Source organism: Adiantum capillus-veneris, chromosome 6 (genome assembly GCF_014529385.1).
Source record: "Adiantum capillus-veneris isolate H3 chromosome 6, ASM1452938v2, whole genome shotgun sequence".
In the NCBI taxonomy this organism is placed as follows: domain Eukaryota; kingdom Viridiplantae; phylum Streptophyta; class Polypodiopsida; order Polypodiales; family Pteridaceae; genus Adiantum; species Adiantum capillus-veneris.
The window spans coordinates 92,516,751-92,588,839 of record NC_140936.1 but is presented as its reverse complement, the minus strand read 5'-3'; the positions used below and the strand labels follow the sequence as shown (position 1 = coordinate 92,588,839).

The following is a 72,089-nucleotide window of genomic DNA, read 5'->3' as shown; positions in this document are numbered from 1 at the left end:
ATTTTTGTCTTTATATCAATGCGTAGACGACTTTGTGCTCTTCGACTGAGGCTATAGATCACCCAAATCGGAGTTCGGATGAAGAAGTTATGATCAAAAGAGTGGACTGCTGTCTACTAGGTCAAAAATCGGCTGCGTTTTTTGAGAGAGAGAGAGAGAGAGAGAGAGAGAGAGAGAGAGAGAGAGAGAGAGAGAAAGAGCATGTCATCTCAAGAATGGTGGTGATGGGTCTGAGTTTTCAATTTCAAAAATGTAGATTGAGGGCAAGAGAAAAAGGAGAAATTCCACCCCAAATTAGAGAAAAATAGTATCAAAAACCCCAAAATAAACCTAATTTTCTAAAATCTCCTCTTGAAAAATTCAACGAAAAGAATTTTGTATGTGATTTTTTACAAATACTACTCGTGGCAGTTTGAGAGAGAGAGAGAGAGAGAGAGAGAGAGAGAGAGAGAGAGAGAGAGAAAGGGAAAGAGAGAGATAGATTTTATTATTGTCCTCGGAGGTCAGATATGACCTATGTGACCAAAGTTACATGTGATGTAGTATGTGTATGGCTAATGAGTGACTCTCGATGCTCCAAAAGTGTGGTGATGAGAGTCACAATGGAGAGCCCACACTATGGTTGGGAGAGGAAAGTGTGTAGGTCTAAGTCATGGCTGAAAATGTGAGAGAAGCAAGTTTGGATGTGACCAAGAGTTGAGCACTCTAGTAGTGTGTGGTACTCATGACTATCGAACTTGTAGTGAGCATAAAGTGCACAATCGATTTGACTCTTCTCCATTGCCCCAACGCCCTGTCTCACATTGAAGGGAATGGGAGCTAAGCCGAATGGCTACGATAGTGGGTATCGCCGACAAGGGGATAGGCTCAAGAATGTAAGTATGAGTATGGTTTCCTCTTTCAGCAAAGAACATGGTTTTGTAGTTGGGGGTAATATGGGTGGTGTAATGTATGAAGCGTGACCCAACGGATTTCTCCCAAGCCGTAATACATTGGCATTGTAGAAAAGCTTCATTCAGTTGGGAGTCAATTGAAGCATCATATAGCAAGTGTAATGTATCCCATCTCCCAAACCACTTCTTTATGTCTTGCAGCCATTCCGTACTCAAGATCTTGCTTTTATGCGTCTTTTGAACTTTTTTGCTTGCAATTTTAGGAAGTTGATGTGAGGGGTTTTTACGCATCTTTATCATGTACTCCACAACCCTTTCCATGTCCATAACCTCAATTGGAGGAGATCCTGACTCAAGAAGTAGGAGCATATATGGTGTTTGTGTCTTAACTTGGAGAAAGTTTGTAAGAAAATGCTTTAAAACATTCTCAAACTCTTTCCAAGTAAACTTTGAGATACTCTCGCCCCACACTTCAACTCCATAAAGAAGAACCGGTGTCACTAATGCATCAAAAAGGTAATTTATTGAGAACCCAACACTTGATGTTTCCCACATTACACATGTTCTCAAATGCATAATATGATCTCTTTCCCACTTCCAAACAATGCATAACACATTCATGCCACTTGTGATTGGACGGAACCTCAAGTCCAAGGTCCTTAAAACTCTCTACAACTTCAAGTGTTTCATTGTTGTACACCTGCGTTGCATTTATATGCCCGTATAACAAAAATTATACGTATAAAACGTCAATATACACCATATTTCCGAATAACTACCGAATATCCGTATAAAACAGTTTTCGATCGAGATATTTTTCGATCGAAAAATATCTCGATCGAAAAACTGTATATATATACAATCGTTGCTGTATTCGATCGAAAAGCATTGTGGACTTTTTTGGAGTTTGGAGAGCTTGGAGCTTTTGAGAGATTAGCAGATAGCGACAGCCTCTTCGGTTCATAGCGGTTTTCAGGTATATTTTTTTAATTTTCAGTAAATACTAACTTTTTTTTTGTGTTGTGCCAGACTTGTGTGGTGCAGTAGTTTCGACTCTCACCACAAAGTTGGCTTGCAGGTCGTAGGCCACTTCGTGGTGTGTAGCCATATGGCTCACTCCAGAGGTGTGTAGAATATAGTTTCCTTTCCCGTGGTGTGTAGTTATATAACTCACTCAAGGGAAGGTTTATGGTAAATTTAGATTCTCACTCCTATGGTGTAGTAGTATATCTCTCACCATAGAGATGAGTTACAATTAGAGGTCGACTCATGGAGTGTAGTAGGCATGATGCTACACCTCTCACTTCAGAGTGGCCTATAAAATTTACAATCTTAAAGTAAATCATTATTGATTATTCTACATAGAAGCACAAAGATTAATGTTCATCCTTTTAAGAGTGTAGAGATGCATACTTTATGCCCTCTTCATCTTAATGCGACTTTCGTTATTTTTGTGCTTCTATTTTTGTATTAACATCATTGTTCATCAGCAGATGACTTGGTGTTACTATGAACGTAGATATATACAACAATTGATTTACATTTGAGATTGTTGAGCTGTTTGCTGATGGTTGTGTTGTGCGTTCCACACACTCCATTAGAAATAGTTTATAAAATTTACAATTTTAGATTAAGTTTTTCTCTCATATGTGTTACATAGAAACACAAGCGTTACCACTCGTTATATTAAGAGTGAAGAGATGCATATTTTCATGCCCTCTTCATCTTAATATGACATACTGGTTACTCGTGTGTTTCATATTCCAAAAGAACATCATTTTTCATCATTAAATGACTTGGTGTTGTTTTGGACGTAAACACATACGATAGGTAACTTACATCTGCAATTGTTAATTTATCCGCTGATAGTTGTGTTATGAGTTCCACACACTTTATCAGGGATTAGATTGATAAAAACTATGAATCTATTTTACAACAGCATCCAGGACTTGTGCTGAGAATATCTCACACTAGCTGAGTTATTCACATGTACGATTTTCCAACCCTTTAGATGTAATTTCTTTCATCATCTCACACTTTTGCACATAGCAAGGTCCAGTTCTTGTGCTAAGAGCATCTCACACTCCTGGCCTCTCTCTCTCTCTCTCTAATTTAATTTTCATGGTCGATTTGCACAATGTGGTTTGTAATCATAAGATTCTCTTTAATTTGCAATAATTTAATATTGTTTAATAAATTTGTATCATCATTTAATATATATAGGGTTAACACTCATTATATAATAACTATGTTACTATGGTGTACAATCTTTTCGTAAGATTCTTAATTTATAATTTTGTCATACAGATATGGAAGACACGAAGCTAGTGAAACATCAACGAAGGTTCGTCTCCGAAGTGATTGTGAGACACTTTCATTACACGTCAGAGGCAGAGATTAGGTGTTGTTTAAACCCTGTCGCTCCGGAGCATTTTTATCAGCTTACAAAGACTCTGACCAAGTCTGTGTTTGAGCAGCTCCAGGTAGAGTTTGCACGAGCTATTTTTGACATAGCCCTCCTGACATCAGGTGCTTTAGTAAACATGGTCAAACAAACCATTGGACAGATCATGAAAACCTTTCAAGAACTGAAAAATCTTGCAATTACTTCCTTACCAAACATAGCTGAGCGCATACATCTTGTGCAACAGCTTTACACGGAGTTCAAGAGCAAGGAAAAGTTAGAAAGAGCAGCAAAGCGTGCAAGAGTGGAAGCTAGCTCTTCTGAAGCTTCTATTGAACCAGAAATCATTCTTAGAACAGAGCGTGCAGCGTCATCCGTTGCTACATTAGACCTCTCTCAGCTACCACCTATTTTACACCTTTTACCCGACACAAGCGTCTTCAATATCCAAGCTCCACAGCTGGGAGAGGGAAGATGGGCACATGTGAAGCGTGTGGGTGTCACACATCCCGCTTTCAAAGATCAAGTGTATGCTGCAAAAGTGTTCAAAGTACACTTACATGGGCCCACCATGGAGCAACAGGTCAAAGACGAAGCAACAATTTTGGATATTTCACATCTAGGTATTATCTACCCTCTTGCCATGGTGCGCCACGTGGAGCGACCAATGCTCATTTCACGATTTTGGAATGGCGGCCATGTGGAGCAATGGATCAAAGAATGCACTGCAGACGGCAGCCAGCCTGTCATTCGCGATTACGTACTCACTGCAGGAACAATAAGGCTATTCCAGGAGAATATTTTGCAGATCATCAATGCTCTCCTCCAAACTCTGAAGTATATACATACGCATAACTACCTCCACAATGATCTACACTCTCGCAATATGATGCTGCATTTTGGCGAAAAAGGTGTTAGCGCTGGCATTGTGGATTGGGGTTCATGCACCAAAACAAATACGACAGCCAGTTTTCCTCCTCTACGCGATATGCAGATAGAAACTAGAAAACAATATGAGAGAGATTATCCATGGGCAGCCCCCGAGTGTATATCTAGTAATCCTCCCTCCTGGACCAAAGCTATGGATATTTATTCCATGTGTCATACATGTAAATGCATTTTGAAGTGCTTACCAGAGCCCCAAGAACAAAGCAAGAGACATTTTTTGAGTAATGTACTTGCTCATCTTGAAACCGGCAAGCGCGTTCACCCCAAAACCCGGCCTAATGCTTTTGATCTCTCCTTATGTTTAAATGGTGCCCATAGAGTGGGTTACAACATTGTAATGACATCTGGCTTATGACCAGCCTGATGATTAATGAAAACACAGTCTCATGATTTCATCATTGTTTTACTTTTGGTGGCAGATTTAATTGTATGTTTAATTAAACAAAAAAACTATGTTTGTCATTCGATATACTGTCCAATGTCAAATTAATTGAATGGGTATTTAAAAGTAATGACATGTTCACGTGATATGCAGATATGGAAGAAGAACTCAACCACGTTGAAGCCCATGCAATTTTTAAAGAAGAACAAGTTAGATGTGGACAAGCAGATCTTTTTACTATTGCCAACATTGAAGAAGATGAATCTAAGCTTTAGGGCGAACCATTAACCTTTAAAGAGTGCAAAAAGCTTTGCCCTAATCACTTTGTACGCCATCAACTATTTCAAATATTTGCAAACCTTGTCACATAAAATATTTGCAAAGATTTATTTGGTGACTTGGTTAGAAAAAGAGCATACGAAAATTGATGCTCTCTAATGAATTTCACCACATGATTTGCATCCAATAAAGTTTGCTTCACACATGCCATTTTACCAATATCTTTTAAAAGAAAATTTAAAGTGTGAGCTGCACATGGTACCCAAGAAATCTCCGGATACTTGACTTGAATAGCTCTTCCTGCTCCTTTGTAGTTGGCCGCATTATCTGTGACAATAGCAGTCACATTCTTTGGTCCACCTGCCTTTGCAATCGCACGCTCATACACCCCTGCTAGGTAGGTGATAGTCTTCTCTTTCAATGAGCTGTCAATTGCTTCCACGAACATAGTCCCTCTAGGGTTAATAAGCATTACATTGATTAAAGGTTTTTTTTGACAGTTAGTCCATCCATCCAATGCTATGGTGCATCCATATGCTGGAACAAACTCTAGAACTGTGCGTTTGAGAATGGCTTTAGTACTGTCTTTAACTTTATCAAGATATTCAGCTCGCATCTTGTTATAGTCAGGAAGCACAAATCCTTTTTTGGTTGTACTCATCAAAGCATCTTGAAATATTGGATTGCGCATAGCATTGAACGATATGCCACACACAAAAAATTCTTGTGTCCATTTTAAATGCAACTCAAGCAACCATTGTTTACCTAATGCTTCAGGCATTGTCTGTCCATTGGATGACGCTCTGCCGGATTTGCTTGTGCTAGGAACTCCTCCTGATGTAGAAGCATGTCCATGAAGAGGGTTCAATTGAGAACTTTGATCGTTTACTTGAGTGGTACACACCTCTTCTGTTGCCTCATTGCATACAAATGGTTCAATATTTGCATGAATATCTTTAGAAACATCACCTTTATGTTTAGCTGCAAGAATCAACTTTACTTTGCGAGAATACATGGCAAATTTTTCATGAATATCTTTTGGTGGTGCCCCGCACTTTTCAACATTGCCAGGGACTTTAAATAAATGCTCTTTAATTCTGGTTGCATTACCACTGAACTCGTGGCCACAAGATTTACATTTAAGTCGAGATGTATTTCTCCCAGCTTTCAACTCATGCACATAACTCCACTCTTGTCCTTTCACCATGATGCACAAAAGTAATTTGCTAGTAAAAACAAAGTCAATGATCATTTTCATAATCAAAATCAATTAAAACATTAAATTAATTTAACTAACAATGATTGAACGAAATTAAAATAATTAAAAACAATGATTGAACAAAAATACAATAATAAAAAACAATACCATTGGATTACATATAAATTGCATTGATTTATCTAAAGTGCAAGCTTGTAGCTTTAACACATTACGAAAATCAATAATTACAATTAAATCAAGTATTAAAATGATTATCATTATAAATTGTTATACATACAAGAGCTATAAGTGACATTTTTAAATGTCAAAACGATAATCACTTACAATACTTGATAATTATCGTATCTATATAAAGTGCGAACAAAAAGTTCTTACACTTTACCATAGATTTTTAAACGATTATCTATCTACAATGTGAGCATGTGTATGCTCTCACACAGTACGGTAGATTTTGCAGTCCAAATAAAGATAAGAGAATATCAATATTTTTGGACATGTTTTTCCTAAATTTTTACTCTAGTGAGAGCATAGCAGTGTGAATAGCTCTACACAAAACGTAAAAATATAATTTTGTTTCATTATATTCATTTTGAAGTGAGAGAAAATCTCTTCACATCAAAATCAAACTTTAAATTACATAAAATTAATTTTTATGTAATTGTATTTTTAAACTAATTATCTCATGTGAGAGTACACTCTACACACAACGATAATATCCTACTTTTTTTTTATTAGTCACTTTCAAGTGTCAATTAATTGAACACATTGACAAGTGATTCTTATAATTACAGTTTGTATCAGGTGAGAGATTAAACTCTTCACAAGATACAACTCTTCACAAAATACAAACTTTCAACTATTTACTAATTTTTTCAAAACAAATTCATAAATTTGAATCACAAAACTAAAATCTTGTTAAATTTTAATTTTTATTTAATTCAAATTAATTCATTTCTTTACAAATTATTTTTTTGATCGTTTGGTGAAAGTACTCACATGGAAAACACTGACGGTGAAAGATAGTATGAGGCTTGTTGCGTGCTACTATATATACTAACATATTTGATTGTTATAATTTTTGATCGAAAATAATTTCGTTCGAAAAGTTTTTCGATTGAAAAACCAAGAAGTTATATGCTTGGCTGTTTATGCTGATGTGGCACTGTATAATACGGTCGTATAATTTAGATAAACGAATAATACGCCCATTATTCGCGTATTATACGTCTTCTGAATAACGAATAATGCAACTTAGTTGTACACAATGCATGGCTTCTCCTTATGGTTGGTTTTCACAAGCATAACCTTTCTTTTGTATTCATTCAAAATCAGCCCACTATGTAAGCAAAAGTTCTCAAGGACAACCATAATCTTTTGTGCATCTTCTAAAGTGTGTGCTAGAAGCACTACATCATCCGCCTACAACAAAAGCATGATTACCGTATTGCAAATAGTGACCTCTTCAATGCCTTCTCCTTGCATATAGTTAAGTACCATTTGTTCCAATTGATCGATGCATAGACCAAAGAGAGTTGGTGACAATGGACATCCTTGTTTAACCCCAATAGTGCTTACAAGTTTTTTTGAAATTTCTCTTCCCATGCACAATTGACACATCACCTTCTCATAGATTCAAGAAACCGCAAGCATAAACTCACTTGGCACTTGGAGTTCTTTCATCCTTCTCCACAAATTGTTATGTGGAATCATATCAAAGGGTTTCTTAAAGTCCACAAAACAACAATACAATTGTTTGCCTTTCAACCGACTTTTCTCCATGAGAACACGAAGAGTGACAAGATGATCAATGGTGCTATGGCATCGACAAAAACCAACTTGTCCTTTTGCACTCTTGTCATTCTCTTCAGCCCAATTACTCAATTTCATCTCCATTATGCATCCAAACAACTTTGCCATAAGAGACCCAATCATTATAGTCCGATAGTTTCTTACATTCCTTACATCCCCTCCTTTATGCAAAAGCTTAACCCAATTAGTACTCCAATAATAAGGCATACCATGTTGAAATTTAATGTTGAACATATCACACATCCACTCATGGGTAAAATCTCCCGTCCATTTGATCATCTCCGGCTTGATACCTTGAAGATCTCCCGCTTTGCGAGTGGCCAACTTTTCAAGCCCATCGCATACATCCTCAATAGTAAAAAAAGAGGACATACATGGGAGTGAACCATAAAATGGTATTTTTTTTAGCATTTGGTTGCTTGTATAATTGCCTACAATGTGTGTACATATCCACAAGACTCAAGTTACCAAAATTCTCAACCTGCTTGCCACTCAAGTTTCTCCAAAATCTTCTACATGCACGTGCCTTTTCTTGGACTTGAGAAAGTTATTTCTTTACTTCCCATCTTCTTCTCTTCTTTTAAATCAATGCCTTGTATGTATGCAAATGACTTTGATAGTTGTCTTTGTCTATAGTTTCATCAAGCTTTATCAAGGACTTTCAAGCATATTGACATTCTTTATCAAACCACCTTTTGCGTGATCTATCTTTGTTGATACCATAGAGATGCTTTATGGCATTATGTTTTCTACATGTAAATCCATTGGTTCCACTCCACAAAGATACACCATTGGCAATGAGCATACCCGTGCTATTACACATGTATGAAAGTAGCTTTTCATAGTGATCCGGCTCTTCCATTGAAGTACGATCATACAAGTGAACTTCCTCCAACTCCCTTGAAATGTATGGCATATCAAATTGTTGATTATCATGTTGCAATGTTTTTGTGCAAGCATTTGATATCCCCAAATACAACAACATCAGGTTGATCTCTATCCATGCAAGCATAAAAGGGGGAATCATGATGAGAAATATAGCAGCCGGCTACAAAAATGGGTGCTCTTTTAAGTGTCATAGATTTCAGCCATACATAATGTTTGTACTTGTCATCTTTCACAATTGATACAAAATCTTTCAATCCTTTCTTAACCATACATGCTACCTCTCCTTGCCCTCTTCGTTGCTTGAAATTATTTGACCATATCAATGAATGTACATTGTAATCCTCCAAGACTTTAATCCTTTGTGTATCATGCTTCCAAGTTTCAACAAGAATTATAACATCAACTTATCTTGTTAGTTTATCAATGCCAACCCCCGTATTCCATGGGTATCCATTGCAATTCCAAAAGCATATTTTCAATTGTAAATTGGCCTCATAGGTTGTGCATCCCTATTTGTTTGAGGGACTTGCCTCCTCCTTGGGCACATTTTCTTTGTGAGAGATCTCTTTGTTTTTCTTATTCTTTTCCTCATATGCCTTGCAACACATATTTTGTTGCTTAATAGTTTGATCTTCACATACAAAACATTTTATATCCCTCAAATAGATCTAACTATTATCAAGGATAATCTTTCGTTTGGTCTCATCTGGCATGGTGCATACAATTGGCTATTCTCCCAAGCGAGGAGCTTCTTGATTACCCACTCTATGTGCTCCATAGACCATAACTCCGGACATGCCAGAGAGAGAGAGAGAGAGAGAGAGAGAGAGAGAGAGAGAGAGAGAGAGAGAGAGAGAGAGAGAATACTACCAACCAACCCTAAAGGTAGAAGGCTTACGACAACCTTCCATGGGAGGTTTCACCCTAAGAAAATCCACATTATTGGAGAGAGAGAGAGAGAGAGAGAGAGAGAGAGAAGATAGTGATGTAAATGTAGCGAGAGTGATAGAGAAAAGAGAGAAATGAGCTTATATATTTATGCCTTCAAACCAAAAACTTACAAAACGGTGAATTTGATCCAATGAGTACCAAAAAAGATTAAGTGGCACATATGTAGAAGTGACTTTCCATAGTGATCCACTTCTTTTGCATCATTAAAACTTTGATTATACATGTATGAGTCATCCATTCTTCTTGAGACATGCGGCATGTCGACTTGTTGTGTGTCGTGTTGTAACATATTTGTGCGAGCATTCATGTCTCCAAAAACAATGACTTCACCTTGATCCTTGTAATGAGCAATGTCTTCCTCTAGTTCAACAAAGGGCTGATTTCTATCCATATTCAAGCGAGCATAAAAGTTGGAGTCATAGTGAGGAATGTAGCAACCAGCCACAAACATGACTTGACCATTTGGTGGGCTGATTTTCAACCATAAGTAGCGTTGCTTGCGTGATAGAAGATGTAGAAACTAAATTATCCTTACATATATCAGCCCATGATTTGGATGCATTTCTCATCTCACATACATCATGTCGTATTGTATCTATTGTTTCCTCTTTCAATACATGATCACTCTCAACTTTGCTCAAGCGCTCTTTCAATACATTCATGTCAACAAGAGAGCGTTTACATTCTTGAACTTCATTCTCAAGATGCACCAAGCGTGTTGTTTGCATTTCAAGAACCTTCTTGAGGTGCTCATTCTCCACAATGAGAACTCTTAAAGTACCATTCTCCATTGCAAGTGCGCCCAACTCTTCACCTTGCTTGTTGACGGTTTCTTGTAACGAGATCAAGTAAGCCATGATCATTGCTTCCGTTGTTGTAGACGATGTGGTTGGATTAGCATCCAAATTCCTTGGAGATTTTGCATCATTCTCCATGGCGAGTGTGGATTTTCCACCCTTGCGAGTTTTGTCTGACATTGCCTTCAAGTCGGCAACAAAAAAGAAAAGTTTTGACATTTTTTTCAGTTGTGAGATGCTATTACAGAAAAGCCTTTCATTACACAAAAAAATTCTGTCTTTACATCAATGCGTAGAGGGCTTTGTGCTCTTCGATTGAGGCTATAGATCACCTAAATCGGAGTTCGGATCAGCAAGTTATGGTCAAAAGAGTGAACTGCTGTCTACTAGGTCAAAAAACGGCTGTGTGTGTGTGTGTGTATGTGTGTGTGTGTGTGTGTGTGTGTGTGTGTGTGTGAGAGAGAGAGAGAGAGAGAGAGAGAGAGAGAGAGAGAGAGAGAGAGAGAGAGAGAAAGAGAGGGGTCGGAGAGAGAAGCTGAGAGAGCGGATGATAGGGAGAGAGAGAGTCTGCGGGTGAGTGTGTGTGGGTGGGGAAATGAGAGATAGATAGATAGTTCTATTATCGTCCTGGGAGGTCAAATATGACCTATGGGACCAAATGAACATGTCACGTGGTGTGAGTGGAGTTCATAAGTGACTCTCGATGCTCAAAAATGGCTGAAATGAGCGTCGCAATAGAGAGTCCCCATCGTGGTTGGGAGAGGAAGGTATGTAGGGAGAGATCATGGCTGAATATATGGGGAAAAGAGGACCTAATGTGGTTAAAACCTGAGCACTCAAGTAGTGTGTGGTACTCACTCTCTCGCACTTGACGAGGGCATAAGGTGCAAAGTCGATGACACTCCTCGCCAGTGCCCCAACGTCCTGTCTCGCAGCGTAGAGAATGGGAGCTAAGACGAATGGAGGCAATGGTGCGGATCGCACTCAACGGGATGGGCTCAAGGATGTAGGAATGGGTTTGATTACCTCGTTTCGAGAAGAAGAGAGATTTGTAGTTTGGGGCAACGTGTGTGGTGTAATGGCTGAAGCGAGAACCTCCGGATTTCTCCCAAGCCGTGATACATTGGCGTTGTAAGAAGGCCTCATTAACTTGGGAGTCGATTGATGCATCCTTGACCAAGTGACATGCATCCCATCTTCCAAACCATTTCTTGATATCAAGCATCCACCCCGAACTTAGTATTTTGCTCTTGCATGTCTTTTCACCATTTGACTTGCTTCATATGCGATTCTAGGAAGTCGATGCAAAGGGCTACGTTGTGTCTTACGCATGTACTCCACAACCCTTTGCATGCCCAAGACCTCAATGGGAAGCAATCCGGACTCAAGAAGTAAGAGCATGTAGGGTGTTTGTGTCTTGACTTGGAGAAAGTTGGTGAGAAAACGCTTTTGGACATTCTCAAACTCTTTCCAAGTAGACTTCCCGATGCTTCCACCCCACACCTCCACTCCATAAAGAAGCACCGGTGTCACCAATGTGTCAAAGAGGTACTTTTTGAGAGCCCAACACTTGATCTCTGTTGCATTGCACATGTTCTCAAATGCATAATAGGCCCTCTTTCCGGCTTCCAAGCGAAGCATTGCACAATTCTTTTCATTTATGATTGGATGGAACCTCAAGGCCAAGGTACTTGAAGTGATCTACCACTTCAAGTTTCTCATTGTTATATACAATGCATGGGTTTTCATCATTGAGGGTCTTTACAAGCATAACCTTGGTTTTGGATCCATTCACGATCAGCCCGCTATGTAGGCAAAAGCGTTCTAAGACACTCATAAGCTTTTGTGCATCTTCTAAGGTATGTGCCAAGAGCACTACATCATCAGCATAAAACAAAAGCATGATCACCGCATTTCGAATCTTAACCTCTTCTATGCCTTCTCGCTGCATAAAGTCAAGAACCATGCATTCCAATTCATCAATGAGTAGCCCAAAGAGGGTTGGGGAAAGGGGGCATCCTTGTTTGACACCAATAGTGCTTGCAAAAAATTCTGAAATTCCATCTCCCATACGTAATCCACATATCACTTTTTGGTAGATGCGAAAGACTGCATGCATAAATTCTCTCGGCACTTGAAGGCTTTGCAAATGTCTCCAAAGATTTCCTCGCGGTACCATGTCAAAAGCTTTCTTGAAATCCACAAAGCAACAATACAACTTTTTTCCTTTCAATCGAGACGCTTCCATAAGAACTCGAAGAGTGACAAGGTGATCAATAGTGCTATGATGCTTTCGAAAACCTGCTTGGCCAAGTGCACGTTTGCCATTCTTTTCAGCCCATTCACTTATCTTCATCTCCATGATACATCCAAATAACTTTGCCATTAAAGAACTAACCATTATAGTGCGATAGTTGTTCACATTGTTTACATCTCCTCCTTTGTGCAAAGGTTTGATCCAATTTGCACTCCAATCATGAGGCATGCCATACTGATGTGCAAGGTTAAACATATCGCATATCCAATATCGTGTTTTCTTGCTTGTCCATTTAATCATTTCAGCCTTGACACCTTGAAGGTCACCTCCCTTGCGAGTAGCAAGTTTCTCAAGCGCACGGCATACATCTTCAATGGTAAAGAAGGGAGACATAAACGGAAGGGAGCTACAACACTCCATCTTATCAACATTGGGTTGCTCATAGAGATTCTTACAATGCATATACATATCCTCAAGAGTCAAGTCACCAAAGCTCTCAACGCGCTTGCCTTTTAGATTTTGCCAAAACTTGCCACATGCATGTGCTTTCTCTTGTGCTAAAAGAAGTTGTTTTTCGACTTCCCACCTTCTCCCCTTCTTTTGAACAAGTGCTTTGTATGTGTGTGAACATTCCAAGTAAACTTCCTTGTCTTTGATTGCATCCAATCTTAGCAAGTGTTTTCGGGCTTGACTACATTCCATGTCAAACCATTTCTTCTTGGTGCTGCCCTTCTTAGACCTTTTGCAAGACATGTGTTTCACCGAAAAGCATTCCTTCGCACAAGAGAAAATTACTTCTTTGAAAACTTTCCACTTGCATTCTAATGTTGGGCTCTCTTGATGCTCTATCATGCTTAACATTTGGTCCACCATATCAGCATATATAAGTGCTCGTTTGAAGTCTAGACGTAGGTACAAATGATTCACATCATGATTGGAGGCTACATGCTCGGGCCGTTTACCACACTTGAGGTCAATACATAACATCCTATGATCTGATTCCGGATTCCATTCACCAAGTGTAAAGATTTTTATGCATTCTAGAATGTCTTCCAAGAACAACATATAGTCAATCACGCTAGCACCGTTGTGCTTTCTACATGTAAAGTCATTGGTGCCTTGCCATAGAGATACACCATTTGCAATGAGCATTCCGGTACTATTGCACATATGTAGAAGTGACTTTCCATAGTGATCCACTTCTTTTGCATCATTAAAACTTTGATTATACATGTATGAGTCATCCATTCTTCTTGAGACATGCGGCATGTCTACTTGCTGTGTGTCGTGTTGTAGCATATTTGTGCGAGCATTCATGTCTCCAAAAACAATGACTTCACCTTGATCCTTGTAATGAGCAATGTCTTCCTCTAGTTCAACAAAGGGCTGATCTCTATCCATATTCAAGCAAGCATAAAAGTTGGAGTCATATATAGGAATGTAGCAACCGGCCACAAACATGACTTGACCATTTGGTCGGCTGATTTTCAGCCATAAGTAGCGTTTATACTTATCTTCTTTGACAATGGAAACATCTTTCAAACCCTTTTTGGTCATACATGCTACGCCTCCTTGGCCTTTTCTTTGCTATGCATTTTTGGCCCACATCAAAGAATGCACATCGTATTTGTCAAATCCAAGAATTCGTTGCGCATCATGCTCCCATGTTTCGACAAGAAGTATCACATCGGAGTCATCGGTAAGCTCATCAATGCCAATTCCCGCATTCCATGGATACCCGTTACAATTCCAAAAGCTTATTCGCAAGCGTGAGTTGGTCTCATAGATCATGTATCCCTATTTGTTGGGTGGACTTGCATCCTCCTTAAGTGGCTTTTCTTCTTGAGGTGATACCTTAACCTTCTTGCTTCTTTCCTCATATGATTTGCGACGTACATTTTGTTGCATAATAGTGCGATCCTCATATACATTACAACCTGTTCCTTTGAGGTAGATCCAACCATTGTCAAGGATGATCTTTCTCTTTACCTCATCAACCATGGTACATACAATAGGTCTTTCTCCCGAGCGAGGGACTCCTTGTTTTCCAACTCGATGTGCACCATAAGCCGTGATTCCTGACATGCCAAAGTGTGTAGCAAAAAACTCTTCAATAGCAATTGCAAGAGATTGGGGTGTTTCCATGCTTTCCTCCTTGATTCCACGAATGACGTTGTTCTTTGAGCGTTTTTGTCGTTCGTGCAATTCTTGAGTGTCCACATTCTCTACATTCTTTGCTTGGACAACGGCTTGCGTGATAGGAGATGTAGAAACCACATTATCCTTACATATATCAGCCCATGATTTGGATGCATTTCTCATCTCACATACATCATGTCGTATTGTATCTATTGTTTCCTCTTTCAATACATGATCACTCTCAACTTTGCTCAAGCGCTCTTTCAATACATTCATGTCAACAAGAGAGCGTTTACATTCTTGAACTTCATTCTCAAGATGCATCAAGCGTGTTGTTTTCATTTCAAGAACCTTCTTGAGGTGCTCATTCTCCACAACGAGAAATCTTAAAGTACCATTCTCCGTTGCAAGTGCGCGCAACTCTTCAACTTGTTTGTTGACGGTTTCTTGTAACGAGATCAAGTAAGCCATGATCATTGCTTCCGTTGTTGTAGATGATGTGGTTGGATTAGCATCCAAATTCCTTGGAGATTTTGCATCATTCTCCATGGAGAGTGTGGCTTTTCCACCCTTGCCAGGTTTGTCTGACATTGCCTTCAAGTTGGCAATAAAAACGCAAAGTTTTGACAGTTTTTTCAGTTCTGAGATGCTGTTATAGCAAAGCCTTCCATTACACAGAAAAATTATGTCTTTACATCAATGCGTAGAGGGCTTCTGTCTTTACATCAATGCGTAGAGAGAGAGATTTTTCCATTGCTCGATACAGGACAAGAGAGAGAGAGAGAGGGCATGAGTGAATGAGAGAGAGAGTGTGGGAGGGAGAGGGTGAGAGTGCACGTGTAAATATATATATATATATATATATATATATATATATATAGAGAGAGAGAGAGAGAGAGAGAGAGAGAGATATTATCTCACCATGCGCCCTGCACGGGCTACTGACATAGGGAAGGAGAAAGAGAGATCATGGGTCAACGATGGTGTGAGAGAGAGAGAGATGGAGAGAGAGCAGAGCAGGGAGTGTGTGTTGAGAGATACTGAGAGAGAGGGTGTCATAAAAATTAATATCTATCCAACCCAAATGATTTTCTCATATTAAACTGATCACTTAATGTGGGAGAATACACGGGAACAAGGGTTAAGATATAGACATGTGCTTATAGATCTATCTCAACATGGGGCCAATGGTTAAGGGGCCCAAATGAGAGATGGTCTATCAAAGAGCAAGGCTAACCAATGGAGCATAAGACCTTAGGGTTAGCTTCATTGAAGACCTCCAATAATGTGTGTAAAAGTCCTTTGACCTTAGGCAAGCTAGGGCTGAGCTTGAGGTGGGAACCCGGCCTAAGCTCGAGGTGCTTATCCTGCTTAAGGTGCTTGTCGTGCTTGACATGCTTGAGGTGCTTGATTAATATGCTTGAGGTGCTTGACTGGCTCCATGCTTGAGGTGCTTGACTTGCTACGTGATTAAGGTTCTTGAGGTGCCTTGAGATGCTTGCCTGAGATGCTTGCCTGAGATGCTTGTGGGAACACCCCCTAGTTCAAGTGCTTTGTCATGCTTGATGACTAAGGGGCTTGCTCATCCAAAGTCAAAAAGATCCCTACAAGGAGGGGGGCGAGCCTACAAGGGGGGGGGAAGAGAGAGAACACACACACACACACACACACAAGGGAAGCCCCAGCTTGAAGAGGCAGCAAGGACACTTGTCAAGTTCCTCCCCATGTTGCCCTCATGGTGTGCCTGAAGCCTATTGGTTGGCCACCCAAAGGGTCCAATGATAATTTAGGATATTTAATTAATTGATTTTGCATTTATCAAGTCCTCTCTCTCAAAGGGGAAAGGGGGACACTTGTTCCAAGGCTACCCATGTTGCTTGTAATGGCTCCTGCTTGTGATTGGCTAGGCCTGGAGGGGTCCAATGAGCTTCAAGCATGAGCTACAAGGGGGGGTCGACCCAAGCAAGCTAGGGGGGTGCTTAGGGGGTATACTCACCCACACACACTCACACACACCCTCATTGTGTGCTATGCAAAGTGCAAGAGCTCCATCTCCTTCTCCAAGCTCCTTGAGAAGTTGAGAGCCTACACCAACTCTCTTGGCTATGGAATGCAAATCCAACCAAGAGCTATGCTTCAATGCTTAAGCTTGCCATCTTCTTCTTCTCCATTACTATGCTATTATGTATGCTAGCAACAAGAGTATGATAAGTGAGGAACTAATTCTTTCTCCTATGAAATGTTTCTTCTTCCTCTTCCCTACCCTCATTCCATGCTAGCTCTGTCCACCTTCGAAGGTGTTTGAGGTCTTGGGATTGAAGCTTGGGATAGTTAATGCTTTCTACAAGTGCATGTTATGCTTATTGCAAGAAGGCTAATGGTTTATTGCAAGTAGATTAATTACTTAATGCAAGTAGATTAATTGTATTGCAAGGTAGATTAATTATTTCTTTAAGCACAAGTTGATGCATAAAAAGTATACATCTTCATGCACTCAAATGATATAGGGAACACAAAGATTAATGATGTTCACAAGTTCTTGATTGTTTCCAAGCTAAGATTGATTGTTGAAATTATGCAAAAGCTTGGTGTGTGAACCTTCCATCTTCATATTGCCAAGGAGGTCTTAAGGAACACAAAGATTGTATTGTACCAAGTCTCTCTTAATGAGAGAATCTATAATACAAATGCCTTTTGGAGGGGGGACCGGCTCCACATAAATCCGGTCCTCAACTGTTGTCATATTCTCTACACTCTCTCTCTTGTAAAAGTATTGTTCATGCCTAGTTAATTAAGTGTTATTATAGAGTTGCTACTACCCATTAAGTTCACCCTCTATGCTCTCAAAATTGCTCACTCTAATTCTCTTAATTCCGCTATTCTCTAAGTTCATAGGCCATTTCCATTACATTGGTATCAGAGCATTTGGTTTCTCTTTTCTTGCTTAAGAAGAGGGGTCCTTAAGTAGCCTATAAATGGTTGATGTTGTTAATGATAATAGGGTAAGTGGAACTGGGATCTAATATCGGTTTTGTTAAGCCCACTATGTGGGGGATGGTGCACACCTTGGGAGCTTTGGACTTAATAATGGAGTCTTTTTAGACTTGCCTACGGCTTTACCATTATTGAGCCATAAGAAGTCCGAAAGGAGCTAGCCCTTGGCAATTCTGCTATGTTAGACCTACTCCTCTACTCTCTATAGTTAACCACTTTGAGCTGTGGGTGTAGATACTTAAGAGCCGATTTTCAAAGGCTAAGAGGAGTGGCAACTAAGGTTTTGAATTGCCAAAGCATACACTAAGTACATACATAAATTCTGTTAACATGGCTGACAATAATCAAGAGAGTAGAATGAACATTGATAACTTTGATTTTGCATATGAAAGTGCTAATGATGATGCTCCCATGTTTATCAAATGTCTTGTTTCTAAGCTGCAACAAGCTATGGAAAACCCATTCCTACAAGGTGAAGTTTTCCAACAACTTCATAGTTATGGGATTCTCCAAACTCCCCCAAAAGAGAGAGCACCTGAGAAGTCTCTTCATGAGATTTCCAAGAGAGGGCTCTCTACGGCGAGAGAAGAGGAGAACCCATACGAAGCGCTTAAATGTTTACTAGCGGGCTTACCTCCATCCAAGAAGAAAGATAAAGTCTCTACTTTAGAGCCTTCACCAAGAGGAGGAGAAGGAAGTGAGTCTTCCAATACTTCCAAAGATATGGCTCCAAGAAGACGGCAGCCTCAACGATCTCCAACTTTCCCCAAGAGGGAAATATCACTGCAAAGTCCTCCTCCTCGTTATCACAAAAGGGAAGAGAGGTACCAAATAAAGGAAAAGGAGAGAAAGAGGTCACCCTCTTCTCCATCTTCATCAACTTCCTCTTATTCCAACGAAGGTAGCGGCTCTTCTCTCAAAGAGCCCAAGAGGAAAGGCCATCGCAAGTTCTATCCGGTATGGAGAAGGTCCAAGAAGCTAAAGAAGTTCAAAGAGGGAGGGAAGAACACCACTTTCCTTGCCTATGCTGGCACCTTTGGTGCTATGGACAAGGTCTTGGCCTTCATCCAACAGCTTGATGCGGCCTTTGGTGATGAGGGCTTCATAGAGTCCTCTAAACTGCGTCAAGTATCTATGCATTATCAAAGTTCCGCTTGACAATGGTGGGATAGCCTACAAGCCCAAAGAAAAGCTCCAAAGACATGGAAGGCTTTAAGAGCCTCCATCATAAAACAGTTTCTGGCAAGCAACGCTCAAGAAAATGTCCTCACAGAATGGAAAAACTTGAAACTCTCTCCCTATGAGTCTATCCAAAAGTATGTAGATAAGTTTTGGGATTTATTTCTCAAAGCCACTATCTACAAAAAGATAGACTTTGGGGAGCAAGAACAACAATTATGTGCGGGTATTTCTGAAGAGAAGGTCGAGTATATTAACTCACAAAGGCCTAATACCATATCGGCGGTCATACACCATACTATGGTCGCCTCTCAAATCGATTCCCAACAAGGGGTTAAGAGAAACTCTAAATCCATGGACGTGAAGGATCAAAATGAGCCTAGAGGGAGGAATAATGCTCAAACTTCCTCCAAAGGAAACTCTAGCAACACCGATAACAAAGCTAAGGAGAAAGGAGTCTATAAAGGTAAGAATAAACTCTCTGCAATAGAGCTAGAGTGTTATCGTAAGGATAACAAATGCTACAAGTGTGGACAACAAGGGCATGTCTATCGTGCTTGTCCCCAAAGAAATGCACGCAGCAAGCCACCTTGAGTTTCTATGTTGGAAACTCCAAAAGAGGATGCTTATAGAAAAAGGCTTTTGTTTTTCCTATGCTAGGAGATATGTATATACATGTTTATGAGTCGGGTAGTATCCTATTCCTTGTAAATATGCATGCTTTCACAAGTTAATGAAAATTTATATTTTCATATACATGATTTCTGTTAGAAAGTCTGTAAATGAATTTAATGTTTCAACCAATAACAATATTATTAAATTTAAAAAAAAACGGGAATCAAGAGGAATTAGAATTGTCTAAATTCCTAAATGGATTCCAAAATGTTTTTATTGATGATATCCCGTGAGCTATCTCCATAATGAGGGGACAATGGCCATACAATGGAGCTTTTACCATGAAGCTCACTGCCTAATAAGCCTCCTTATTGAGCTTTACAAGATCCACAAGAGGAGTTCGAAAAGGCAATAACATGGATTGGTAAGTTTTGAGAGAGATTCAATAATTAGGTCACATTATCTCTAAAGGTGGTATTTCTATGGATCCACAAAAAGTAGAGGTAATAAAAGATGGCCTAATCCAAGGAATCTACATGAGTTGCAAAGCTCTAAGGGTATGAGTGCATACTAGAGATGCTTCATAAGAAAAATCCATGCTTATAGCAGGTCCAATACATGACTTAACAAAAAAGAACGTTAAGTATACATGGACCGCAAAGAGAGAAAAATATTTCTAAAAAGTTTAAAGAGAAACTTATTTCTCAACTTATGGGATCTCTCAAAGCTATTTGAGGTCCAATGTAATGCCTGGATGATTGCCTTTGAGCAAAACCATAGCATACGAGATTCAAAGACTCAACTCCAATGAGCGAATGTTGGTCATATACAAAAGGACCTATGAGCTGTTTTAAATGCTCTAGACACATGGAAGTACTTCTTGCGGACTCCATTCATGATGCAAACCAAGCTCTCGGACAATCAAATGAGGTAGGAAAATTTATTTTTGCAACTTAAATTCTACTTTGCTCACATTGCTGGCAAGCACAATCATGTAGCCGATGCACTTTCCCAATGGCCAAGGGTAGATAGGATATGAATAGCAACTTACAATGAGCTATGTTTTATGATAGTTAAATATGCTTCTAACCCAGGCTTTAGGGATATGATAATAGCATTACAAATGGAAGAAAAAGAACCACTCACGTAAAAGGATGGTTATCTTCCATACCTCAATAGGCTATATCTTCCTTGCTTCCCGTGCTCCTTCCATATGCGGGGCAAAGAGGAATTCGAATTTGCTCTGCTAGGAGTAGAAGCATACTTGTATTGGCTTACCAAGAAACAATAACATACAAGAGAATGTTTCAAAATGTATGGTATACCAAAAGATGAACTATGAAAAAAGGACCATGGCTTGCCAACATCTAATAGTGTTGGATAGAAATCCTACCATGACCATTAATTTTTGATAGAATCTCTATCAGAACTAGAGTAACCCTCTTATGTCGGCCTACTATTCCAATGGATGGCCAAAAGATACAAAACTAATAACCCTTGATCTACTAAAAGCCTGTGATTCGAAGTAGATCAATGCTCAAAATGAGAGAAGTACTTATCTTAACAACAGTATGTCTCTAATAACGTGAACATACTTCTAAGGAGAAACTACCTTTCGAGGCTAAAGACGGAAGATCCAAAAGTCCCAAGTAGCTTAAGATACCTGGGAAGATCTTCATTGCAAAGGAGTATAGCCGAGATCAAAACGAATCTTTTTACAAGATTAAACAGGCTATATCCATTTATTAGCTAGGCAAAAGAGGCTCCTGCCGTTATGCACAAAAGAGCCTTATCCTTTAAAAAAAAAAAAAAAAAAAGTTGGGTCTTACTAAACTTTCCCAAGGCTCATCTAAGGCAAATTACACACAAATGAAGACCCGCCACAGATCGAGGATGACGCAGAGGAGCTCCAACCCAAGTTCATCCTTCAACAAGAAGACAAGGTATTAAGAAATGGTAAGATTACTGACAGTATCTTATTAAATTATCCTTTCAAAGATGCTAAATTCATGCAAAGAACATGGCTTAAGGATAATATGAACCTTGTTAATGATTCTTACAATGACACAAAAGAGTAAGCAAATGTAAAAGAAATGCATTTTAAATGATCAATGTTTTTGTCTTATAGGACTCTCTTTTTATGTTTTGTGCACAAATTTTAAAGTATGCATACTTAGGATCATGTTTGTGGTGACTACGTCTCCCAAACACCAAGTAGACCTTATCACTCTACTTTGGAAGTATGATATGGACTAAAAAGAGCAGACATGCTTGCAGCAGACAATGTCTCTCAAGCACCAAGTGGATTAGTCATCCACTCTGGAATGATGTCGTAGGGTAAAAATGGATCCTCTACCCGCTAAGACCAATGGACTAATGGGTGAGATTTTACCATCTCTACCTCATAGTCGAGGACGACTATGATTTCAAGAGAGAGGTAATGTCATAAAAATTAATATCTATCCAACCCAAATGATTTTCTCATATTAAACTGATCACTTAATGTGGGAGAATACAAGGGAACAAGGGTTAAGATATAGACATGTGCTTATAGATCTATCTCAACACGGGGCCAATGGTTAAGGGGACCAAATGAGAGATGGTCTATCAAAGAGCAAGGCTAACCAATGGAGCATAAGACCTTAGGGTTAGCTTCATTGAAGACCTCCAATAATGTGTTTAAAAGTCCTTTGACCTTAGGCAAGCTAGGGCTGAGCTTGAGGTGGGAACCCGGCCTAAGCTCGAGGTGCTTATCCTGCTTAAGGTGCTTGTCGTGCTTGAGGTGCTTGACATGCTTGAGGTGCTTGATTAAGATGCTTGAGGTGCTTGACTGGCTCCATGCTTGAGGTGCTTGACTTGCTACATGATTAAGGTGCTTGAGGTGCCTTGAGATGCTTGCCTGAGATGCTTGTGGGAACACCCCCTAGTTCAAGTGCTTTGTCATGCTTGATGACTAAGGGGCTTGCTCATCCAAAGTAAAAAAGATCCCTATAAGGATGGGGGCGAGCCTACAAGGGGGGGGAAGAGAGAGAACACACACACACACACACACACACACACACACACACACACACACACACACACACACGCACACACACAAGGGAAGCCCCAGCTTGAAGAGGCAGCAAGGACACTTGTCAAGTTCCTCCCCATGTTGCCCTCATGGTGTGCCTGAAGCCTATTGGTTGGCCACCCAAGGGGTCCAATGATAATTTAGGATATTTAATTAATTGATTTTGCATTTATCAAGTCCTCTCTCTCAAAGGGGAAAGAAGGACACTTGTTCCAAGGCTACCCATGTTGCTTGTAATGGCTCCTGCTTGTGATTGGCTAGGCCTGGAGGGGTCCAATGAGCTTCAAGCATGAGCTACAAGGGGGGGTCGACCCAAGCAAGCTAGGGGGGGGCTTAGGGGGTATACTCACCCACACACACTCACACACACCCTCATTGTGTGCTATGCAAAGTGCAAGAGCTCCATCTCCTTCTCCAAGCTCCTTGAGAAGTTGAGAGCCTACACCAACTCTCTTGGCTATGGAATGCAAATCCAACCAAGAGCTATGCTTCAATGCTTAAGCTTGCCATCTTCTTCTTCTCCATTACTATGCTATTATGTATGCTAGCAACAAGAGTATGATAAGTGAGGAACTAATTCTTTCTCCTATGAAATGTTTCTTCTTCCTCTTCCCTACCCTCATTCCATGCTAGCTCTGTCCACCTTCGAAGGTGTTTGAGGTCTTGGGATTGAGGCTTGGGATAGTTAATGCTTTCTACAAGTGCATGTTATGCTTATTGCAAGAAGGCTAATGGTTTATTGCAAGTAGATTAATTACTTAATGCAAGTAGATTAATTGTATTGCAAGGTAGATTAATTATTGCTTTAAGCACAAGTTGATGCATAAAAAGTATACATCTTCATGCACTCAAATGATTTAGGGAACACAAAGATTAATGATGTTCACAAGTTCTTGATTGTTTCCAAGCTAAGATTGATTGTTGAAATTATGCAAAAGCTTGGTGTGTGAACCTTCCATCTTCATATTGCCAAGGAGGTCTCAAGGAACACAAAGATTGTATTGTACCAAGTCTCTCTTAATGAGAGAATCTATAATACAAATGCCTTTTGGAGGGGGGACCGGCTCCACATAAATCCGGTCCTCAACTGTTGTCATATTCTCTACACTCTCTCTCTTGTAAAAGTATTGTTCATGCCTAGTTAATTAAGTGTTATGATAGAGTTGCTACTACCCATTAAGTTCACCCTCTATGCTCTCAAAATTGCTCACTCTAATTCTCTTAATTCCGCTATTCTCTAAGTTCATAGGCCATTTCCATTACAGAGGGAGTGTGGTGTATGCTGAGAGAGAGAGGGTGCCTCTTTTTTGGACCTTCTTGGATTGGTGACGAATAGGAAAGGAGAGAGAGAGAGAGAGAGAGAGAGAGAGAGAGAGAGAGAGAGAAGGTGGATAATGGAGGAGAGGGGGGAGGGTGGTGCCAAGGGGTGGCGGCAGCCCTTCTGCATGCGCATGAGCAAGGGGGGGGGGGGGGGGGTGGCAATAGGCAGGTACCCACAAAAAAAATTTATTCTTATTATTTTATGCTTCCCCGAGTGGGGTTTGTGCCCATGGCCGCGGCTTTGAAAGCCGGCCATCATTAGCCCTCCCCTTGTGGCTAGAGGCATTCATGTGTCTAGCTTTGTAGTTGAGTTGTTTGAGTAATAGAGGAGGCGATATCTAGTTGCCTTTTGAACTAGCCATTGCATTTGGCCATTAGTGAGATCTCTAGGACATTCACCTATTTTGAAGAAAAGCAATACGTCCTGACAAGGCTTCTTGGCTAGAGCATCAATGATCAACAACTCAAATTGCCTTTGAGTAAATGGGAAGCCTACAGATTCCAAAATTTTGTGCGAATATCCTTCATGATCCCAAGTGAAGAATAGGATAATCACCTGCAATGTCCTAACAATAGAACTTTCTACCTCTTGCAAGAAAGGGTAAGATTTGTAGCCACCATAAGTGAAAGGATAAAGGACTATCTTGGCTCCTTCCAAGAGAAAACTTAGGATCATGATTCCTAAGAGTGTACAAAGAGTCCTCCATCTATGGATTCCTTGTTCATGTGGCAAGTCCCAGTTTTGTTCAGAACCTAGCTCACCACTATCGGTGAAGCTAGGAAAAGAGTCATTATCGTCTTGGGTGCTGTTAAAAAGTTCCATTGCCTTTCCTAACATTAGTAATAAGCCATTGACCTTGCAGCTCAAAGACAAGCTTGATACACACTGTACCAAAGTGCATAGCATATACAAAATGTACACTGCAATCCATTTGTTGAAAAACACTTCATCTCGACTATATGCATGTAGGACCATACTTCTATCTTTCTCACATTGAGATCCATTTTTTGTGACCCTTATGACCACCCCTTGTGCTAAGGGTTCTTTAAATCTTTTCTTCAATGCATCAAACACAGTACGATCAAACACAATCTCTACATCTAGGTTGACAAACCTAGATCACCAATAGGTTTCCATTGCATCCACTTGCTTAAGAATCTCCTTAGGGTGGACTTGACAATCCCACTGCTTCATAACAACCATTCTAGTTTGGTCTCCAATAGCTTTCTCTGATTGGTGTAGTGCCAAAGACTTCATGCTTCCTTCTTGCAACTGTATATCCAGTGGATTCACCTTGTTGTGATTAGTGAGAATGAGACCTATGATTTCAAGAGAGTTGTCACTATCATTCATTGTCGTAGATTCCTCCTCTGATGTTGTAATAGGTTTTCTAGAGAGTGCACTAGTCTCTAGGTCCATCCCTTGTTTCTTACTAGCCTTCGTATTGTATGGGATCTCCTTGCCCTTTCTAGCTTGCATATTGAGAATTTCTGTGTCCAAATATTGATTTTCTCTCATGGCCATGAGCCATGGTCTCTCTGACATAATTGGGTAGCCCTCCCCTTTAGGGATGCTCATGCCCTACATAGAAACATGGCCATGGCCATGAGTCATGGTCTCTTTGACATAATTGGGTAGCCCTCCCCTTTAGGGATGCTCATGCCCTGCATAGAAACATCGCTCACAAGATCACAAGATTTTATAGACTCACCAACTGGGAAATCGAAAATGTCAAACTTTCATTGTGGCTCAGACTTTATCTTGATTGACTCCCCCTTGGCCTTTATCTTTTCTTCCTTTTGTGAAGATTCCTCATGTATAGAGTGATTAAATCCCATGGTGTCTACCTTTTTAGCATTGGTCTTACCCTCCTCCACTCCCTTGATGTGTTTCTCCACTTTCATCTTGTCAAGACTGATGACGCTCACTACCTGGTTGCCACCTAGTGGTGGTGGGGGTAGGGGTGGAATGAGAGGTTGTGGTGGTGACTGTGGTATCACAGGTCATTGTAATATTTGTATGGGTGGTGCTTGTTGTGGTACCCTTGGTGGTGGTGGTGTTGCTCTCAGTGGTGGTGAAATCTGGTTTTGTTTGACTCCTCTGTTGAAATTTTTGCCTCCTTGGGTGTGGGCAGTAATACATGCCATGGCCATCTTCTCCACAATTGTAGCAATAATACTCTTGGTTTTGCCTTTGTTGTCCTCTCCCTTGCCCTTGATTTTTGACAGGTGTATGCACTTACCGCACCAGATGTATTAAAAGATTCTCTAATTGGCTGGTGATTTGGTTGAGCAGGTCTTGTTGATCTTCAGCCGGTTCCAGTGGCTGATTCCTCTGGATGGCTGCTGCTCTGCAGGTGCGGCTAGGTGTGGTCGGGCCCTTCCCGGTTCCTCTTCCTCGGTAGTCCTGGCTTGTAGATGCACCTTCTTATCTCTTAAGGCTGGCTACTTCAACTGCTACCTCATATGTAGTAGTCCTGGCTTGTAGATGCACCTTCTTATCTTTAAGGCGGGCTACTTCAACTGCTACCTCATATGTAGTAGGAAACCTTCCCTTCACCTTCTTTTTAAGAATTGGCGATAAACAAGCCACGAAACGATCTTTCTTTAGGAAATCGGGTGCCCCTTCACCCTCCCTCAACGATGCAACCCATCATCACCATAGATCCACAAACTTTGATTCATATGCTGCATACTCAGCCATACTTCCTTGCTTCAACTCCATCGGCAATTGCCATAGCTTCTCGGATGTGGTGCCTTCTCTAGAACGCCTTAGGAATGCTACTCGTAGCAGATCCTACCTCTCCTTGGTGGTTGGCACCAAGGCATTGTACCATGATCTTGCTTCCACTTTCATTAGCAGTGGAAAAATGCACAGACGTGAAGCATCGTCATCCCTTCCAGAGACGACACATGCTATTTCAAGATTATCCAAAAAATATGAAGCATCTTCCCGCATGTTACCAATGAAGGTTGGGAAGGAAATGTTTGCCATTACCAAAAACAAGATATTTCTTCAAACCTTTTTTTTTCTTAAACACAAATGACTTAACGGCTTATAGCGGCTTTCTTACAAGGCTAGGTAGATAGATTTGAGCAGGAGCTAAGAAGAGCACAAGGCTAGAATAGAATAAATATGCTTACATCAAAAGAGTGGTAGTAATCAAGAAGGGGCAAGATGATGGGACGTGGGGATCTAAGGATTTCATCAAGAATCTCTACTCCGAATAGAAAAAAAATATTTTGCTAGTAAAATATCTTTCTATCAATGTACACGTTTACATACATGTGTTACAAGAAACAGAAAGGAAAGACCTCTGGCCTATTGTTATTATCCATGTGGGGTGTAGGGCAAGGCTCTCACCACTAGAGTTGGATACCTTAAGTGTTGACAAGGTGACACCTTCACCATAGGCCACTACCTCTTGTTGAAGTCCACCTAATTCTCCATATTGGGTTCAAAACAGACTAGGCGAGAAGAGTCTACCTCATTCGGATTTCCATTTTGCATGCGGCGATGGCGCTTGGATGGTTATACTTGACATGAACTCTCTAGGCCTAGAGAGAGTGTAGGCCCACTTGCTTCCACCAAATGCTTTAGGCTTTGTGAATTGTACTTAGTGGTTGATGTAGTTGACAACTCTTCTTTGACTGTTGGAGAGAAACACTTGGTGCTACACAAATCTGACTGATGTGAGAGTGCTGACGCGGTTCTCAAAAGAAAAACTTACCGTTCTTTCTTCACCTCCTCCGTTGACACTCATTGATAGAATTATTTGGTTGACAATAGTGATGACATTTCAAAGCCCTCCCTCTTGATGCTCTTGATTTGCGATTCGCACGAGCAATGAAAGATGGAGAGCTTACCTCTTGGATATCAAAGATGCTACAACCTGGCAGTAGCACTTCGATGAAGGCCTTGAGTGCCTCTTCAATTTCTTCCTCTTCTGTTCTCCAATTGGAGAATTTATGCAGCCATTTGTCCATGGTCGATGACATGCATCGGTTTCAACGTTGCATATTGAAGGATTTCGAGAAGCCCTCCTCAGTGGGGGCACCAAATGACAGGTGCAAACGCAAAACGGACCCCGACAGCCTCTACGGCAGGGCTGTGCATGCCAAACTCGTCACGAGAAGTGAACAGGGGGCACCACCTAGCTTTGAGCAGCTAGGACGCGGCTAGTAGTGATTAAAATATCACTAATACTCCACACCATAGAGAGAGAGAGAGAGAGAGAGAGAGAGAGAGAGAGAGAGAGAGAGAGAGAGAGAGAGAGAGAGAGAGAGAGAGAGAGAGAGAGAGAGAGAGAGAGAGAGAGAGAGAGAGAGAGATAGCCTACAGTGCGTTCTCTAGGGAAAATCCCATATACACGGTGTTGGGGTATAAAGCCCAATGTGGTCGCCCAGGTAAGTGGGCGGGCCGCCAGGTATGTACACATATTCTTTTGTTAACCTAATAAGAACTCACTATGCTCTACACATTACAGTAGAGCGAGTTCACCATATCGCCATGCTCTTCTTCTTGCACTCTCTCTCGCATCGCACTTCCGCTTGTACTCCTTCAATTGGTATCAGAGCTCAGATCGAGGCTCGGGGCAGCATTTGCAGGTAGCCAGAGTCACCTGCTTAGATTGGAGTGAGATTCGACAGGCGAAGACACGGCCTCAAATCACATACAACACGGGTGCACCTACACACAGACTGTAGGCGACATCCACTAGTTCATCAGGTAGCTTGTGTTTGCTACTTGATATTCCAGATTTCATCCTGACATTGCAGGTACTTCCACATGGGATATATTGTCAGAGATGATGTATGTCTGTTGAGGGTTTGCTGGCTGTGAGTCACGCAGCAAACAACCGCCACAACGGTTATAGCATAAAGTGGGAAATTTGTGGATGTATGACTTTGTGGGAAGTCTATGTACTGTCAGATTTACTGCAGCCTTTGTTGAGGGTCGAGTGAGGTTTTATTGAGCTGGGGGATTCTCGAATGTTGAGATCCTTTCGGTGATACACGTCCCTCGAGCACCCTTAGATAGGCAGCTAGGATGTATTGACTGTGAGTTAGACCGTTGGGATTCCATCTTTGCTTTACTGCCATTGAGGCATTGTCACAGTCTATGCTTACAGGACAATGACAGGATAGTGAGAGCCAGTACAGGTGCAGGACAGGTTTACTCGCAGCTTACAGTGTTAGAGAGACAATGTCTTTTGAGTTGTTTTTGGTCTGATTTTTTAGTACACCAAAAGCCATTTGACAAAGGAGACTCTGCCGAAATTTCTGCAGAATCTGAAGCTTTCTTGGTTCATTTGACATGTTGCTATTGGTTCAGAGGTCATTTTACAGGGGAAACTCTGCCGAATTTTTCCCAGGAAAGTAAACTATTGTGAAGCGTAGCTATGGCTGGATCACAGGACACTGCTCTTTACAATATCAAGAAGCTGGATGGAACCAATTTCCCATTGTGGAAGAAGCAGATTTGGCACCTGTTGGTACAAAAGAAGCAGATAAAACCTATAAAGCTCAAGGGGATAAAACCAGAAGATATGGACGAAGATGAATGGAGTGAAATGGATGAATTGGCACTTTCTACCATTATGCTGACTTTGGCAGAAAGCATTTACTTCAATGTAGCAGACGAGATGTCGGCTTATGAAGCATGACAAAGTTGAGTGACCTTTATGAGAAGCAGAGTGCAGCTTCACAGGTATACTGGCTTAAAAAGCTTGTTGACTTGAAGATGAAAAAAGCGACACCTATGTCCAATCATCTGAATGAATTCAACACCATCTACAGTCAGTTGTCAGCTCAAGGTATCAAGTTTGATGAACCTGTTAGAGCTATGTTCCTGTTGATCACATTGTCGGAAAGTTTGGACACTTTTCGCACAGCTTTGCGTAATTCTGCACCTCCAAATGGCTTGACCATAGCAGGTGTAGAAGGCAGTCTGCTTACTGAAGAAACCAACAGAAAGACAATGGACAAAGGCAAAGGAACAGCCTTAGTTGTCAGGGGAAGGACCAAAGAAAAGGACAAAGGTGGAAAGAGGAATCAGTCTCATAGCAAGTCCCGCAGTGCTAAAGGAAAGAGTGACATAGAATGCTACCATTGTGGCAAGAAGGGTCACATGAAAAGAGACTGCAGAGAATGGAAAGTAGAAAAAGGCAAAGAGAAAGCTGAAGACCATAGTGAGAAGAACAAGTCCTCAGTGAAGATTCAAGAAATAAATGTGACAAACACTGTTGCAGAGGATGACAGTCTAGTGTCAGGAGACATCTACTTCTTGAAGAATACAATGGACTCAGCTCTTCTTACAGCATCTGATGGAAATGCACTGAGTGATTGGATTATAGACTCAGGGGCATCACTTCATGCGTCTCCAAACAAGTAGTGGTTTACCTCTTATGTGACCACTAAAGATCATGTTCGGCTAGGCAATGGGCAGACATGTGAGATCTTAGGTGTTGGAGATGTTCAATTGAAGTTTCAGAATGGCTCTTCTTTCACGCTAAAAAATGTGAGACATGTTCCCACAATTACAAAAAGCTTGATCAACACAGGTTTACTTGATGATACTGGCTACGTCACCACTTTTGGACAGAACATGTGGAAGATATCCAAGGGTTCTATGACAATAGCACATGGAGTAAAGTCTGGAGGACTTTACATGATTTATGTATCAAATGTCTCTAAAAATGTAATCAATGTAACCGAGCATCCGAACGTTTCTTTGTGGCATAGCCGGTTAGGACATATGTCCAAGAAGGGAATGGAAATCTTGTCTCGTTCTGGTTATTTGCCTAGCTTTTCATTTAATGATTTTGAATTCTGTGAACATTGTCTGTATGGTAAGCAAACACAGCAGCCACATAAGCATAGAAGCAGTAGAAGAGATACACAGTTGGCACTTGTTCATAGTGATTTGTGTGGACCTATGCCTAACCTATCTCTAGGGGGAGCTTCTTACTTTATGACATTTATAGATGATTACTCGAGGAAAGTATGGGTTTACTTTCTCAAGCACAAGGATGAAGCGTTTACTGTTTTCAAAACGTTTGTGACACTTGTGGAGAATCAGAGTGGCAAGAAGCTTAAATGCTTATGCACTGACAATGGTGGAGAGTATGTTTCAAAAGCCTTTCAAGACTTTTGTGAGTCAAAAAGTATAAAACGTGAACTTACTACTCCTTACAATCCTCCTCAAAATGGTGTTGCTGAGAGGATGAATAGGACCATACAAGAGAAGGTCAGAAGTATGTTGTCTAATGCACAACTGCCAAATGGGTTTTGGGCTGAAGCTGTATCAACAGCTGTTCATCTTATAAATAGATCTCCTAGCAAGGTTTTGCAGAAGGATTTAGTGGCAGAAATGGTATGGTCAGGCAAAATGCCCTCATACAAGCATCTTAGAGTCTTTGGCTGTGAGGCATATACTCATGTTCCAAAGGAATTTAGGAACAAACTTGAGCCAAAGAGTAGAAAGTGCATCTTTCTAGGCTATGGTAATTCTAGTGAGATGGGGTACAGACTTTGGGATCCCGAATCCAGAAAGGTTATCCGCAGCAATGATGTTCACTTTAATGAAGCCAAGTATCATTCTAAACCAGAGAGGGTTGAGGAGATTAGAAGAGTTGTGTTCCAAGAATATGGACCTGCACGTGCAAGACAAAATGTCAGGGCTCAAGAGGAGCAAGGACATGATAGAGTGGAACCACAGGTTGTGGCTGAGCCTCAGCCACCTATTTTGCATAAATCGGGATGTATCTCACGACCTCCTGATCGGTTTGTTCCATCTATGAACTATGTCATGTTGACTGATTGCAATGAGCCTTCATGTTACAAGGAAGCAGTTCAAATGAAGGACTCCGGGAATTGGCAATTGGCCATGCAGTCAGAGATGACAGCGCTGCATAAAAACCAGACATGGAAGCTAGTTAAATTACCACAGGGCAAAAAGGCTCTACCTTGTAAATGGGTTTATAGGTATAAGATCACCACTCATGATAGTCAGCCAAAGTACAAATCAGGGCTTGTTGCCAAGGGCTTTAAGCAAGAACAAGGCATTGACTTTGATGAAGTCTTCTCTCCGGTGGTCAAGATGACTACATTGAGATGCTCTCTTGCATTGGTTGCCATAGTAGATTTGGTGTTGCACCAAATGGATGTCAAGACAGCGTTCTTGCATGGTGATGTAGATGTGGAAATTTACATGCAGCAGCCAGAAGGGTTTGTTGAGAAAGGCAAGGAAAATTTGGTATGCCAGTTGTTAAAGAGTCTTTATGGCTTAAAACAATCACCGAGGGCATGGTACCATAAGTTCCACAAGTTTATGCTTTCTCAAGGCTACAAACGTAGTGAGTTCGATCACTGTCTATATAAAAAGAAGGCTAAGGATGGCAGTTGGCTGATCCTTATTTTGTATGTGGATGACATGTTGATTGCTGGCAAGCACATGGAAGAAATTTCAGCTTTGAAGTCAAAGATGGAAAAATTGTTTGACATGAAAGACATGGGTGAGGCAAGTCATATTCTTGGTATGTGCATTGAGAGAGACAGATCAAAGAAGTTGATTTGGTTATCTCAAACAAAGTATATTGACAAGGTTTTGCAACGTTTAAATATGGAGAAGGGAAAGGCATTGAGTGTTCCACTGCCACCATATGTGAAACTTAGCAAACAAGATTGTCCTAGACATTGCATTTGCAGTGGGAGTAGTAAGTCGATACATGTCAAACCCAGGCAAGAAACATTGGGAGGCACTGAAAGGAATATTGAGATACCTGAAAGCTACAAAGAGTATGCGTATATGCTATTGGAGTCAGGAGCTAAGTGTAAATGGTTTTACAGACTCAGATTATGCAGGTGACTTAGACAACTGAAGGTCTACGTCAGGGTATGTCTTTACATTGGATGGTGGAGCAATATCATGGCGTTCTAGATTACAAGATTGTGTTACTCAGTCTACTACAGAGGCTGAATATGTTGTAGCATCAGAGGCATGCAAAGAATCAATTTGGCTTAATCGACTAGTAACAAATTTGGAATCAAAGAAGAGATGCTTGTGTTATATTGTGATAGTCAGAGTGCTATACAATTAGCTCGCAATCCAGTTTATCACTCAAAGACAAAGCATGTGGATGTGAAAGATCATTTCATCAGGGAAATGATCGAGGATAAGAAAATTCAGCTTGTCAAAGTTCACACCACAGAAAATCCTGCTGATCTACTTTCAAAAGGACTTCCCTCAGAGAGCTTTGCGCATTTTTGCAAGGAGTTAGGTGTAGGGTAGTACATCACTTCTCTACATCTCTTGTATATTAGCTTGCATAGTAGCTTCTCTCACACTTAAAGTGCCACATTGGACTTTAAGTGGGAGGTTGTTGGGGTATAAAGCCCAATGTGGTTGCCCAGGTAAGTGGGCGGGCCGCCAGGTATGTACACATATTCTTTTGTTAAAACCTAATAAGAACTCACTATGCTCTACACATTATAGTAGAGCAAGTTCACCATTTCGTCGTGCTCTTCTTCTCGCACTCTCTCTCGGGTCGCACTTCCGCTCGTACTCCTTCACACGGAGATTCTACTCTTGTGTGTGGCGACCCTTGGAGTCAGGGTGTGTGCATGGTTTCCTTCTCAAGTGCTGCCCCCTAATAGTGACCTCTCAGTGTTCTTTTATAGGTGCAAGCTGCATTAGTTTTTAGGATAATTTTATTAGGTTATGCCCTTAATCAGGAGAGACAAAGCAAGGATCCGGGTCCCAGATGGTTGAACCTTCCTTTGTTTTAGGAGAGCTTTAGAAAGATATCTCCTACACGGGCCTTTGTGACCATCACACAGAGAAAGGTGGCAATATACAATTGGTTTTCTATACAAGGTTTTGGCTTGAAAACGGAAAAAATAGATTACCCTACGGATGTTTACTGCGGAGATGCGTTGTGGATAAGATGCCGGTGAATGGCGGGCCTCACTTGTGCATCAGTGTAGCACGTTTGTCACTTTCAGAGCCGGCCGCGGCATGCCTTTGACATCTTTCTTTGAATGATGGTCGACATCACATGTTCTTGGTTTGTTTGTCTTCGTTGCTTTGGGCGTCGATGTCGAGTTTCTTTGGTCTTTTCTTCTTGTGCGTGCGTACGACATGCGTGTGTTTGTTTCGATGTGTGCGTGTAGTCATGCGTGTAGTGTAAGTATGTGTGTGTATGTGCGCTCATGCGTGTAGTGTGTGTGTGTGTGTGTGTATAAAAAGAGAGAAAATGGGCTGAATTTTATGCGGAGAGAGAGAGAGAGAGAGAGAGAGAGAGAGAGAGAGAGAGAGAGAGAGAGAGAGAGAGAGAGAGAGAGTGTGAGGGCGTAACAATAGTGAGAGAGAGTCTATTGAGGTCGCGAGTGTGTGTGTATTGTGTAGGTAGGTGTGTGGGTGGGAGAGAGAGAGAGAGAGAGAGAGAGAGAGAGAGAGAGAGAGAGAGAGAGAGAGAGAGAGAGAGAGAGATTTGAACGAGAGACAGAGGGAATTTGGAGAGGCTGGGAGAGTGGGGTATGTGTGTGTGTGTGTGTGTAAATAATGAGAGAGAGAGAGAGAGAGAGAGAGAGAGAGAGAGAGAGAGAGAGAGAGAGGTTGAGGGTGAGAGAGTGTGTGTGTGTGTGTGTGGGTGAGTGTGTGTGTGTGTGTGGGTGGGGAAACAAGAGAGAGAGAGGGAGGGAGAGAGAGATTTTTGCTGCTGTCGATACAGGACAAGGGAGAGAGAGATAGGGCGTAGTGAACGAGAGACAATGAGGGAGGGAGAGGGTGAGAGTGCGTGTGTGGGTGTGTAAATATGTTAAGGGCATCATGAACCCTCAACAGAGATGATAGAGAGAGAGAGAGGGAGAACGAAAGAGTAAGACAAGAATACATCAGACTCCATGACTAATGCTTTATTGAACACCTGATGATGCGTACAAGGAGGACTCCTCCATTTTATAGTGAGGGGAGCAAAGCGAACCCCAAACCCCGACGGCCTCTAAAACACCGGGGACCGAATGGCGCGCCTCGAGCCTGTCATGGTAAAGCAAACAGGGGGCACCACCTAGCTTCAGCGGCTAGGACGCAAACAACACACCACCATAACAAAGTTTTCATCCAAGAGAGATGGATGCTTGGGAGTAATGATGAAGAAGAAAGGGAATGAGATCAAGTGAGAGAGAGTGAGAGAGAGAGAGAGAGAGAGAGTGAGGGAGGGGGTATAGCGGCTTAGTACTTAGGCACCACAAAAGGATGGCGAATCCGCACACCCTTCACACATACACAAGCTCACTCCAAACACAAGACTAGGTGGCGATTCCGCACACCTCACATGGGCAAAACATTGCAAGGAAACATACTCACAAAACCTCAAGCTTTATTTAGAGAATAAGGCGATGAAATGGGGAGCATAGGGTAGGGGAATGAGAAGGGAGAGAGTGGTAGAGCACATGGTGGATAGGTGGGAGTTGATGGCGAAGACTCACACGAGGGTTATGGCCATCATCCTTCATTTAGTTGCCCTTCATCTTCCATAGCCAAGGGTGTAGAGGTCATGCTCAAGACAAGCATGGTGATTGTGGTGATGGTGATGGTGTGGGTGTGTGTGTGTGCACTAGGCACACACAGTGCATAGTGTGTTCTTTGGTGATGTTGTGTGTGTGTGTGTGTGTGTGTGTGTGTGTGTGTGTGTGCACTAGGCACACACAGTGCATAGTGTACTCTTTGGTGATGGTGTGTGTGTATTTAGTGTGATGGTGACCCCTCTTTATATAGGGGAGGAGGGGGGAGAAATTATAGAATTTAGAAATGAAGAAATCATTATCTACATAGGCCATGTGACTGTGGGCCCCACTTGTCTGGCTATGTGTATATGTGCCAGAACAGTAGTCTCATGAGAGAGAGACTAAGAGAGAGAGAGATGGGTTGATGAAAAAAAGTGAGAGGTGACATGGAGAATAAAGTAATTACAAGAGGGGAGAGAGGGGAGTGTGTTCAGAGGTGAATCCGTGTGCAGATGTGTGTGGACACAAGAAAAATCAGGTAACCACTAGGTGGGGATGGGTCTGTGGGCACCTTTTTCAGTGAAACTGAGTGTGTGTGAGTGTGGGGGAGGTTATTTAGCTACAAGACAAGAGACATGGCGCCCTTTAGAGAGAGAGGGGGGTATTTGGGTCATGGGATATGATAGGAGAGATAAAGGGGGGGTGGGGTATACTATTTTGGAAGATAGCATAAGTTGCATGTGAGTTAGGGTGCATTATTGGTGAGTTAGAATGCATTATTGGTGAGAGGTGGGGTAGCTTGAGGGGAGAGAGAAAGGACAAGGGGAAGAGAGAGGGGGTTGACCTTTTGAGTGAAGGAGAGGAAAAGGGACACACGGCGGGGCAACAGTGAAGAAAAAGGAGGCAAGGTGGGGATGGGCTGCCCCGCAGGCATGAGGTGGCCTATTTTACCTTTCTCATATATTTACATAATCATACTTTATTTTTTCTTACTTTTTCCAATGCCTTTTATCACTCCCTCCCTAAGAGGGGGTTTTCATGGGGTGGGGACAAGAGAAGAGGGGTATGGGAGCTTGGCTTGTGAAAAGCTCCCATCATTAGCCCTCCCCTTTTGGCTAGAGACATTCATGCCTCTAGCTCATCTGTTTCTTCTTCCGCTTAGCTGTAGGATCCGATATCGAGTTGCCTTCTGAACTATCCATTTCATTTGGCCATTGGTGAGATTTCTGGGATATTCGTTAATTTGTAACAGGTCCGGGTGATAGCTTGTTCCTTGGAATAGTGTCGGTTGATTAAAGGGGAAGCCCATGGCTTCCAGAACTTTGTGCCAGTGTCCTCGTGGATCCCAAGTGAAAAATAGAATCATTGTCTGCAGTGTCCGAACAATAAAATCTGCATGCCAAATTGGACCAAATTTGTAACCACCAGTAGCGAGAGGGGAAATGAGCATCTTGGCTCTTGCAAAGACAGAACTGAAAATTATGATTCCCAAGAGTGTACCACGAATCCACCATATATGGCCGCCTTGTTGGTGTGGTGAGCTCAAGTTGTCTTCAGAGTCCTGCTTACTGCCATGACTAGAAAAAACTGCAAGCATATCATGCTTCTTTTGGGTGTGCTCAAACATGTTAGCTTCCTTTACTGATGCTAATAGCAAGCCACCTACCTTGCGTCTTAAATACAAGCGTAATCCACTTACCTTTCTCCAAAGAGAGGATGCACTAATTGTAAAAAATTGTACCAAATTGCGAATGAGGTCTTCATTCTTGCATTCTATCAGGCTTTTGTCTATCCATGGCTCCTTTACTCTTATCTCCATGCTGATCTTCTCTCTATATGTTATAGCGGCTACCCATAGCCATAGGTCTGATGCATCCCATGCAAACACAATGCTGTGTTGTGGAGGAGTTTGGAACATCCTTAAAAGGTTGGCAACATATTGATCATCACACTTACTCTAAACACCCTCACATAAACTGGAGGCATTACCCATCTCCAAGGATATAACATCTTTCATTAGACTAGAGGCATTACCCATCTCCAAGTCTATAACACTACACAATAAAGTCTTGCTCGGCTGCCAAGCCTCTGGAGAAATATCCAACTCCAAACCTTCAGTCATACTTACCTCTTCGTTATGGTCCTCTAGTGAAACTGCCTTGATGCAAGATTCCTTTAGCTTGCTGCAGTGTCCTGGGTCCATGCTGGTGCACAGGCTTCCGTTTTCAAAGCCCTCCCCTTTGCTTGATATGTTGTCCATCTTTTGCAAAGCCTTGCTAACAGGGTGGTTTTCCTCTTCTCTTGTATCTTTCATGACCTTTGCATTACTCTTACTCTGACGAGGCCTAATCAACACTTTACTCCTTCTTACCCTTACTGCCCAATGTTGTCGATTGATCTCTTTGGTGCCTATTTCATTCAAGGTTAAAGATGTAGTCACATTTGTAACACAATTTTCTTGGCTTACCTCCCCCACCTGGGTAGCATCTTTTGATTCTTTAACCTCTTGTTCCACTGCTTCAGTTCTTTGAATAGTCTTCTTACTTGATCCTTCTTCCGTTACACTCATCTTGACCTCTTCTGCAAGACCAATGATACTTGGTGTGCGGGTACCAATTGGTGGTGGGCGTAAGATGATTGTAAGTGGTGATTGTGGCGGACGTAGAATTTGTGTTGGTGGGGCTGGTGCTTGGGGTGGGGGTGTTCTTTCTCTAGGGGGTGACAATTGGTTCCTCCTACCTTCTCTATTATAGTTTTGTTGTGGTTTGGGACAGTAGTACATACCGTGACCGTCTTCTCCGCAGTTGTAGCAATGATACTCCCTGTTTTGTTGTCGTGCTCTTCCAGGGTCTTGATCTCTTTCTTGACTCCTCCCTTGCTGTATTAAGTGGACAGACAAACTCTGCAGTTGGTCAGTAATAGGGGCCAACATATCTTGTTGGTCATCTCTTACCCCAAGAGCCGGTGGTGGTGGTGGAATGGTGGTTGTCGTAGTTGCTGGTCGACGCGATGTTCCTGATTCTGTTGACTCGGTTTCTTTGGCTTTCATTCGCAGCTTCTTGTCTTTAAGGCGAGCAATCTCAACGGCTAACTCGTACGTAGCCGGGAATCTACCTTTCACCTTCTCCTTGAGAAGTGGCCATAAGCCATGCGTGAACCGATCTTTTTTTAGGAAATCGGGTGCAGCTTCCCCCCTAGCCAGTGACTCAACCCACCGTTCCCACAAATCCACAAATTTGGACTCATAGGTGGCATATTCTAAAAGACCCTCCTGCTTCAAGTCTCTCAACTTGTCCCACAACTTTTCTGAAATGGTACCTCCCCCAAAGCGCCTCTTAAAAGCGGTTTTTAAGGGTTCCCAGTCATCCTTGGTTGCTTGTGGAAGTGCATTGTACCATGATCTAGCTTCTAGCTTCATGAGATGCTTAAAGATTCTAACCCGGGATTCATCCGTATCTTTGTTGCTCACTACACATGCTACTTCAAAGTCATCTAGGAAGTCTGTTACCAAATCCTCCCCCTTCTTTCCTTTAAACGTTGGAAATGCTACACTTGCCATGATTACTGAGAGAGAGCTAGAAAGACACACTGCTTAACTAGGACATAGATTAAAACTTCAAACGGTTCATTGCCTTGTACCAAAGGTAAGACAAATGGTTGATCTGATGCCAGAACCTCAAAAAACCGCTGCCCACCCGGCATGGTGTCAATGACATGCTGGTAGTGAGCCTTCAAGTCCAGTATTACCTTGATTGAGCGTACACGTGTTGGTATGTGTGATCTGTCTTGAGGTAGGTTGTATTGATTCATGTGAAGCTTAGAGGTGCTTAGTCACTATCCAAGCTTGTGGGAGAGGGTGGTGTTCTTTCCTGAAACAAACTCAGTAGATCCCTAGTTTCTCTAGTGAGAGTGTGAGCCAATGATTCCGTTATCTGTGCTGCAGCATCAGGTGTGACTTGAAAACTGACTGTGATAATTACCTCGGTGACTTGAGTTACCCGATTCTCAAAGTAGAATAGTGTTGATTCTCTATTGTGTAGAGCTCCTTCCATTTTGTTGTTGTGGGTTGGTTGTAGGTTGCGGACATGGTTTCGACCTTCTCCTTCTTCTTCTTGGCACTTGGCCTATGTATATCCACTGGGTTTGGCGTGTTGGTTGACTCTCCCACTGCAAATCGATTACCGTTACGCCTGGCACTCGAGCTTCGATGGAGATGCGGAGTTCGTCTAGTTGTGCTTGGAGCTCTTCTTCTTCTGTCGTCCAATTAGCAAATCCTGCTAGCCATTCATCCATTCACAATAGTTTAAGGGTTTCACTCTTGTAAACTGAAGGGTTTCATGAAAAGATTCTCAGTGGGGGCACCAAATGACGGGAGCAAAGCGAACCCCGAAACCCGACGACCTCTAAAACACCGGGGACCGAATGGCGCGCCTCGAGCCTGTCATGGTAAAGCAAACAGGGGGCACCACCTAGCTTCAGCGGCTAGGACGCAAACAACACACCACCATAACAAAGTTTTCATCCAAGAGAGATGGATGCTTGGGAGTAATGATGAAGAGGAAAGGGAATGAGATCAAGTGAGAGAGAGTGAGAGAGAGAGAGAGAGAGAGTGAGGGAGGGGGTATAGCGGGTTAGTTCTTAGGCACCACAAAAGGATGGCGAATCCGCACACCCTTCACACATACACAAGCTCACTCCAAACACAAGACTAGGTGGCGATTCCGCACACCTCACATGGGCAAAACATTGCAAGAAAACATACTCACAAAACCTCAAGATTTATTTAGAGAATAAGGCGATGAAATGGGGAGCATAGGGTAGGGGAATGAGAAGGGAGAGAGTGGTAGAGCACATGGTGGATAGGTGGGAGTTGATGGCGAAGACTCACACGAGGGTTATGGCCATCATCCTTCATTTAGTTACCCTTCATCTTCCATAGCCAAGGGTGTAGAGGTCATGCTCAAGACAAGCATGGTGATTGCGGTGATGGTGATGGTGTGGGTGTGTGTGTGTGCACTAGGCACACACAGTGCATAGTGTGTTCTTTGGTGATGTTGTGTGTGTGTGTGTGTGTGTGTGTACACTAGGCACACATAGTGCATAGTGTAGTCTTTGGTGATGGTGTGTGTGTATTTAGTGTGATGGTGACCCCTCTTTATATAGTGGAGGAGGGGGGAGAAATTCTAGAATTTAGAAATGAAGAAATCATTATCTACATAGGCCATGTGACTGTGGGCCCCACTTGTTTGGCTGTGTGTATATGTGCCAAAACAGCAGTCTCATGAGAGAGAGACTAAGAGAGAGAGAGATGGGTTGATGAAAAAAAGTGAGAGGTGACATGGAGAATAAAGTAATTACAAGAGGGGAGAGAGGGGAGTGTGTTCAGAGGTGAATCTGTGTGCAGATGTGTGTGGACACAAGAAAAATCAGGTAACCACCGGGTGGGGATGGGTCTGTGGGCATCTTTTTCAGTGAAACTGAGTGTGTGTGAGTGTTGGGGAGGTTATTTAGCTACAAGACAAGAGACATGGCGCCCTTTAGAGAGATAGGGGGGTATTTGGGTCATGGGATATGATAGGAGAGAGAAAGGGGGGGTGGGGTATACTATTTTGGAAGATAGCATAAGTTGCATGTGAGTTAGGGTGCATTATTGGTGAGTTAGAATGCATTATTGGTGAGAGGTGGGGTAGCTTGAGGGGAGAGAGAAAGGAGAAAGGACAAGGGGAAGAGAGAGGGGGTTGACCTTTTGAGTGAAGGAGAGGAAAAGGGACACATGACGGGGCAACAGTGAAGAAAAAGGAGGCAAGGTGGGGATGGGCTGCCCCGCAGGCATGAGGTGGCCTATTTTACCTTTCTCATATATTTACATAATCATACTTTATTTTTTCTTACTTTTTCAAATGCCTTTTATCACTTCCTCCCTAAGAGGGGGTTTTCATGGGGTGGGGACGAGAGAAGAGGGGTATGGGAGCTTGGCTTGTGAAAAGCTCCCATCAATACGAACACCCTTTGAAATCCCTGATACCCCTTCAGTTACACCTTTTGAGATCCCCTCTACTAAGAGTGCATTCCCACACGAAGGTACACGAGGCATGCTTGACACACCCAATGCGGTCATGTGCGGTACATTTCGGGCACATACACCTGGCACGCACAGTGGACTGTGCAAACCCACAAGTGCATCCCTTGATTGGTTTTTATGAAATTCGAGAAGTGTGATGCAAGAATGATTATCGAGGCCGCACATTGGCACTTTGCTCCTGGACCAACGATCTTCATCTACGCCGCAACTCGAACTCGGACCAGAATTCTCCTTCTTGGATCCGCAAACCTTGGATACTGCAACTTGTGCTCTTAGTTTGCTGCATCATTCACATGTACGTCCAATCATGCCTTTTGTTTTAAGATGTCTGCAGTGCTGCTTCCTGTCTCCGTGGCTTCATGAGATCCTTGCTTTGCTGTACCCTGACTACCCAAGTCTTCAGCTTTCTTGGCAGTAGCGGTACAACGACTATGCTTTATCATAAGCCCATTGTGTCTAGCTTTGGATGTCTTCCTTAGCATCTTCCAATCACTCTTCAATACTCCCTCTCAAGTGCGCCTGATCGCCATGCTCTTTTGCGCTTTTTGCGATATCTTCAGATGCCTCATTTGCGGAATTTGTGGCATTCTTTCCCTTGCGTTTCAGGCTATCCGCAGTCACCTTCGCACTCTCTGCGGTTTCTTTGCTGTTCTCCTTGGCAGTCTTTGCAGCAACCTTGGACGAGTCTACAGTGCTGTCTACAGACTTAGCTGCCCTATCCTTTGCAGCTATAACGTTCATATCTAATCTGCTCCCGAACTAGGTACGTTACAGAAAATTGCATACCATGGATTGCACCCTCCATTCTGGCAGTGGCGTTGCTGGTGGCGAGCGGGCCCGGAATAAGGAAGCGGAGTGAGAAGGAGAGAGTGCCCTTGAGTAAAGCAAGGGGTGCTACACGGGAATGATTACGGGCTGGGGGCACCGTTCATGCCTGACATGGGGTGGCCGCTGTCATCAATCTGGAGGAGGATGTTGGCAGAGAGGATGACAAAAATACCCATGCATGGTCCCTATCTTCTTCACGTTCTTCACCTCCTCTGCCCTCTCTACCCTTAACTCTAAGTTTTCCATCTCTGATCGTGTTCTTGCTCTCGCTTGCTCTGTCCTTCTCTGTACTCCTGCAGCCGCCTCAGATACATCCCCACCGCCCATCCACATATTGGCACCGCATAGCAAGCCGCCTCGCCCGATCCTCGGATGGACTATTGCAGGCATTCATGCGCGAGGAAAGAAGGAGGGGAAGGGCTCGCTTGAGAAGGGCAGAAAAGTTTGACGTGTTTTGGTTGCTTAGCAGGCGATGGTGATGCGGTTTCATAACAGCAACGGTCATGGCCATGGACGGCAACCCTTTGCCACTTCATACGACAAGGAAAAAGGCAGTTTACCCCCAACGCCTTTCTGCTTGCAGCCAGCATTTTGCAATGCCCAACCTCACAGCGCATACATTGCAGCCGCTGCTGATTTTTACAAGCTTCTTGCACGGCCATCATCACCAAAGGGTGGAGGTTCGATCAACTGCGTGGTCGCCAAGTGTTAAGGGCATCATGAACCCTCAACAGAGATGATAGAGAGAGAGAGGGAGAACGAAAGAGTAAGACAAGAATACATCAGACTCCATGACTAATGCTTTTTTGAACACCTGATGATGCGTACAAGGAGGACTCCTCCATTTTATAGGAAAATAGGAACACCCTTTGAAATGCCCGATACCCCTTCAGTCACACCTTTTGAGATCCCCTCTACTAAGAGTGCATTCCCACACGAAGGTACACGAGGCATGCTTGACACACCCAATGCGGTCATGTGCGGTACGTTTCGGGCACATACAAAATAATGAGAGAGAGAGAGAGTGCTTATTGCCATGTGCCCTGCATGGCAATAAGCACTGGAGGAGAGGGGGGAGGGTGGACAATGGAGGAGAGGGGGGAGGGTGGTGCCAAGGGGTGGTGGCGGCCCTTCTGCATACGCATGAGCAAGGGGGGGGAGGGTGGCGATAGGCAAGAACCCACAAACAAAAAATTATCGTTATTATTTCATGCTTCCCCAAGTGGGGTTTGTTCCCACGGCCGCGTCTTCAAAAGCCGGCCATGTGTGTGTGTGTGTGTGTGTGTGTGTGTGAGAGAGAGAGAGAGAGAGAGAGAGAGAGAGAGAGAGAGAGAGAGAGAGAGAGAGAGAGAGAGAGAGAGAGAGAGAGTCATGTGTTGCATAGTGTGCAAGTCGAGGTACAGACACACACACACACACACACACACACACAATGGGTGGGTGGCATACTATACTTTGGAGAGAGAAGACATTTTGAGGCAATTGATAACAAGACAGAGGGAGAGACAAAGAAGGTGTGTGTGTGTGTGTGTGTGTGTGAGAGAGAGAGAGAGAGAGAGAGAGAGAGAGAGAGAGAGAGAGAGAGAGAGAGAGAGAGAGAGAGAGAGAGAGAGAGAGAGAGAGAGAGAGAGAGAATCCACATGCTAGTATCTATGGAGACAAACTTTGTCTACCATCCATGAGAATTATAAAATTTAGGGTTTACGGGCGATATTCAATCCCCACATCGTAATAGTCTAACGGTTACCATATCTACCTATTAGAATCTTGTTGCATCCTTTTACATTTTGTGATATTGATTGTGTTTTTTTTTCAATGCAGGCACCATGATGCAGTAGTCAGAGCATGGAGGTGGCGACCCCCATAGAAACCAGTGCCCCCTCAATAGCTAGCTCCCCCAGAGCAACCATAGCCACCAAAGCAGGCATTGGTGCCTCCCATTCCTACACCTTCTCTAGCGCACATACACACTGTGGCACAGGAGTTGTTTCATGGGGGAGAGCACCTTTGTAGTCTTCTAGCTTGCCAAGAGTCTAGGTCAGTGGGAGAGGTCTTGGAGGCTACCATGGCTATGCTCGCCATGATGCTCGACCCTTGTGCCTTCCAAGAGTGCGAAGTCATGCATTGTGTTGGGCATTCAAGCTATTTGTGGTATCAGGTGGAGCCCTTCCTTCGATACACTCTCACTTTGTCACACTTTTGTCCTTGTTCAAGAGACTTAGTGCCACAAGCACCCTTTTGCATAGAGGACTATCTACACACTGGCATCACATAGCACACCCTTCTATGAGACGTGATGTACTATGATGACGTGCCTCACCATTTGGAGGTGCCTACCTTCTTTGCCTACCGACTTTGTCCAAAGTTTGTCCTCGGGCTTGATGTGGAATACTATGATAGAAGTTCACGAGGTGGTCACGATTTTTGCAGGCTAGACCAGCAGTAGAGGATCCCAAGGATGAGCAAGTTCACAGGCCGTCCGACTCGTCAATGTCGAGTAGAGCTGATGGTTCCTTGGACCTTAGTCCAGAGGCTTGAAACACAATGTGGACAGGAGGTCTAATCCATGAGCAACACACTCAGCCATATCATCGAGTGATTTTCATAGCCAAGAGGCCCTTCTCAGTTACATTCAAGCATCTTTACTTACGAGTTTTTAGTCAACAGAGTGGCTGGGAACACCTTTTTTTTATGTTTTACTTTTCTAGGCATTGTTTCATACTACATCGCTTGCTAGCCCACACCGATAGGACCATACTACAACTGCTACTTGTGAAACGGGTATGCATAACCTTTCCACATTTAGCTTTGCTTTATATATGACTACCATTCATTATTATTACTACTGTTGAAATTTTGTTTATGACTACCATTCATTATTATTACTACTGTTGAATTTTTATTTATGACTACCATTCATTATTATTACTACTGTTGAATTTTTGTTTTTCCAATGGAGCCACCTCCATTGACCAGAACTTCGATGCCATTAGTACCCAGTACTGCTAGCACAACTTCACAAGTGCAGTCACTCACCTCTGATTTTAATAATTACAAACTAATTTTTGGAAAGTTAAGTCTCTAATTGTGTGTTGTTGTGTTTGATGTAGGTTGACCCCTCTTTGAATCTCTATAGCCGTGTAGAGGAGCTCACATGAGAGCCGAACACAAAGCAATATGGTTGGAGTAGAGCTGGAGCAAGCGCTCAGAGACACTCGAGAAGCCTTGGGGGACTCCACCATTGAGTAGCAAGTTTCTTACTTTTGAGCAGAGCACTTCACATGCTAGCACGCTTGCCCATCACACATAGAGTTCAACCCTCAATATCACTCTACCCTTACATGCTTGACGTGGGTTTGGGCAGGTGAGAGATTTTGATGGGCATACGGACCACACTGGGATACCATGCAAAGTGTTGAATTTCTCTCAACTTGTTTGATAGCGGAGGCTTCTACACGTTGGGTTGTGGCAAGTGCTTCCACATTTACTACCTTGTCCATAGCATCTGCATGCGTACAGATTGCCCGATGTGCCACCGATAGGTCTCGATCATGCTTTACCACCACTGGGGAATCGATGAACTTTTTCCACAATGAGGCCAGATGGTAGACCTTGTCACTCGCCGCCTACTTGTGGCGAGCAACAAGGCAGATAGACAGACAGCCATTGCAACGCTTTTGAAGGATGGGTTACCAAAAAAGGAGGCACTACGGATGGGAGAGTCAGTAGGTGCAGTGGGGCCAAGGGTTACAGAGGTAGAGGAGGTGAGGTGAGAGTGCTTTCAATAGTGGGACATCCTCATGGAGTAGTCTAGAGAGAGAACACTGAGGAGGCCACCCGACGGTTCCTCTTTTCCTCCCAGAACAAACCTTGTAGGCCCAATACTTGTTGCACAGATCCAAGCAGCGGAGAAGGGTACTTGATCATAGTCTACCTCACAAGTATATGCAGATTTATGGATTTGGGAGATGGGAAAATAGGCCCATTGCATGTTAGCCAACCAGGAGATGGCACTTGCTAGGATGCAGTTTTAGTGTGATAGATCTCGGTGGAGGTTGGAGAGTCTTCAATTGCAAATGAGGCCCACGCCAAGCAGACTGCAACACCTGACAGTGAGTGCACCATAGCACAGAGAGTAGTGCAAGCCCTCCACACTAGGGTGCATCTGGCACCGTATATAGAGCATGTAGCTTCGACTCTAATTTATCTTGATTTACTTGTACATATTTTAGTGGTTGTTTCATTTTGTCTATGGTTGTAGTTTCCATAGTATAGGTTATAGAGCACACTTGTACCACACCTTTTTGTACGATGTATCTTTATTATTGTAGTCGCCATGTTCTACTTTATGGAACCCACTTGTACAACACCTTTGTAGGATGTGTCTTTATGAGTGTATTTACCATGTTCTACTTTATGAAGTCCATTTGTACCATACCTTTGTATGATGTCTCTGTATGATTGTAGTCGCCATGTTCTAGTTTTTGCAGTCCACTTGTACCACACCTTTGTGTGATGTCTTTATGAGTGTAGTCACCATGTTCTAGTTTATGCAGCTCACTTGTACCACACCTTTTGTATGATGTGTCTTTATGATTGTGTGCTTATTGATCATAGTTTATGGGGATCACTTGTACATGATATTATGTTGATGATGATCTACATATATTTCAACGAATGGCCATGAAACTTTGAAGGGGTGGGTAAATCACGCTAATTCCTACCCTTGAAAATTTTCATAGCCATCAGAAGCCGGCTCAATGGTCAGGGATGACACAATCGTCAATTTTTTGTTGTTGGGCCCTTAGCAAGGCCAATGGAAAAAAACTCGCAATGTGCAGTGCTTCACCAATGAGATGGCAACTGATGGCCATGAAACGTTGCAAGGGTGGGGGAAGCACCCTACTCCCTTACCTAGCAAAGTTTCATTGACTTCGTAAGTCATCTCAATGGTCAGAGGTAGCACAATCACTATTTGTTTTGTTGTTGGGCCTTAATAAGCCCAATGACAAAAAAATGGTGATTGTGCAACGCTTGATCAATGAGACGGAAACAGATGGCCATGAAACTCTGCAAGGGCTTGAGAAGCATTCTATCACCCCCGTTGAAAATTTTCATGGTCATTGTAATCTGTCTCAATGGTCAGGGAAGGCACAATCGCCAGTTTTGTATCATTGGGCCCTTAGCAAGCGCAATGAATAAAAATTGGTTAGTGTATAGAGAATGAACAATGAGATAGCAATGGATGGCCATGAAACATTTCACAGGCATGGAAGGCTTCCTATTCCATGTCCCTACAATGTTTCATGGCCATCGCAGGCCGTCTCAGCTGTCAAGGACAACACAATCACCAATTTTTGCCATTGGGCCCTTGGCGAGCCTAATGGAAAAAATTTGGCAATTGTGCACGGCTTGACCAATAAGACGACAAACGATGGTCATTATACTTTGCAAGGGTAGAGAAATGTCATAATCCCTATCCTTGTAAAGTTTGATGCCGATCACCGGCTGTCTCAAAAATAGTTAGGGATGTCACAATCGCCAAATTTTTTCTGTTGGGCCCTTGGCAAACCTAATGGCAAAAAATTGTCAATTATGTAGCACCTGACCAATGAGATGACAATGAATGGCCATGAAACTTTACAAGGATAGGGAGAGAACCTTACTCCTTACCCCTACAAAGTTTCATGGCCATCATAAGCCATCTCTTCGGTTCATGGTGCATCAATCGCCAATTGTTTTGTCATTGGACCCTTGGCAATAGCCCAATGGCATAACATTGGAGATTGTGCAGGGTCCGACCTATGAGACAACAACAGATGGCCATGAAACTTTACAGAGTTAGGAAAAGTTTGATGGAAATGGCCTATGAACTTTGAGGATCGCGGAATTAAGAGAACTAAAGAGAGAATTTTTGTGAGGCTACTTTGAGAACATAGAGGGTGAACGTATTTAGCGGTAGCAACTTAATCATAATACTTAATTGACCTGGCATGAACAACACTTTTTCAAGAGAGAGAGTTTAGAGAACTTGACAAAAGTTTTAGGGGACATAATTTATGTGGAGCCGGTCCCCCCTCCAATAGGCTTTTGTATTATAGATTCTCCCATCACGAGAGACTTGGTACAATACAATCTTTGTGTTCCTTGTGGCCTAGGTGATGCAATGAATATGGAAAGCTTCATGCATCACAAGAATGGCATAGACTTTGTAGAAATAAATAACCATCCCCAACCTTAGTCCAAAGGCCTCAAACACCTTCAAAGGTGGAGAGAGCTAGCAGGGAATGAGGGTAGGGAAGAGGAAGAAGGAACATTCATAGCAGAAGAAATAGTTCCTCACTTATCATCACTCTTCTTCCTAGCATACATATAGCATAGTAATGAAGATGGAGAAAATGACAAGCTTAAGCATTCGAGCATGGCTCTTGGTTTGATTTTCATTTCATAGCCAAGAGTTTTGGTGTAGGCTATCGACTTCTCTAGTAGCTTGGAGAAGGAGATAGAGCTCTTGCACTTTGCACTTCACACAATGAGAGAGAGAGAGAGAGAGAGAGAGAGAGAGAGAGAGAGAGAGAGAGAGAGAGAGAGAGAGAGAGAGAGAGAGAAAGAGAGAGAGATAATACCCCCCAAGCTAGTCCCCCTCCTTGCTTTGGTCGACCCCCCTCTTCTAGCACTAGCCTGCACCTGATTGGACCTTGGCCAATCACATGCTTACTGCATATCAAGCAACAAGGGTAGCCTTGGGACAAGTGTTCCCCTTTCCCCGTTGAGAGAGAGGACTTGATAAATGCAAAAAAAATTAATTTAATTGACTAAATTATCATTGGACCCCTTGGGAGGCCAACTAATAGGCTATAGGCACAACATGAGGGCAACATGGAGAGGAGGTTGACAAGTGTCCTATTTGCTTTCTTCGTATCAAGCTTGCCTTGTGTGAGGGTGTGTGTGTTCTCTCTCTAGCTCCTACAAAGTGGGCTCACCCCCTTATGAGTAGGGATCATGTTGACTTTGTGGAACACCTAAAACCCCTCAAGAACATTATCATGGATCACCTTAGCACCTTAGTCATTAAGCACATCAAGCACCTTCGTCAGCAAGCACGACAAGCAGTTTAGTCAGCAAGCATGACAAGCACCTCAAGCTTGGGCCGTGTTCACACCTCAAGCACAACCCTAGTTTGTCTAGGGTCAAAGGAATTTTAACACTAACCATTGGAGGTCTTTAATGAAGCTAACCCTAAGATCTTCAAGCTCCATTAGCTAGCCTTGCTCTTTGACATACCATTTCTCATTTGGACCCCTTTACCACTGGCCCCGTCTTGAGATAGACCCGTAAGCACATGTCTATATTCTAACCCTTGTTCTTGTCTATTCTCCCACATTAAATGATCAGCTTAATATGAGAAAATCATTTGGGTTGATTAGATATTACATTTTGTGACATTACCTCTCTTAAAATCATAGTCGTGCTTGACTATGAGGTAGAAGAGATAAAGTCTTAGTCATTAGTCAATGTTTCTTAGCGGATAGAGGATCCCTTTTTACCCTACGACATCATTCCAAGATGGATGACCAATCCATTTGGTGCTTGGGAGACATAGCTTCCGCAAGCATGTCTGCTCTTTAGTTCATTTCATTCTCCCAAAGTAGAGTGACAAATTCTACTTGGTGTTTGAGAGACGTCGTCATCACAAACATGATTGAAAGCATGTATACTATTTCAATTTGTGCACAATAAAAAGAGAATCAGTTTTATAAGACAAAAATAATGGCCATTTAAAAGAAATATGTACATTTTGTTACTCTAATGTAGCATTGTAAGCATTGACAAGGTTCATACTATCCTTAAGTTGTATTCCTTGCAATTATCTAGCATCTTCAAAAGGATAATTTTTGAACTTAATAAGATACCGTTGGATGATCTTACCATGTCATAGTACCTTTTGTTCATGCCGAAGGATAGCTTCTGGTTGTAGCACCTCTTCTTGGTCTTCGATTTCTTTAGGGTCTTCAATAATTGGTTCACTTGATAGCTCTCCTTTGTAGGGCTTAAGCAGGCTCACATGAAAAACATTGTGTATGAGCCAATGGTTGGGCAAATTGAGTTTATTAATACATTTTATTGATTGGCTTAAAGATTTGAAAAGGACCATAGTATCTTTTTGCTAGTTTAGCATAATACTTTTGATGGCTCGTAATATTTTTACCCATCGTTTGCCTCAATCCAGCCTTAGGAAACTTAAGTAGGACCCAATCATTTTCTTTGAATGTTAAGGCCCTTCTGTGCTTGTCAGCAACAACTTTTTGCCTTTGTTGAGAGATGGATATAGCCTCCTTAATCTTTTGGAAAGATTCTTGTAGGTCACGGCTATACTCATTGGCAGTGAAGATCTTCCCATGTACTTTTAGTAGCAAGGGACTTTTTGGTCTTCCTTCAATGATTTCAAAAGGTTCTTTTCCCATAGAAGTATGGACAATATTATTGTACGCGTACTCTACAAGGGGTAAGTACTTTTTCCATTGTGAGCATTGATCTACTTTTGTAACATAAGTCTTTAGGAGATCGAGAATCGTAAGATTGCCTATCTCACTTTGGCCATCTGTTTGTGGGTGATAGGCCGAAGAGAAATTCAATGTTGTACCTAGATTTTCAAAGAGACCTTTCCAAAAATTACTGGTCATTCTAAGATCTCTGTCTGACAGGATGGATGTTGGCAATCCATGGTGTTTGAAAATCTTGGATATGAAGAGAGTTGCCATTTGGTGTGCCTTAATAGTCTTTTTTGACATGAATAAAGTGTCCTTGCTTGCTAAACCTGTCAACTATTGTCCATATTCTCGTATTCCCATGGATAGACTTGAGTAATCCATAAAACCATGGATATACTCTCCCATGGTGAATTAGTAGGGATTGGCAATGACTGGAGTAATCTAGGTTGGTCCCTCTATCATATTTAGTCTTTTGGCATACCACACATTTTGAAACATACTTTTGTATGTCCACTTTCATAGTAGGCCAATAGAAGTACATCTGTACTCCTCGAAGAGTAGGCTAAAAGCTCTTTTTCGTATATGCCCAAGACTCGTTCATGCGTATTGAGCCTTCAGTTCTCATATGCTATGGCATGCCCTTCTTGAAGCGACTGCTCCAAGGCAATCACCACAAGCAACACATTGGAGGTTGTTAGGAGTTTTTTAGGAAGTTTTTTTATGCTTTTCCTTCATGATTAGACATCGAAGATAATGAGTATTAGTGCCCGATGGTTCCTCATTTTTATCTTTGACTGATTTCCATGAGAAAATGGTCTTCTATATATCAGATGATAATCAGAGTTGTCGAGTAATGATGGGTTGTTGACATCGTGCATGCACTTTTGTGCTTGCCATTAATGCTCTGAATTATGTTTCTTGAGTATCTCCCTCTTCAAGTGTTGATCTCCTAGCTGCGAGAGTCCTCGCCTGCTGTGCTATCAAAGTTTGATGGTCATCTATGTATCTGCTTAGCTTCCTATTTCGTATCGATGGCCGATGCGATGCGAGATTTTCTGCATAGGTTTGAGTTTGAGAGCTAAGTGGGTATATGATTTCTTGGCCAATGCTTTAAAGTGTGTAAAATTATGATCTGTAAAGGGAGGGGGGGGGGGGGGGGGGGGGGGATGTATACACTCCGTATGAAGGCCAAAAAAATGATCCAAGCACTTTCTGAAGTGGGTGGGTGGGGGCGGGGGGGGGGGGGGGGTGCGGGCATCTTTGGTAAGAGAACGCTGAAGAAATATGTTTGGGTGGAAAGAAAAAAGGGCGAGTAGTAGAATCCGAAGGGGGGGCTCCGGTTTTCCCAGCATAAGGGGACCATAGGCAAAGGAGAGAGCGAATGAGAGCCGCTAAGCCCGTGTATGATGCAAGAGCTTGGGAGAACCAGAGAAAGCTATCCCAACACGGCTCATACCCTGCTACAGAGGAGGGGAAGGTCCTTCTAGTGTGTGAGAGAGTGGGAAGAGCCAAGAGTAAGGGGCATTATGGAGTCTGCACTCACAACGAGAATCCCAACAAGAAAAGAGGGACGATGGTAGGCAGCTTCAATGCAAGGGTTTTGCTTGCATGGGTTTGAGTTAAGATAGGGCATGATCAACACGGCAAACGAGTGAGCAATACCGTAAGGGGGAGCTTAAAGAGACTTTGGGGACGGGCTGTAGAAAGGGATCAAGTGAAGCTCATAAGGAGTCAAGCCTGCAGTATGAACCCGACAGGAGGCTGAGCAAAAGGGTCACACTTGGTGGTCTGAGGTTGGGTCGCCATATCAGAGGCAACAGGAGGGTAGCAGCCAGGTGGGAGGATGATGGATGCATATAAGATCGTCTTTTCCTTGTGCATTCAGTCCGAATGATTTTGTAGAGCATGTAAATATTTGAGGTCATTTGTTTGCAAATTTCGAGCCTGCCATTGCAATTGGTTGTTTCCATTGCCATCGTGAGTGTGATGGGGCATGTGAAGAGTTCAAGTAAAAGAAGCCTCAAGGGATTGCATACGATGGCTTAAGGGGAGCATATGTGTGGCCCTCTCATGGTATGCAGGAGACTTTGCACAGATTGAGGTCACTACCAGGCCTTGGCTGTAGGCTACGGATAGGCCTTGCCAGATGTCGTTGATGGAGCAAAAGACACCGTGCGCACACTCACACACCCAGACAACTCAACACCACACAAGGAATTTACTTAAATTCCTCACCTCACTCACCACCACTCAAAATCTCCCTAAAAACTCTACCCACAAGCTCAATTCAAACTCCAAACGCCTCGACCTACAAGCCCTTGCCTGCCCGCAGACACTACAAGGTGAGTCGAGGTGATCAACACTTGAAATCACACTTGATGGCGACCAAAATATACAAGAAAAACCATCAAAAACCCAAAAAACTCCAGCCACAAAATGCCACTCTCAAACCATTGCAAAAACTTCACCAAATTCCACTCTGTTGGACTCTTTGGAGTAGCGCCAACCCTAATGGCAGCGATACAGGGTCACATAGTCTTGCAGAAAGCCGCACCTTCTTCCCTCAATTCCTTGCACACACACATCCATGGAAACCTAAGAACTTCCATAGACTCTCCCAAGTGCAAAATTGAAGAGAGAAAGCTCTCATTCACTGCTCCACACACTCGAAAACAAGACGCGAACGCAACGGGACTGCACTAGACCACCTGTAGGAACCCTGCTTTTTCCCCCACACAGAGGGGTGAAAGTGTTGATATTTCCCTTCCAAAGTCCTCCCTCAGACTGGACCATCATGGCACCGTGAGTGATGTGGACATTTGAAGCCATTTCACACCTTTTTTGGCCTAGTTTTGGCCAGTTTTGACCCCGAGTGGGCATTTTTCGCAGGAAAAACCCCAAACAGACTCCAAAATTCACCAAATTTTGCAGGCTTGATCCTTGATACCCAAAGCACATTTCCACATCTCCACATTCCATTTTTGACCACTTATAGGGCGATGCACGTATCACCGCAGATCAGGCGCCGCAAATAGACATTTACCGCATGTGTCAAACTTTTCGAGCGGGATGAGAGTACCCACACTTTTCACTTGCATTTTTTACATTCTAGAAAGCTCAAAAACATTATCTAGAGCCAAAATAAGCCACCTAGAACCATATCCAAGGCCTCGATACCCTCTCCAGGCATGTACGTATGCTCGACTGCCGACACGCAAGCACGCATATTTACAATATGCACACATTGTACCTTTTTTCAAACTTGAAACCACTTTGCAAAGCTCCCAAATGCATGTATTTACATCTTTTTGTACATATGACCATGCATATAAACGCTACTTTGTACACGCCAAAAGCGGTCTATCATCATTGCCCACCCTCTAGGTAGAGCATTTATGCTCAACCAAGAGACTATTTGCATCCGGAACCACATCCCTCGCAAAATATTTCTTCAACCTATAACCATTTATTCTGTAGCGCAAATGTTCACTAGACAATTTTTCCAACTCATAGGTGCCATTAGAAAATACATGCTTCACTCTGTATGGACCCAACCATTTGTCCCTCAATTTCTTCTGAAAAGTAAAATCCAAGCGAGAATCATACTTCATCTCACCAAATCTCCTTCTTTGATCTCTTTCTCTGGCAGCCTCTTATTCATTTTCTCCATCCTTGTCTCTGCTTGTTGAAGATAATAATCACTGGCTTTCTCTCTATTCATTCGCAACAACTCTAGAGAAAGAATTCTTTCTTGCAGCTTGTCACTATGCTCACCTTGCATTCTGCACAACAACTTCAAGGCATCCAACTGCACTTGTATGGGCATATGAGCTTCTTTTCCATAAACAAGCTCATATGGTGTAAACTGTGTTGACACTCTATACGCAGTTCTATAAGCCCACAAACACTTTTCCAAGTCCAAGTCCCACTCTTTAGGATGCTCTCTAGCATACTTTGATAGCATCTTCACAATTTGACCATTGCAGTTCTCAACCAACCCATTGCATTGTGGGTAGTAAGGAGAAGAATGCCTATGCTGAATTTTCAATTTCTCCATGAGAGCAGCAACAAGTTTTCCCCTAAACCCTGGTCCACGATCAGAAATGATAACCATAGGAGCTCCAAACCTGCAACACACCTGTTCATATAAAAAAGAGGCCACTCTTCCTGCTGTTACATCTTTTATTGCTTTTGCCTCCACCCATTTTGTCAAATAGTCCACAGCCACAAGGATATACCTTTTACCATTGTCGGTCCTTGGCATTGGACCTACAACATCTACTCCCCATTTTGCAAATGCATCAAAAGACATTATAGCTTTCTGAGGCTCAGCCAAAAGCTTCCGATTTGCAAACACTTGGCATTCATGGCATGACTTGCACCAAAAATAAGCATCTCTCATCATAGAGGGCTAACAATAACCTGCTCTCAAAACATGAAAGACAACCTGATCCTTGCCTTGATGGCCTGTTTCTTCATGGCAGTGCTTGGCAGTGCTCCAAAATCAAGCCTATCTCTTCTTTGTACGGCACTTTTCTCAAAATGCTATCCTTGCCATAAAGCATGAGATCCTCACCTACCAATGTGTAGTTTCTTGCTTTTTCAACTATTCTCTTACGCTGAACCTTTGACATGCCCTCTGGACATTGCCCTTTACCAAGAAATACTTCTACATCTTGCAATGATTCCCTTACTGCATACAAGGCTTCCTTGACCTTTAAAGGAGCCACCAAGGCATCCAACTTGTCCCTAGCCAACTCATCGGCTTCTTTATTCTGCTCATGAGGAACATGCTTAAACTGTATCTTCTCAAACTCGGGCAAAAGCTTCTTAATGCCATAGAACCACTTCTTCAAATTGTCTTTCTTAACATTCCACAAACCAAGCACAACTGATTCATGACTAGCAATGCATCCCCTTTTGCAATGACCCTCTTTAGTCCAAACTCAACACACTGCTTCAACCCAAGGAAAAGCGTGAGGTACTCGGGCTCATTTTTACTTTCAGCTTCATCAAGATCGTAAGCTCTAGAAAAGATTACATCGCCTTTTGGGTTCTTAATGACTACCCCACCACTTGCCTTTTGAAAAACTTTCCTGTATGCACCATCAAACATCATTGTATACACATTTGTAATATCTACTTCCTCTTCATGATCATCCTTGTCAACCCTTGGGTAAGATGGAAGCTCCCCCCCCTTATGTACCACTATGTCTGCCAAGTGAGCTTTAACAGAATGATCCACTTTAAACTCAAACTCATACTCTTGAAGCTCCAAAGTCCACTTTAAGATGCGCTTGCTAGGCTTCAAATGTTGTACTATATCTGGCAAAAGATTCGATGTGGTGAGCACATAGAACTTTTGGGGCAACAAATAGGTTTTAAACCTTCGACAAGCAAGAACCAAGGCGAATACCCACTGTTCCATTTCCATGCAGGAGAACTCGCTTAGAGTCTTCATCTTGCTCTCAAAATAAACTGGCTTGAAGTTCCTTCCTTGTTTTTGTAAGAGAACCGACCCAAAAGCTACTGACCCCACACTAATAGATACATAGAAAATCGACTTCAAGTCAGAAGGACTCACTGTTGGTAAAGCACACAATACCTCCTTGATGCCATCAAAAGCCTGTTGCATGTCTTCATTCCATTCAAACCCTTGAACTCTTTGACTCAATTTTTGGAGAGGATACACATACTGACATAGCATCCATAAAAAACATGACAAGTACTTGAGCTTATGCACAAATGATGCCAAATCCTTTGTGTTGCTGGGCGTATCCATAAGCAATAAAGCCTTAACTTTCTCTGGGTGAGCTTCTATTCCATTTTAAGAAACCACATGTCCTAGCAAATGGACTCTGGCATGAGAAAACTTACACTTCTTTGGGTTGAGTTGCCCACCCTCTTGTTGAAGCCTTTCAAAACTCAACCTCAGCTTCTTCAAATGTGTGAACCTTGAGCTATAACACCCAATGTCATCCATGACAATGCGAATGAACTTACCCAAGTAGGGACCAAACACTCTGTTCATCCATCCTTGGAAGGTAGCATATGCATTAACCAGGCCAAAAGGCATTCTTTTGTAGACAAATTAACCCTAAGGAGTAATGAAGGTCGTCTTCAATCGATCTTCAATCACTATCAAGATCGGAAAGTAACCAGAAAATCCATCCATGATTGAGTAACTTTCATGACCTGCAACCTGATTGAGGATTTCATCTAAAAAGGGTAGTGGGTAATGATTCCTTTTTGTGGCAGCATTCAAAGGTTTGAAATGAACACATATCCTAAATATTCCGTTCTTGTTGGGCACAATAACAACTGGAGAGACCCATTCGGACTCCTCCACTCGAAAGATGAAATCTGCTTCCAAAAGCTTTGTCACCTCTTCATGAAGTGCCTTCTCATGAATGACCCCCAATCTCCTAAGCTTTTGAACCTTTGGCTTGGCACCTTCTTTTAGATTGATTCTATGCTCGACTCCTTTAGCTCCTTGCAACTCTGTATATTCAGTGGCGAATAGCTTTGGAAACTTTGTAAACATGTCTTCATACTCCTTTTTTTCTTTTTCTGTCAAGTCCTCTCCTAGCATGCTCCTTACATTCACTTTGGCAGGCTCTACAATTGCTTTTGGACTATCCTTCTCCTCCTTGACCTTCACATCATGCATCGATGCTTCCTTTTCAACACTTATCCCAAAAAGATCAGCACATAATTGCATCAAGCCTTCCTCTACACTTTCTTCTGATGATGTAGACGAAGCATCACTATCGTATGATGTGGTTTCCGTCGAATCTGTATCTTGCATCTCCACTAGGGGTTGTGTATGGCTCTCGTGTGTCTTCATGTTGTAGACAATGGTCCTTCCTTTCTCTTTGTCGGGGATGGTGATCAAGCCCGTGCCCCAATCCTGCTTAGCACCAGGGGTTATAAGCCATGGCCTCCCTAAAATGATTGGATACGCATTCTCACCCGCTTGCATCACGTAGCAATCAACCAAGCACTCAATCCCCAAGACTTTTATCTTCACATCTTCAGCTATTCCAAGACACCTTGCCTTTCTGTTGTTGGCCATTCTCATACGGATCGAAGCATTCACTGACATCTTGACACCTGCTTCTTTCATGATAGCCTCGGTCATGACACACACCTGGGAACCACCATCCACATATGCTTGCACTTCCGTCTTCTTTCCCAGCATAGCTTCAAATATTGGCACCATATCCACTTGGTGACCAACCCTCAAAGATGACACCATGCTTTGATGCTTTTCCTTCTTGGAAGGAAGCCGCGTACTCACACACTTGGTCCACTGCCTCCTCAATTTAGCATTCAAAGCCACCAATTGACCAAAAGATATATTTGCCTTTTGATTTCGTATGTCGTCGACAATATCATAGTCTTCAACACCTTGGCCAAGGAGGTAGTCCTTTGGACCAATTTTCCTTCTTCGCCGCCTCTTACTACTTTCTGGTTTGTCTTCTACCTTAGCCTTTCCTTTCCTTGCTCTTGTTTCCCTCTCTTCTTCTGTCTCTTTCTCCCTATCATGCCTAGCTCTCTTATTGGCCAAAACATCCACATCTTGATGCTCGAGGGTAATGATGTTAATAGCCCTACCTTGTCCATTTGCAGGCAACGGTTGCGGTTGTTGTTGCGGCGGCGGTGCTTCTAGTGCCCGTTCTTGATGATTTTCTTCTATTCTTCCTCGACCACGTCCATATAGGGGGTATATCCCTCCTCTCTCTTTTGGTGGTTCAGGACAATCAGGGGCGTAGTGACCCTCTTCATCACAATTGTAGAATCTTCCTTGTAGCCTTCGTCCCCTACCTCTCCCTGCTGGCCGCTCTTCTCTTTGGTTTCTATTCATTATGTTAATTCTTAATTCTTGCACAACTGACCAGCAAGATCATGTAGAACCCGTTCTGTAACAAGATCTGGACCTTGAACCACTCGCTCCACTCGATCATCCGTTGTCACAAGGACCATTGGTTGCACCACAACTAGCTCAGCGTGTGTCAGGCCTTGCTCCCACCTTCTCTTGATCTTCTTGCTCTTGGTCTCGGCAATTTCCACAGCTCTTTCAAATGTAGCAGGCTCATCTTGATCGACCTTCTCCCTTACACTTGGATGGAGAAAATCCATAAACTGACGCACTTTAAAGAAATCCCCTGGAGGTACTTGGGATGCTGCCTCTAATTGAACCCAAAGCCCTTTGAAGTGTTGCAAAAACTCTTTAAAATTAGCATGAACATCTTGCTGCAAACCTCTCAATTTTGTCGTTGCTTCTGTTGCGGTTAGTTTCTTCCCAAACCTGTCAAAAATTGCCAGCTTCACCTGCTCCCATGTTTGCTTTTTGTCTTCCTGTAGACCTTCAAACCAGTCGCGAGCTTCTCCTTTGAGCGCAAGAGGAAATACATGAAGCTTGGCTTCGTCATTCACAATGTGCATGCCAAGCGTATGCCATTCGAAGTCCACAATCCAGTCCTTCACATCCTCCTTCCTTGTAAACACTGGCCAACTATACGCCATCCCTTTGAAATCCCTTCTCCCTTGCGTGAGTAATTCCACAAAATTTGAAGTCTTGCACCTCAACCAAACCACCACTTTTCTTCAATGAAGCTCGAACGTCACAGTGATAGCCGTTTTTCGGCTCTCCATAATTGCCATAGTGAGTTAACCCACCCTATCAAATCACTCAAACATTTTGGTTATCCCTACCATTTCACTGTACATAGGCGTATGTGAGTTAAGGACTTTCTCCATATTTTTTTAAAACCCACAGCTAGCTAGTCACTGGGCTAGTTGACACAAAAAAATAAAAAAATAAAAAATATTATGGCCCATTTGTGTATAAATATTTTATTGTATATAGTGCCTAAATAAAAGGTTTTTTTATAATTATTGTGGTATTTATTTAAATATTTCTACCTATGGTGTGTTATTTCTGCTATGTACATTGACTCACCATTACCATATTTTTTCTTACCATTTTGCATACTCTTTATTCCATATAAAAATAATTTCATGCAAGCTTCTCTTATTTTTGGTGTAACTCCATCCCTACAAAAATAAAAAAAAACTAGTTCTATTTATGTGTATATTTTTTCACTATTGTGATTTTTTCCTTCCTACATCTATTCTTTATTATTCTCATAAATTAGACCACCAAAAATATTCATCTTTTTATGGTAGACTTATAATGAGAGAGATTTATTTTGACCCCTTTATATTTTTTCCACCTATATTATTTATATTTGACATGTACATATTTTTTAGACCCCTCAATATTTGATTTTCTTAGTTGTACTATTCATTTATATCATGATCTCAACAATATCTTCAATTATAGACCTACCAAATAAGGTCAAGGGTATGTGGAATGCATGCATGCACCATGGGGAGCTCACTCTTGGAGGTATTCAAAAGAATCATCCAAAGAAAGACCTCACAAGGACTTTGTGTAGTGGAAAAAACAGTCGGTTTTGCTGAATTTTTAAAGATCACATGATCCCCGAATTTGAAAAGGTGATACAAACAAAAGTTGTAGCTCGTGAGCTGAACTTTCACCTCAAATGTTTTCATATTTTTTTGAGCTACGAGATGTGAGCTATGATTTCATTGCTGGACTCCAGTTTGCCCATGCTATGCAGCCACACTCCCTCTTCCACTTTATCATCTTCCTCTTTCACACACACTCCTCCCTCTCCTTCCCACTCCCAAACCTGCAACTCCCATGTCCTAATTCAGCCTCTTCACCATTGCCACATCTCTCACACCTCCATAGCCTTCATCCTCCATTTCTACACCCTATGTGTCCCCCTTTCTCTCTCTCTATATATGTCCATATTACCATACTCTCTTCAGCTTTGTAAAGAACTTCAAAAAATCAGCAAAAATCCAAGGATAACCTCTGCAAATGAAGGCTTTTATCATGAATTTTCCAAGGTTTGAAGATAACCTAGCTTCATCGACACGCGCTACTTCGCCATGATGACCGCTTCTTCTACCGGTGCTGTAAAGAGGTGAATGTCAACTTCTCCAAGCTTCAACCTTGCTTTACAAGATTATCCCTTTTCTAACTTTTCTCATCATATATCTCACCATTTGGTGAATGATTTTGTAAATATTTTGTAGTGATAATTACTAACTACTAACCACTAATCTTATTGTAAAATGCACCCTCTACTAGAGTAGGCACTCCCAAATTATTCACTCAATCCTCTCCCCTTTCATCCTCAATAATTCTCTTCCCTTGAGCCCACATCCATGTGACTCAAAGGACAAGAGAGACCCTTCCTCATTAAAAAAAATAAAAATATGCATAATCTTTTATTCCTTCAAATAAACTTGATTAGGCCTAATCCAAATCGGGGCTTCTAAAACCTATAAATAGAGCCCTTCTCTCCCTTGTAAATCATCAGATGATCACACTACACCACACCATTCTCAACACATAACACACCACTCTTCAAGCCTAGTTGTGTAGAGTGTGTGCATCGTGAGTGCTCTATTCCATTATTACACATAGGTGCATGGAGAAGCTTGAAGTTAGTTATGCCATCTAGAGGAATGGAGTGATACTATAATCTGCAATTACACTTGTAGCCTACTCTTGTCCATAAATAAGATTCATAGGTTTGGGTGGAAATTGTATGCTGCAACTACGACTCTTCTCTCCAAATTGACTTGATAAGTTGGCTCATTAGTTGGTTGAAGGTATATTGTCCTTGAAGTTTGTTGTGCCATTTCATGCTTGGTGGTTTGAGGGCTTGTTGAATTGTTTGCCAAAACTTTCAATTGTAAGAGGGTGCTCGGTGAGAGGGCTCCCGTGATCCTAAGACAATTTGTGTATTGGCAACAAAGTCAAGTTTTGTGTTGTCTCTCTATTTCTCATCAAGCTTTGTGTGCATCTAGTCTTTAAGGCTAAGACTGAGTTGCTCAAGTTGATTTGTGCTCTTTACCTCTCTCTGGCGTGGTGAATGTTTGTGTTTGGTGTGTGTGGCTATCTTGCGTTCCCCTCTCTTTGTGCGTTTGAGTACAAGGAGATATCACGTGCGTCCTAGTTCGCATCTACAACTAGGTGGTGCCCCTTTTCTTGTTTGGTTTCTGGCTGTGGGTTGTTGTTGTCTCTAATTTTGCTTGCCCCAGTCCCAATTGAGCAGCACGGGAGCCTCGAAGGGTGTTTAGAGGCCGCTCTTCTTGTTGCCCATCCCGGACCGCCTCAAATTGGTGCCCCCACTGAGGACGGCTTGGGTATGTTTTGTGTAAGTTCAACCTTTAGCATAATCAAGTAGCTTGTATGAATCACGAGAATTTGTATGATCCCTTCATTCCCATTGCAAGGCAAAAGGTACACATAATTGTTAGTACTAAGTTGCAATTTCAGCGAGTAATTCGTAGAATTTTAGGTCCTCTTAGGTTGACCGAGATAAACGCTTCAGTAAATCCTTTTATTTTGCCTCTCATTAGGTACGACCTTAGTTTGGACGTCTATATTTTTGTTTTGTTTTAAGCATTAGGTCATGCATAGACAATGGATAATGGCCCAAGAATAGAGGTTTTTCCCTTTCATTTCACTCCATACATTAGAATAAACATTGCAATTAGTAGAAAAATCCATTTTCAACAGCGTATGGTGTTCATGTTTGGTGCCCAAAGAGTAGAAGAAATTCTCGCGTCACCAAACCCTGTCATCCTACCTCTTATTGATTATCATAGGTCATTTGATGTGAATATTTTTATTTTGTTGTAGAATAGATTGCAATTTAGAAAATATTATTGTGTAAATCTTTTAAAGAAAGAAAAAACAAAAACGCGTCACTTTGAAATCAATTCAATGGAGACCCAACGCCAAATGTCTGGATATCCTCTTTTCTTTGGAGAGCCTGGAGAGGATGCAGAATTATTTTTAGCAAATTTCAAGATGTCTTGTCGTATCAAGAGGACATAACTGATCAAGAACGCGTAGAGATGTTTGAAGTGGTGCTTAGGAAAGATGCTAGCACTTGGTTTGACTCGTTGCCTGAGGAAGTTAAAGGGAATTACACAGAAGTTGTGAATCATTTCAAGAAATACTTCTTTGATCCCCAAAACACTCAAAAACTATGGCAAGACATTGTCTCTCATAAGCAAAAAGACCTAGATGACTACTACTTGTACAAGCAAGAGTTTCTACGTCTTTGGGCTGTATGGGTGAGAAATGTTGCTAACCTTGGTGATGGTGCAGAATTTCTAAAGAAGGAGAGGTTCATAGCCGGACTCTTTCCTGACCTTAAGATAAAAGTTGAGGCGGGTGCACCTGCTACCTTTGATGCAGCTGAAACTAGGGCTGCTGAGATATATAGAAAACTCAAGTGGCTAAGGGGAGAGGTTCCAATAGAAGGTCTAAGACCCAAAGGTAAGTCATAAGAATGAACATCTAGGGAGATTCCTGAGGTAACGGCGGAAGTGATTGAGAAGTTAAATGAATCTTTAAGCAGCTTGTCAATTCACCTTGCACAAGCTGTAGGTCCAAAGGGACAAGCAAAGAAGTCTAAAGAGCGAGATCCACGACCTAGGAGAGTCTTGCAATGTTGAAATTGCGGAGAGTCTGGACATGGTGAGAGGCGGAAGTGAAAAATAGACCCGGTGGCCTCTACACCAAGACTATGCACAATGGCCTCATCATGGGGGATACACAATAGGGGCACAACCTAGCAAGATATGCGGCTAGGACGCATACATATACACATGAAGCATGCCATGGAAAACAATTTCAAGATCCACGCCCAAATGTGGAATGGGGTGGTCGGAGAATAAGGTGAGAGGAGTGGTGAATGAGTGAGAATGGGCTTGCTACTCATGCATGTTAATAAGGAAGATAATGAGGTAGGGGAAACTTGCGATTATGCTCACTTATCATACAAGAGGTGGCGAATCCGCACACCTCAAGATGGAAGTAGCAAGATGATAGGAATATGAGAGGGAGAGAGAGAGTGTGTGTGTATGGTGGCGAATCCGCACACCTTTACATAAGCAGAAAAAAAAAGGCAAGAAACAAGCCAATACCATAGTCACAATGAGATGTATCCAAAGCGACACAAAGTATGGCACCAAGATGAGTGTGTTGATTGCTTGCAAAAGATGAATACAATACGTAGCGTATGACAGGAAAATGAGAAGGGGACAAGATCGTAGGAGGCATAATGGAGAGATGGGTGTTGATGGCGAGGAATATCATGAGTGTGTCCACCCTTCTTCTTCTTGAAATTGTGCCTTCAACCCTTAATTACAAGTGGTGTGGAGGTGTGGTGCTCATCTTTTGTGCATGGTGATGATGATGGTGTTGTGATTATGTGATTAGGGTTCATGCTACAAGCATGTAGCACAAGAGTGTGTATGGATAGGTGTGTGTGTGTGTGTTCTCCCATGGCCTCTTTATATAGGGAAGGAGGGGAGGATTTAGCAATATTTCTATTTGAGGTGAGTGTCCCACTTTGGTGACTTAGAAAATGGGGTGCATGTGACTGTGGCTCCCATCTTGTCTCCTCATTATTTAAAATACTAGAGTCAATAGAGAGAGAAGATGAGAGAATGTGGGTAGGATGTAGAGGATAGGAGATATTTACAATAGTCTAGCTTTGGCTAGACATAAGCTTATTAGGGAGAGAAGAGAGAGGTAAGAAATTTACAAGAGAGATTGTCAAAGGTGGATAGTTGTTGATGAGGATGGATCCTCCAAAAATGGTGATAGAATCACTCTAGACTTGCCAAGACCTCATTAAAAGAGCTTTGTCTCTTGTAATCATGCTTGAAGACTTGTAGAACCATAGCCATTATAGAGGGAAGAAAATTGGGGATGGCGTGTGTCACCATTACACGAGAAAACTGGGGTCCACTACAAAAATCATATCTCCGTGTTCATAACTCCAAAAATTTTGAAAAAAATTGAGCTAAAAGTTCAGATCACGAGCTACATCTTTCATGTTGAATGCTTCTTTAGATTCGGGGTTCTTCTCTACTTAAAAAATTCAGCCAAATAATGTATTATTTGTGGCTGCAAAGGTCTTTTGGTTGTCCCCTTTGAGTGGACTTCTCTCTTGCCTTCAAGTGTAAGCTGCTTCATGTGTATGAAAACATGACCTAGAGTTTTGAAAAGATTGGCAATCAGCTAGATGGAGGTATTGTTGAAATTTGAAAGTGGGGTTGAGGTTTGAAAATGAAAACTAGTGAATAAAATATTTGGTAGGGTGGAATAATATATATACATGAAAAATATATTAGAAAATACTAAACTATATAATGTAATTTAGAATATATATATTTAATATGTAAGGTTAAAAGAGATATCAACAAAGAAAGCTTACTTATTTATGCTACATCATGATTGATTAGCATAAGTCTTATTTATTTAATAAAGGCTAAAACGTTTGTGAAAAAGGAAGAAAAAATCAAAAGTAACTTATATAATAGGAAATATTTTGGTAAAAGGGAAAAAATATATGAGGGGTTCCCATGCATGGAAAAGCTTGCCTCATTAGCCCTCCCTCTAAGGCTAGAGGTATTCATGCCTCTAGCTCTGTACTTGAGCATGTTGAAATAGAGTAGGATTTCTCCTTGGTGGCTGGTAGATCCTTGTAGGGAATAATGGATCCCTTGGAAGCATGAGGCTCCCCAAAGTTCTTTCGGTGTCCACCTGGGTCCCACACTAAGCGTAAATCCATTGTATGCAATAATGCCCTCTTCAGAAGATCACACTTATAATGATTCTTGAGTCCCCAAACTGCACAAGAATTAACTCTTGCATAAGTGATAGCAGGTATGGAAAGAACTTGATCAGTCCTTGAAAGTATTCCAAAGTGGGACCATGCATGGCTTCCTCGTCCAGACACATAGCCAAAAGGGAGTAAGAAACCATAATCCTCATTTCTTGCTTGTTGTCCTTCTTCATGCCAAATTGATAGACACCTATTGCCCGCATGGATAGATTGCATGGTTGATGCCTGTTGCACAAGAGAGCCCACCCATGTACAAAAGATAAACTGCAAACCACATTTTGAAAAATGACTCCATGTTACCACTAGTATGCAAAACCATTCTTCCTTGATTGGTGTGTCCTAGATTGATTCCACTGGTTGTTGATGTCAATCCTTCCACTCTTGTCGCAACCCAACTTAAAGAGCTTCCCAAATTAATGTTACACACAATGATCATAGTTAGAAAGGAAAACGTAAAGTGCCAGTAGACCTCAATTGCATTTCTCTGCATGAGTCTTTCACCAATCTCATGCCATAGGGGTAGTTCAAGTGTCTTCACCACTTTCACATGTGGTTGCAAATTTGAAGAGTCCACCTTGTTGTGGTTGAATGTGAGGCCCATTACCTCAATGGAGCTATCACTTCCTTCACTCCCCGTTGACTCCTCCTTTGAAGTGGTTGAAGAGTCACCACTAGAAAACTCATCCATAGAGGTTTCTAGATCCATGTCGCATTGCCGACCTGTCTTCATGTCGTAAAGTATTGGCTTCCCTTTTGCATCCTTCATCTGGATTATGCCGGTGTCCCAGTCCTGCTTAGCTATCATAGCCATAAGCCAAGGCCTCCCTAGAATGATAGGATAGCCCTCCCCTTTGTGTGGCATGACAAAGATGTCCACATCTACCTCGGTGTTGAATGCCTTTATCCTAACTACATTTATGACACCAACACATTGAACTTTTAAATTATTTGCCATTTTGGCTCGGCATGGTGCCGGCCAACTCACCTCTAAACCCAAAAGGTGCATCATTTTTTCACTCATGACACATATTTGTGCGCCACCATCGATGTAGATATTGGAGACGTGTTTCCCTTTGATGTAAGCATCCATCACTGGTAGTATGTCATCTAAATTACTCCCAGAGATAGCCCCAACTATCTTTGGCTTTGGTCGTCTCGTGCTAACCATCTTTGTCCATTGTCTCCTCACCCTAGGTGCTAGGTGGAGTAACTGGGGCCAAGTGATTTCTGGGCCCTGCACAGAAACATCTTGAACCAAATCATATGGTTTAGAACATTCACCCAAAGAGAAATCTACAATGTCAATTTTACGTCGTGACTTGGACGGCTTTTTGCTATATTCCCCTTTAGTCTTCATCTTTTCTTCCTTTTGGGAAGATTCACCTTGCCTAACACGTTTTACCCCTATGGCATCTACTCCTTTAAACTTGGTCTTACCTTTCTCCACTTTCTCCTTTCCTTTACCTTCAAGACTGATGACGCTTACTGTTTGATTGCCAACTGGTGGTGGGGGTAAGGGTGGAATGAGAGGTTGTGGTGGTGGTGGTGGTTGTGGTTGAATGGGTGGTTGTAGGATTTGCATGGGTGGTGCTTGTTGTGGTGCCCTCGGTGGTGGTGGTCTTGCTCTCGGTGGTGAAACCTGGTTTTGCCTGGCTCCTCTGTTGAAATTCTGCCTCCTTGGGTGTGGACAGTAGTACATGCCATGACCATCCTCCCCACAATTGTAGCAGTGGTATTCTTGGTTTTGCCTTCGTTTTCCTCTTCCTTGCTCTTGGTTGCGATTGTGTGCATGCCCTTGTTGTATCAAATGTACTGAGAGATTCTCAAGTTGATTGGTGATTCGATTGAGCAGGTCTTGTTGATCTTCAATTGGTTCTTGTGGTTGAATCCTTTGGGCGGCTGTTGTAGGTGGTGCTAGAGGTGGTCGGGTCCTAACGGCTTCCTCTTCATCGATATTCCTGGCTTGTAGGCGCAACTTCTTGTCTTTAAGGCGGGCTACTTCAACTACTAGCTCATATGTAGCAGGAAACCTTCCCTTCACCTTCTCTTTAAGAGTTGGCCATAACCCAGCCACAAACCGATCCTTCCTTAGGAAATCAGGTTCCCCCTCTTCCTCTCTTAGCGATGCAACCCATCGCCCCTATAAATCTACAAACTTTGACTCATATGATGCGTATTCCAGCATACTGCCCTGCTTCAACTCTGTCAACAATTGCCATAGCTTCTCTGATGTTGTGCCCTCTCCAAAACGCTTGACAAAGGCTGCTCTTAATAAGTCCCACCGTTCCTTGGTTGCTTGTGCCAAGGCATTGTACCATGATCTTGCCTCCACCTTCATTAGAAGTGGGAAGATGCGCAAGCGCGAAGCATCATCATCTCTCGCAGAGATGACACATGCTATTTCCAAGTTGTCTAGAAAGTCTGCAGCATCCTCACCCACCTTACTAGTAAAGGTTGAAAATGCTACACTTGCCATTGTGAGAGTGAAAAAATTAACTCGACTTAGAAATCTTAAAAAAAAAAAAGAAAAAAAAGAAGAGATTCAATACATGGGTGCTCGGTGGATGGAAAACATACTATACAAGGATGAAAATAACTACATCAAAAGACACTTCATGATTAATCATAGGAAGGATAAAGGGTAGAGAAGAGGTGTTTATCTCTTGCAGTCGTTCTCTACCAAACATGGTTGTAATGATCTGCTGATAAAACATCTTGCGGTCCAAGATTACTTTGATTGATTGAATTCATTGTGGTGCATAAGTTTGGTTCCGTGCAAAAGGTTGATGTGCTGGGTCCATCACATGATAATTCGGAAAGGATCTCTCCTTTGTGGTGGAAGGTTATAGTCGTAGGTGTAGAGCTCTTGGTAGTCGAGGTCAAATTTATAGTACCACAGGACAAGGTTGTTTTCGTCTTCTAGCTCTAGGACTGCCCCTCTATCAAGCTCTTGGAAAAGCTTGAACTCTCTCTCTTTGAGCAACTTCACTTTCCTGCAAGATAGAGTGCCATCTAGTGTATATAGAGGTGTGATGAGATAGGTGGTGAGTCTTACCACTTGTATTAATCCAAGTTGGATGGATACATAGCAAGCTATAAAGTCGTCATCATAGCCTTGATTCACAAGCAACACCCCTTGAAGGTGGAGGGTCTTGTCTTCCCGCCAAGCAAAACCTGTGTCAAAGACCTTGTCGATGACAAGCTCCGCCACTTCACTCGGTAGACGACGTAGAATCCATGCCGCTGTTTCTAGTTCTTGGATCATGAGATGAGAGTGAGGTATAGAAAGACTTTGGAGGATTTACCCTTTTGTTTTGGAGACGGGGTGATTGTCGGCGCTGGAAAACCCTTGAATCTTTTGGTGCAAGGGAGAGGGAGGGACCACGCGTCCGTAGTAGCTTCCTCAAGTTGTGAAGGCTTGTTGTGGATGTAGGTGGAATAGGTGGCAAAGATGGGGACGTAGATGTAGAGAAGCCTGGTGCTACTTGAAAGCCTATCGTTGTGAGAACGCCTATGCGGATGTCGAGGGAGAAAATGATGGCCTTTTCTTCACTTTGGGTTGCACTCATGTCGAAGGTGCGGTTTTTGGCTACAATGTGAGAATGATGCAGCTTGTGCCTTGCTTTTACGCTTGCGGGGATGATGAGAAATGTAAGAGGGTCTTACCACTTCTTCTATGCTAACAATACAACACCCTGGCAAGAGTGTCTTGATGACTTGTGTCAAACCTGCTTGAAGCTCCTCCTCTTCAGTGGTCCAATTAGAGAATTCAAGAAGCCACTCGTCCATGAAGAGAAGTAAACATGTCAACCTTGTAAACTAAAGGTTTCAAGAGCCGTCCTCCGTGGGGGCACCAAATGAGAGGCGGAAGTGAAAAATAGACCCGGTGGCCTCTACACCAAGACTATGCACAATGGCCTCATCATGGGGGATACACAATAGGGGCACCACCTAGCAAGATATGCGGCTAGGACGCATACATATACACAATGAAACATGCCATGGAAAACAATTTCAAGATCCACGCTCAAATGTGGAATGGGGTGGTCGGAGAATAAGGTGAGAGTAGTGGTGAATGAGTGAGAATGGGCTTGCTACTCGTGCATGTTAGTAAGGAAGATAATGAGGTAGGGGAAACTTGTGAGTATGCTCACTTATCATACAAGAGGTGGCGAATCCGCACACCTCAAGATGGAAGTAGCAAGATGATAGGAATATGAGAGGGAGAGAGAGAGAGTGTGTGTGTATGGTGGCATATCCGCACACCTTTACATAAGCAGAAAAAAAAAGGCAAGGAACAAGACAATACCATACTCACAATGAGATGTATCCAAAGCGACACAAAGTATGGCACCAAGATGAGTGTGTTGATTGCTTGCAAAAGATGAATACAATACGTAGTGTATGGCAGGAAAATGAGAAGGGGACAAGATCGTAGGAGGCATAATGGAGAGATGGGTGTTGATGGCGAGGAATATCATGAGTGTGTCCACCCTTCTTCTTCTTGAAATTGTGCCTTCAACCCTTAATTACAAGTGGTGTGGAGGTGTGGTGCTCATCTTTTGTGCATGGTGATGATGATGGTGTTGTGATTATGTGATTAGGGTTCATGCTACAAGCATGTAGCACAAGAGTGTGTATGGATAGGTGTGTGTGTGTGTGTGTGTTCTCCCATGGCCTCCTTATATAGGGAAGGAGGGGAGGATTTAGCAATATTTCTATTTGAGGTGAGTGTCCCACTTTGGTGACTAGGAAAATGGGGTGCATGTGACTGTGGCTCCCATCTTGTCTCCTCATTATTTAAAATACGAGAGTCAATAGAGAGAGAAGATGAGAGAATGTGGGTAGGATGTAGAGGATAGGAGATATTTACAATAGTCTAGCTTTGGCTAGACATAAGCTTATTAGGGAGAGAAGAGAGAGGTAAGAAATTTACAAGAGAGATTGTCAAAGGTGGATAGTTGTTGATGAGGATGGATCCTCCAAAAATGGTGATAGAATCACTCTAAACTTGCCAAGACCTCATTAAAAGAGCTTTGTCTCTTGTAATCATGCTTGAAGACTTGTAGAACCATAGCCATTTTAGAGGGAAGAAAATTGGGGATGGCGTGTGTCACCATTACACGAGAAAACTGGGGTCCACTACAAAAATCATATCTCCGTGTTCATAACTCCAAAAATTTTGAAAAACATTGAGCTAAAAGTTGAGATCACGAGCTACATCTTTCATGTTAAATGTTTCTTCAGATTCGGGGTTCTTCTCTACTTAAGAAATTCATCCAAATAATGTATTATTTGTGGCTGCAAAGATCTTTTGGTTGTCCGCTTTGAGTGGACTTCTCTCTTGCCTTCAAGTGTAAACTGCTTCATGTGTATGAAAACATGACCTAGAGTTTTGAAAAGATTGGCAATCATCTAGATGGAGGTATTATTGAAATTTGAAAGTGGGGTTGAGGTTTGAAAATGAAAACTAGTGAATAAAATATTTGGTAGGGTGGAATAATATATATACATGAAAAATATATTAGAAAATACTAAACTATATAATGTAATTTAGAAAATATATATATTTAATATTTAAGGTCAAAAGAGATATCAACAAAGAAAGCTTACTTATTTATGCTACATCGTGATTGATTAGCATAAGTCTTATTTATTTAATAAAGGCTAAAACGTTTGTGAAAAAGGAAGAAAAAATCAAAAGTAACTTATATAATAGGAAATATTTTGGTAAAAGGGAAAAAATATATGGGGGGTTCCCATGCATGGAAAAGCTTGCCTCAATGGGATGTATAATTGTCCTTGGCCCCGTGGGGTGCCAGGGAGACCTAACTTGAATTACCCGGTGATGAATGCAGGTGAAGGAACTGGTCAACAACCAAGGCTTCTACAAAGGCCAAATGGAGCAAGACCACCTCCACAAGGAGTGGAAGGAGCTCCACCTTTCCCAGACCCAAATGTGCATGTGGTAGAGGTGACAAACTCAAATGAGGTTGACATGGAAGCAAATGGCATTAAGCGTGGCCGAGGAAAAGGTAAAGAGAAAGAAGGTGTCACATCACAGAGTGACCATGGACGAGGCAAGAAGGCAAAGGAGACCAAGGAAGCTAAGAGGACTCGACGTCGTATCAATCTCCAAGACTTCCCTCTTGGAAATGGTATGGCTCCATACAACCTATTGGAAGACATGAGAGGTAAGGGTCCTGATATCTCATGGCCTCAGTTTCTTGCATTATTCCCACAAGTTAGGAGGGATTTAACAAAGGCAGTTAGCAC

At 42.3% G+C, this 72,089-nt stretch overlaps 1 protein-coding gene across 1 annotated transcript; it reads right to left on the bottom strand.

The window, feature by feature from the left end:
* Window positions 1-42,226: 42,226 nt before the first annotated feature.
* On the bottom strand, window positions 42,227-42,478 carry LOC147455892 (uncharacterized). Its single transcript, XM_086515353.1, has one exon. It carries the CDS (start codon window positions 42,476-42,478, stop codon window positions 42,227-42,229), a length of 252 nt encoding a protein of 83 aa, XP_086371479.1.
* Window positions 42,479-72,089: the final 29,611 nt, after the last annotated feature.

What these genes read in the sequence shown, in the direction of transcription:
- LOC147455892 (XM_086515353.1), bottom strand. Translation starts at nt 42,478, where the DNA reads ATGAACGTTATAGCTGCAAAGGATAGGGCAGCTAAGTCTGTAGACAGC.